Source organism: Nyctereutes procyonoides, unplaced genomic scaffold (genome assembly GCF_905146905.1).
Source record: "Nyctereutes procyonoides isolate TBG_1078 unplaced genomic scaffold, NYPRO_anot_genome, whole genome shotgun sequence".
NCBI lineage: Eukaryota > Metazoa > Chordata > Mammalia > Carnivora > Canidae > Nyctereutes > Nyctereutes procyonoides.
Window position 1 is genome coordinate 3,227,132 of NW_026575151.1, and position 72,089 is coordinate 3,299,220.

At 37.5% G+C, this 72,089-nt stretch overlaps 1 protein-coding gene and 2 pseudogenes across 1 annotated transcript; 2 read left to right on the forward strand and 1 right to left on the reverse strand.

The window, feature by feature from the left end:
* Positions 1-690: 690 nt before the first annotated feature.
* LOC129501798 (60S ribosomal protein L32-like) lies at positions 691-1,098 on the reverse strand. Its single transcript, XM_055313057.1, has one exon. The coding sequence runs from the start codon at positions 1,096-1,098 to the stop codon at positions 691-693; it is 408 nt and encodes a 135-aa protein (XP_055169032.1).
* Positions 1,099-7,679: 6,581 nt separating this feature from the next.
* LOC129501751 (ATP synthase F(0) complex subunit C2, mitochondrial-like) lies at positions 7,680-22,073 on the forward strand (annotated as a pseudogene).
* A 21,837-nt stretch (positions 22,074-43,910) lies between these two features.
* Positions 43,911-45,746, forward strand: LOC129501752 (heterogeneous nuclear ribonucleoprotein A1-like; annotated as a pseudogene).
* Positions 45,747-72,089: the final 26,343 nt, after the last annotated feature.

Genomic DNA, 72,089 nt, shown 5'->3' on the forward strand with positions numbered 1-72,089 from the left:
GTTTACACAATATAGTATTATTGACTATAGTTACCATGCTAGACATTAGATCCTTAGAACTTACTTATTTGTAACTGGAAGTTTGAACCTTTTACCTACTTCTTTCCATTTTCTTCACCCTCCCCCCAGCCCCTGGCAACCAACTGTTCTACTCATTGTTTCTATGAGTTTGACTTTTTAGAAAAAGATTCCACATATAATTGATACCATTCTCTCTGGCTTATTGAACTTTGTCTTTCTCTGTCTGGCTTATTTTACTTAACATAATACCCTCAAGAACTATCCGTGTTGTGGTAAAATGCAGGATTTCCTTTTATTTAAAAGAATGAATAGAATTTCATTGTGTGTGTGTTTGTGTGTGTGTACACCACATTTTCTTTCTTTTTTATGATGTTATATATATTTAAAAATTTTTTATTTTTAGATGAAATATAGTTGACAAACAATATTGTATTAGCTTCAGGTGTGCAAGATAGTGATTTGACAACTCTATATGTTATACTATGCTCACCACAAGTGTAATTAACATCTATTGCAGTGAAAGTTATTTACGATATTATTGAATTCTGTTTACTTTACTGGACTTTTTGTCCCTGTGACTTATTTATTTTATAACTGTAAATTTGTACTTTTTAAATTTTTTTATTTTTATGGTTTTATTAACACAAATATGACATGCACATAAGTTGTCTATTCATTTTCTTCACTACGCAGCCTGGCATTGGGATTGGTGACTCTGATGGCCAGCTGGGCTGCTCTTTCCACAATGGCTTTGCAGTTTTTGGAGGATACATTGTGAGCAATCTCTGCGCAGTAAGATTTGTTGCACATCAGCAGCACCTCAAGCTCCTTGACGTTGTGGACTAGGAACTTCCGGAAGCCATTGGGCAGCATGTGCTTTGTTTTCTTGTTGCTCCTGTAACCAATGTTGGGCATCAAGATCTGGCCCTTGAATCTTCTGCCTACCCTATTGTCAATGCCTCTGGGTTTCCGCCAGTTGTGCTTAATTTTGACATATGGGTCTGACTGGCGCCAGATGAACTTCTTGGTCCTCTTTTTAATGATCTTGGGCTTCACCGGAGGTCTGAGGGCAGCCATGATGCCCAGCAATTGATGGCTGCCTAAATTTGTACTTCTTAATCCTTTTCACCTATTTTGCCTATCCTCCTACCACCCTCCCTCTGGCAAACACTAGTTTGTTCTCCATATTTACGAGTCTGTTTCTGTTTTTTTCTTTGTTCAATTATTTATATTTCATATATAAGTAAAATCAAAATCAAACACAGGGGTGCATTTATCTTTTTGAATGAGTATTTTCATTTTCTTCGGGTAAATATCCAGAAGTTGAATTTCTATATTGTATGGTATTTCTATTTTTGATTTTTTGAGGAAACTCCATACTGTTTTCCACAGTTGTACCAATTTACGTTCTCACTGGCAATACACGAGGGTTCCTTCTTCTCCATATCCTCACCAACACTTGCTATTTCTTGTCCTTTTGATACTAGCCATTTTCATTGATGTGAAAGGATACCACAATGATGTGGTTTTGATTTGTATTTCTCTGGTGATTAGTGATGTTGAGCATCTTTTCATGTGTCTGTAGGCTGTATGTCTTTTTTTTTTAAGATTTTATTTATTTATTCATTCATTCATTCATTCATGAGACACACACACACACACACACACACACAGAGAGAGAGAGAGAGAGAGAGAGAGAGAGAGAGAGAGAGGCAGAGACACAGGCAGAGGGAGAAGCAGACTCCCTGTAGGGAGCCCAATGTGGGACTCGATCCCAGGACTCTGGGATCACGCCCTGAGCCCAAGGCAGATGCTCAATCACTGAGCCACCCTGGTGTCCCTGTATGTATGTCTTTTTGGAGAAATGTCTATTTAGTCCTCTGCTCATTTTTAGATCAGATTTTTTTTTTATGTTGAGTTGTATGAGTTCTTTATATTTTTTTGGATATTTACCTCCCATTGGATATATCATTTACAAGTATCTTCTCCCATTCAGTAAGTTGCCTTTTTATTTTGTTGATGATTTCCTTTGCAATGCAGAAGACTTTTAGTTTGATATATAATTCCACTTGTTTATTTTTGCTTTTGTAACATTTGCTTTGATATCAATTCAAAAAACATCATTGCCAAAACCATGTTGAAGAGTTTATCTCTAAAATTTTCTTTTAGGAGTTTTATAGTTCTGGGTCTCAAATTTCAGTGTTATAATCCATTTTGGATTGATTTTTGTGCATGGTGTAAGGGAGTGGTCCAGGTTCATTCTTTGCATATGTCATGCAGTTAATAAACACTGTTTATTAAAAAGATTATTCTTCCCCCATGCATATTTTTGTCTCCTGTGTTATAAATTAATTGACCCATATATGCATGGGTTTATTTCTGAGCTGTTCTTACACTGATCTATTTATCTGTTTTTATGCCGATACCATACTGTTAGGGTTACTATAACTTTGTAATAAGGTTGAAATCAGTAGGTGTGATACCTTCAGTGTTTTCCTTTCTCAAGGTTGCTTTGGCTATTTGGGATCTTCTGTGGTTCCATACAAATTTTAGCATTTTTTTCTGTTTCTGAAAAATGCCATTGGAATTTAGATAGGGATTGCATTAAATTTGTAAATTGGGGACGCCTGGGTGGCTCAGTGGTTGAGCATCTGCCTTTGGCTTAGGGTGTGATCCTGCAGTTCCAGGATCGAATTCTGCATGGAGCCTGGTTCTCCCTCTGCCTGTGTCTCTGCTTTTCTCTCTGTGTGTCTTTCATGGATAAATAAATAAAATCTTTTAAAAAAATCTGTAAATTGCTTTGAGTAGTATGGACATATTAATAATATTCTTCCAATCCGTGACCTCAGAATGCCTATTTGCTCATGTCTCTTTTGATTTCTTTTGCCAACATCTTACAGATTTCAGCATACAGATCTTTCACCTTCTTGGTTAGGTTTATTTCTAAGTATTTTGTTCTTTTTGATACAATTGTAAATAAGATCTTTAAAAAAGTTCTCTTCCTTATAGTTCATTGCTGGTGTAGTGAAATGCAGCTGACTTTTGTATGCTGCAACTTTATTGAATTTATATACTAGTTCCAACAGGATATAGATATCCTAAGAGTTGTGAGGTGATATCTCATTGTGGTTTTGATTTGCATTCCCCTGATGGGTAACAATATTGAGCACCTTTTCATGCACCCATTGGCCATTTTTATGTCTTCTTTGGAAAAATGTGTATTTATTTATTCATGAGAGACACATAGAGAGAGGCAGAGACATAGGCAGAGTGAGAAGCAGGCTCCTTGCAGGGAGCCTGATGTGGGACTCAATCCCAGGATCCATGGATCATGCCCTGAGCCAAAGGCAGATGCTCAAAACCTGAGCCACCCGGGCATCCTAGGTTGGAATTCTTTGTAATGGGATGTCATCTTCAAAAAGTAAATAATAAATTCCATATTTGATGTAAACATACACTCAGGTGGACTTTGACTTATGGCAAGAAGGTAGTTTAGAGACACATTCTGAAATAATGCATATTTAAGTGCACCACAAATACCAAGAACTTTGCTGTCTTACTCTGAGTGCCGCTTTGGTGTTCAACAGCTGACTCTATTTAGAAACACAGTTAAAGGGCTGAAGAAAGTTTGGAGTTTATTTATAGGGCAAAAGGAGGGGTTAATGTTGGATAAGAATGATATTTGGATCTCAGAGGGTCCTTCTAATTGTAGCTAGCCTAAATAAGCTCAGGCAACAATAAATAGCATGATGTACCCTACATATATGTGGTGGTGACTTACAACTGAGAAATTCACCCCTATTTTATTATAAACTTTTAACATGGTAGGGTTGTTGATAGGTCAACTCTCATTAAAACTTTATTCTTCGTTTACTTAATGTAGACTTGGAAGCTTAAGGGTCCTCGTTTGAATGAAACTCATCTCCATTGTATCTATGCCCATGGACTTCTACATTCTTTTTGTCCAGAAGCCACAACTTTTCATGGCACTCAGTTTGTTGAAGTTTTAAGGGTCTCCAAAAATAATTCCTCTGTTGTTACTTCCTTGGAACATAATTAGAGGTAGACAATAGAGTCAAGTAGATGAAATAAAAATGGGGCTCAGTTTCATGGTAACAATTATTTTCTTTGGGCTGCACCTGGAAGTAGGCAGCCCTTCTGGAAACCAGGGTGCCTTGCTTGGTAGAGGTAGTCTCTTTTACCCAAGGTGAGATAATTTATTGTCCAAACCAAAATATTTTAGAGAGTTAAAGGAGGTGCTGGTAGGGTTAAATGTCAGGACTGTTCAGGGCAAATTATGACATGAGGTCATTGACTTTTATCTCATGATAATAGTCAAAGTAGAAAGCACACCCTCTTCTGACAGGCAGACCTGAGAGGAAGGGGAGGAAGCCTATTGCACAGTTGCTTCTCCTTAACACACTAATCATATAAATAAGTTCTTCACCTTCCCCTCCACACCCTGGGAGAATTGAGGGATAGCCCTGGAAGCCAGTTGTGCTCATGGAAAATCCATCCTCAAAAAATTCATAGAAAAGTAGAGTTTTCCCATTAGGTCTGCATCTAATATTTACATAGTCAGAGGAAGGACAGAGTAGGGGTGCTCTAAGCATAGGGCTAGAGGAGTGGTGTGCAAGAGCTGATTATTAGCCTGGCTTCTCAACTCCACATTCATAAATACTTGGTAGATTGAAACTGGCCATGATAGGAGTATATATACCATGGCATGGCATGATATACATTATTTGGCAAAGTACAAATAATGGCCTTATTTTGTCTCCTCTGGCAGAGCTATTTGTTAAAGATTCATCAGCCTGCCACTTGGCCCTGGACTAGTTTTATTTCTTCTGGTTTATGGGTAATACCTCCTCCTACCCTCATCATCTAGTAGAGATGTTCATGATCAGTGATCAAAGGCACACTTTTCATTGCCATGAAAAAAACCCTCCAGCTTCTGCACATCTGTATGCCTATCAAGGAAGTACTCCATTGGGCTTGCTCCCCATAAACCTAAACAGCTGCAGCACTGTCTGTGCTCTAATCCTCTGTTCTAGAAGAACCAAGGAACCTGAGGATGGATCTTCCATTTGGTACTAAGACTGGCCATTTGGTGCAGGCCTTCCTAGTTCCTTGCAAAGATTACTGAGATGAAAAGCATAAGTATCACTTTGATGCTTTTAGAGTCTTCCAGGTGTTGACAATGAGAAACAGGCTTGTTCATGGGGACCTAAATTCCTGGCAGTGGTATTATCAGTAAAGTTGCAGAGTACCTGAGTTTTAGAAGTTTAGAAGCTCTGGATATGAGTTCTGTTTATGCAAATTACAGCTGTGGAACTTTGCAAAATATATCTTGTTTCTTGGAGTATTCTTAAAGTGGGTACAATAATCTCCAATTATAAAATTTTGGGGATAAATAAAATAGCATGTGAAAATGAGTTGTAAAACATAAAGAGTGATGTTAACACAAAGTGTAAGCATTATCAGGAGAGTATATATTTTGTGGAAAAAGGAGAGATAAGTTATTTCTGATGTTTTAGTTAATTATTTGTAGGACAAGAAACAGCTGGATTATCCACAAGGCAGATGAAGCTTGTGTGTAGCCCTCTAGCAAAGGAATATTCTTATCTTTTAGAGGAAAGAGTTTGCTATCTTTTCTGATTCCCTCAAAGAAATTAATCATCATTGGAAAGTAGGAACTTGTTGGTATCTTTATTTTATAGTTAAATGTTTTAAAATTGTGATTTGGAAGGGAGTTGGGTATTGAATTAAAAAATTACTTAGAGGGATCCCTGGGTGGCACAGCGGTTTGGCGCCTGCCTTTGGCCCAGGGCGTGATCCTGGAGACCCCGGATCGAATCCCACGACGGGCTCCCGGTGCATGGAGCCTGCTTCTCCCTCTGCCTGTGTCTCTGCCTCTCTCTCTCTCTCTCTGTGTGACTATCATAAATAAATAAATAAATAAATAAATAAATAAATAAATAAAATAAAAAAAATTACTTAGAATTTCTAAAAAATTGTTCAACCATTGAAATGATTTCTATTTAGATTCTTATACCTTTTTAAAATTTTTAATTTAATTTTTATTTTATTTTATTTTTTTAAGTAAAAAAAAATAAGTCCTCACTGGAGCCCAGTGAGGTGCTTGAACTCACAAGACCAAGATTAAAACCTAAGCTGAAATCAAGATTAGGATGCTTAACAAACTGAGCCACCGAGGTATCCCTAGATTCTTGTACCTTTTAATGTCTTAAAAAGGACTGACGTAAAAGGAAGCCTTCAGAGGCACATTTTGTGTCATGTACTTTGTGTAGAACACACAAGGGCTATGTTTTTCCCCATACTGCAAACAGATCCTAGATATAAAATTACTTTAGTGTCATAGCGCTTGTGAAATGCAAAATAAATTATTTAAAGATTTTAACTGGAATTTTGTCTTTTTTTTTTTTTTAAGAACTTAAGGAAAAATTGAATCTTCCAAGTTTGAGACTTTAAGTGTGATTTTTTCAGATGTATCTTGGCCTCCCTCTAGTGGTTGCTGAGGCAAGCTGAACCAAAATCTAGGGCATAATACTCATTTTCTTTAAATAAAAAATATAGTTGTGAACATTTAAGCCTCAGTTTATTTATTTTTTTAAAGGTTTTATTTATTTATTCATGGGAGACACACACACACACACACACACACACAGAGAGAGAAAGGCAGAGACACAGGCAGAGGGAGAAGCAGACTCCATGCAGGGAGCCCTATGTGGGACTCGATCCCAGGACTCCAGGATCACAACCTGGGCCAAAGGCAGGTGCTAAACTGCTGGGCCACTCAGGGATCCCCATGTAAGCCTCAGTTTAAATGACTGGAAAGCCTGTAATGAATCTCAGGTTTTTGCACTTCTTTGATACTCGGTTTAATTTCTGTTTGTTGTTCCTATCGTTTGTTGTTAAGATTACTTAATTTTCTTGTGTTTAATTTTGGTAGTAAGGGTGTGTGTGTGTGTGTGTGTATGCATGCGTGTATTCTTTCTCAAAAAAGTAGAGCCCTGTGTCCAGTTATAAATTTTAAGTTTTTTATGCCCTATGCAATATCTTCTGGTACAAAATCTAGGAAAATGATTTTATTAATAAATTTTTGACCAGAACTGAGATTACCGCCAATTTACAAGGAATCCAGAGGACAGAAGATGTTAGAATATACTGAAGAGTGGGAGGGGCTTGGGAAGATGGCAGTAGGAGGACTCTGCGCTGACTCTGTCCCATGTTTTCAATTATATATTATCCACATCCAAGTCAATAAACTGGAGAGCCATCTGAAGTCTGGCTGAGCAAACTTCACAACTTAAATGTACAGGAGAAGTGCATCTGAAAGTTTAGGAACGTCAGAAAGGTAGAGGGAGGGTGCCTACAGGAGGAAGGGGGCTGCACATGGGAAGAAGGTAGAGAAACAGACCTTCACACCAGGGAGCTCACATGGGAAGACTAATACCCATAGCAGTTGACTTTAAAAACCAGAGGAGCTGAATTCTGTGAATCTGTAAAACCAGTGGGGCTTGAAACCTGAAGCTTTGGTGGTCAGCTGACTCAGCACTGGGCAAGCCTAGACGGTGAGTGATAGCTGGGTGCCACCCTTAAAGAGACAGCAGCCTATGTGGAGAGGCAACATAAAAATGGCAGTTTACACAATGCTGGGGGCAAATGGGGGACAGATGTTTATATCGATTTCTGAGCTTGTTGGTGGACCTTCTCCAAAAATGACAGAACTGGCAGGTACTATTTTCCTCTGTCCCTCCCCATAAGCATAGACATTTGCTGGAGGTGGGGCCACACGGATACTTACTACCTAATCTGCTAGTAGTGCACCACACCCATGAGTTCTCCTGAGGACTCACACACTGCAAACCTGCTAGTCTCAGCCCTGGACTCAGGGCAAATTTTGTTAAGGCTGAGTGGGTGCCCTGCCCAGCCACCAAGTATATAGCTGCCATCAAGTGCTGTGCTCATTTGCCCTGCCACACTTAGCTGTGTTTCCCCAGTCACCCTGTGTGTCTTGCTTTCCTGGTGTGGGGCTACCAGATGCCTAGCTATGGCCATGTCATGCCTTGCCCCAGAACCAGACCAAACCACCAGACATGCCCAGGAACATGCCCTCAGCCACCATTAGGTGCTGTGGCCAGCCTTATGCCTACTAGCTGCCAATGTGCAGACTCTAGTAACCCCAGCACTTAAGGAGATCCAGCATAGAACTATTGGCCAAGCACACATTTTGCTAACAACACTACCATGCTCTCAAGTTCCCCAGCAAGCACACCTCTCACAGAGCTGTGCTGCCTGGGTCCCACTAGCACCACAGAGAACAAGCACAGCCCACAACAGGCAAAGAGTCAGTGCAGATGACTGTATGTGAAGGAAAAGTTACTCAGACATAACAGCAGGGCATAAACAACACATATAAGATATTCTCCTGAAGTGCTGGGTTCTGGTAAACAGGGGACACTGCACTTCCTCTTTATAAAGTCATTACTTTCAAGAGCAGAAGACACAGCTGACTTTCTTAACACACAGAAATAGAAGAGAGGCAGACAGAATAAAGAAACAGAGAAATTTATCCCAAATGAAAGAACATGACAAGTCCACAGCCAAAGGTCTATATGAAATAGATATAAGTCACATGAGTTTAAAGCAATGATCATAATGATACTCACTGGACTCGAGAAGTGGAAGACATGAATGAGACCCTTAACACAGAGATAAGGAATAACATAGTAGAGATAAAGGGTACAATAAATGAAAATGGAAACATATTTGATAGAATAAATAGCAGGGTGGAAGAAGCAGAGGAATTAGTGACCTAGAAGAGCGAGTAATGAAAAATAATCAAGCTGAACAAAAGAGAGAGAAAAGAATGATGCAAAAAGAGAATAGACTTAGGAAATTTAGTGACTCCATAAAATGTAATAACATTTGTGTTATAGGAATCTCAGAAGAAGACAGAAAAGGGGGCAGAAAATTTATTTGAAGAAATAATAACCGGAACTTCCCTAATCTGTGGAAGGAAACACATACCCATATTCAAGAGGCACAGAGAACCCCCAATAGAATCAACAAGCAGATTGGCACCAGAACATATTAAACTGGCAAAATATAGTGGTAAGAACAAAATTTAAAAGCAGCAAGACAAAAGAAATCATTAATGCACAAGGGAAAGCCCATAAGCCTAGCAGATTTGTCAGCAGAAACTTTCCAAGCCAGAAGAGAGTGGCCTGATATATTTAAAATGCTGAATAGGAAAATTCTGCAGCCAAGAATACTCTACTCAGAAAGGCTATCATTCATAATAGAAGGAGAGATAAAGAGTTTTCAAGACAAACTAAATGAGTTTGTGACTAGAAAACCAACCCCAAGATATTAAAGGGGACTCTGAATGCAAAGGAGAGACCAAAAGTGACTGCTTAAAGCAGGAAAGACACAAGCAGTAAAAATGAATATTTATATAAAAAATCAGTCAAAGCTTATAAAATAAAAGGATGTAAAATATAATAAAATACTTAAAATGTTGGAAGGAGATGAGAAAAGAATGGGTTCATACTTGAAGGACCATCAACTTAATATAGACTGCTATATGCAAAGAGTTTATATACAAATCTAATGATAACCACATATCAAAACCTACCAATAAATATGCAAAGAATAAAGAGAAAGAAATCCAAATATATCACTAGAGAAAATTAAAAAAAAACATGAAAGACAGGAAAAGATCAGAAAAATCTTCAGAAACAATCACAAACCAGTAATAAAATGGCAATAATACATATCTATCAATAATTACTTTTCATTTAAATGGACTAAATAGTCCAATCAAAAGACATAGGGTGGCAGAATGGATAAAAAAAGTAAGTCTCATTTATATGCTGCCTTCAAGAGACCCATTTTAGAGGTAAAGACACTTGCAGATGGAAAGAGGATGAAGAAACATTTATCATGAGAATAGATGTCAAAAGAAAGCTGGAGTTGCAATACTTACATTGAACAAAGTACACTTTGAAACAAAGACTGTAGCAAGAGTCAAAGAAGGACATTATGTAATCATAAAGGGGACAATCCAAAAAGATGATATAACAATTTTAAATATTAATGCACCCAATATGGGAGCATCTAAATACATAAAACAGTTAATAACACATAAAGGAAATAATTGATAACACAATAATAGTAGGGACTTTAACACCCCACTTACGTTAGTGGACAAATCATCTAAACAGAACTTCAACAAGGAAACAATGGCTTTGAATGACACACTGAATCAGATGGATTTAACAGATATATTCAGAATATTCCAACCTAAAACAGAAGAATACATGTTTTTTTTCAAGTACACATGGTACAGTCTTTAGAATAGATTATGTGTTAGTTGGCTCACAAAACAAGCCACAACAAATTCAAGAGGATCAAAATCATACCATGCATATTTTCTGACCATAGTACTGTGAAACTAGAAGTCAACCACAACAAAAAATCTGTGAAGAGCACAAATACTGGGAGGCTAAAAAGCATGCTACTAAATAATGAATGAGTCAGCTAGGAAATAAAAGAAGAAATAAAAAAGCACATGGAAACCAATGAAAATGAAAACACAATGGGCTAACACCTTGGGATGCAGCAAAAGCAGGTGGGTCTATGAGGAAGTTTATAGCAATACAAGCCTACCTCTAGAAGCAAAAAGAAATCTCAAACGAATAACCCAACCTTGCACATAAAGGAGCTAGAAAAAGAACAACAAACAAAACCCAAAACCAACAGTAGGAAGGAAAGAATAAAAATTAGAGTATAAATAAATGACACAGAAACTAAAACAAACAAAACAAAAGAACAGATCAATGAAACCAGGAGCTTATTCTTTGAAAAAATTAATAAAACTGATAAACTTCTAGCCAGATTTAGCAAGAAGAAAAGAGAAAGGACTCAAATAAAATCACAAATGAGAGAGGAGAAATAACAATTAACAGCACAGAAGTACAATTAGAATATTATGAAAAACTAAATGCCAACAAATTGAACAACCTGCAAGAAATGGATAAATTCCTAGAAACTCCTAAAACTGAAACAGGAGGAAATAAAAAAATTTGAACAGACCAATAACCAGTAAAATTATGTCAGTAATCAAAAAACTCCTGGGGCACCTCTGTGGCTCAGTAGATTAAGCATCTGACTCTTGATTTTGTCTCAGGTTATGATCTCAGGGTTGTGAGATTGAGCACCAAGTTGGGCTCCTTGCTGGGTAGGGAGTCTGCTTAAGATGCTCTCTCTCCCCCCTTTGCCATTTCTATATGCCAATAATTAACAAAAAAGAGAAATTAAGAAAACAAACCTATTTACAACTGCATTAAAAATAATAAGATACCTAGAAAAAAACCTAGCCAAAGAGGTGAAAGTCCTATACGCTGAAAACCATAAAGCATTGATGAAACAAATTAAAGATGACACAAAGAAATAGAGATTCCATGCTTACAGATTGGAAGAACAAATATTATTAAAATGTCTATACTTTCCAAAGGCAATCTATACTTTTAATGCAATCCTTCTCAAAATACCAATAGCATTTTTCACATAACTAGAACAATCCTAAAATTTGTATCAAACCACAAAAGATCCTGAATAGCCAAAGCAATCCTGAAAAAGAAAATCAAAGCTAGGTGCCATGATTCAGACTTTATTACAAAACTATAGTGATCAAAACAGTATGGTACTGGCACAAAAAATAGACACACAGGTCAATAGAACAGAATAGAAAACCCAGAAATAAACCCACAATTATATGGCCAATTAATCTTTTACAAAGCAGGAAAGAATATCCAAAGGGAAAAAGACAGTCTCTTCAACAAATGGTGCTGGGAAAACTGGACAGCAACATGCAAAAGAATGAAGCTGGACCACTTTCTTATACCATACACAAAAATAAACTCAAAATGTGTTAAAGACCTAGATGTGAGACCTGAAACCATAAAAATCCTAGAGGAGAACACAGGCAATAACCTCTTTGACATTGGCCCTAGCAACATTTTTGTACATATGTATCTCAGACATTTTAACAAATCCTTTTTTTTAAGATTTATTTATTTATTTGAGAGAGAGAGAGAGTAAGAGAAAAGAGAAAGAACATGAAAAGGAGGGGCAGAGCAGAGGGAGAGAGAATTTCAAGCAGACTCTATGATAGCATGGAGCCTGACGTGGGGCTTGGTCTCATGACCCCAAGATCATGACCTGAGCCAAAACCAAGAGTCAGATGCTTAACCGACTGCACCACCCAGATGCCACTCTACATATCTCTTGAGGCAAGGGAAACAAAAGCAAAAATAAACTATTGGGACTACATCAAAATAAAAAGTTTCCACATAGGGAAGGAAACAATCAACAGAAGCAAAAGCCTATCTATGGCGGTGCTAAATATTTTCTTCCATTCCATAGCGCTATATATATGTATATATATGTATATATAGTGGAATATTAGCCATCAAAAAAATGAAATCTTGCCATTTACAATGATGTGAAAGGAACTAGAGATTATCATGCTAAGCAAAACAAGTCCATCAGAGAAAGACAATTATATGATTTCACTCATATGTGAAATTTAAGAAACAAAACAGAGGATCATAGGGGAAGGGAGGGAAAAATAAAACAAGACGAAACCAGAGGGAGACAAACCATAAGAGACTCTTAATCATAGGAAACAAACTGAGGGTTGCAAGAAGGGAGAGGGGTGGAGGATGGGGTAACTGGGGGATGAGCATTAAGGAAAGCACACGATGTAATGAGCACTGGGTGTTAAATAAGACTGATGAATCATTCACCTCTACCTCAGAAACTAATAATACACTATTTATTGATAAATTGAATTTGAATAAAAAATATTTACCAAAAAAAGAAATTCAGCACAATTCCTTTGAGATCAGTTCAATTTGTTTTATGTTTCAATAGTTTGTTGAATTTTACTGCTGAGTAGTATTCCTTGATATGAATGTACCACAACTGAACCATTCATTCACCTGTTGAAGAACATCTGTTTCTCCCCCTGTTTTTGGCTATTACAATGAAAACTTCTATGAACATTTGTACACACACACACACACACAAAAAAAACATGGAAAGAAGAAAAAAAGGAAAAAGTTTAAAAAGTAGGGGGATCCCTGGGTGGCTCAGCAGTTTGGCACCTGCCTTCGGCCCAGGGCGTGATCCTGGAGTCCTGGAATCGAGTCCTGGGATCGAGTCCCACGTCGGGCTCCTTTGCCTGGAGGCCTGCTTCTCCCTCTGCCTGTGTCTCTGCCTCTCTCTTTCTCTCTCTGTGTGTCTCTCATGAATAAATGAATAAAATCCTTTTAAAAAAAGTAAATTATAAAGTATACATTATTTTTGCTGAACTGTACACTCCTGCCTAATTCATTTATAAAGAGATAGGACAGATGGAGATTGTTTTATAACTCTTAAATTCTCTGCTGTGCTTAACACAGTGTTAGGTGATTGTGAACTATTAACTTGAAATTCTATAATGATACCCAAAGCTTAGTGCTACTAGATTTCATTTCAAACAACAGTAGACAAAGAAAATAAATCCTACTTGCAGAATACAACGCTGTATTAAGTCAATGTCCTAAATACTACCCTCCTCCTTTCCTTTACTCTTTTCACTCTTCTTTCTAGTTATTGAGAGAAAGAGAGGGTGACAGGGAGGAAAGACAGAGAGGAAGCTCCTGCCATCCTTAAAGACCATGCTTTATTCTAACAATAAGAAACTATTGCCTATTGACTTGCCTCTTCCAATAAGCACTGTTTTGACAAAAGAATTGATCTGAGGGATCTACAAATTACAAAGCATTAAGTCAGTCAACTCTGGGACTAAATCTTAGCAGACTTTTTAACTCCTCACCATTAAATCTGCTCATTCTGCCAGAATGTGTTGTTGAGGAACCTGGGTGGCTCAGTCAGTTAAGCATCTGCCTTTGGCTCAGGTCAAGATCCCAGGATCCTGGGATCCAGCCCCACATCAGGCTCCCTGCTCCGTGGAGAACCTGCTTCTCCTTCTCTGCAGCTCCCCTTGCTTGTGCTCTCTCTCTCTCAGAAATAAATTTAAAAATCTTTTTTAAAAAAAGTATGTGTTGTTGGGGCTCAAGAGAATAAGGCACTCTTGGCTATGTCTGGGATAACAGCCTAATGAAAGACGGAGGTAAGAAAATTAAAATAAAATAAATTCCTGTCACCTGAGATTTGAGTTTATTCAATTTCTTGTTCACCTGATACTTTTGTGGTGTGCAAAAGACGTTCAGCTTTCCAAAGTGCTGATTCTTGGATTTGGATATCCCAAGAAAGAATTCTGTTAGCTGTTACAGCAGGGGCTAAAATGTGCAAAAGCCTGCAGCAATTCACTCTCTGACTAAATTGTCAAACTTTTAAATTGTGTCCCCTTGATCTTCCCTTCCTCCCTCATCCTCTCCCTACAGAGGCTCCCAGCACTGAAGCTTTGTCAAAAGAGAAGATGCAGTCAGATTAGCAAACTGTAACTTTCCAAAAGATTGCCACCTTTTTTGTGTTGCCTGTCATGTTTATTTCTTTATGTCATTCTTGTCTAATCCTTCCTGATTCTTTTCAGTTTGATTTTCTTCATATTTTAGGTTCATTAACAACTTAACAAAAGACATCACGTTTGGTTAGTGATTGTGCTTTTAAAAAAATCCAAATAACTACAGACTGTCACTGTCTCTAAACCAGGAGGAAAATAAGCACTTTGCAGAATATATAAGTACTTCAACTGGTAAGTAAGAATGTAGAATAAACTATAGCGGAGAGACTTCACTAAACATGTTGCTGAAATACTGAAATGTGTACAAGGCAACAAAGGGTAACACAAGGAATGCTGGGCCACAAAACATCACCTTAAAATTATAAATAGTTAATAAATATTATTAAAATAGAATATATTATATAATAAACAAATCATGCAAAAATTATTAAAATGTTAGAAAATATTTATTATTAAGCACCTTCCAAGAACCAGGCTCTATACCTCTGATTATTGTATTTAATCTCTGCACATCTGGCACTCACTGAGTGCTTACACTGTGCTAAGTCTTGGTATACCAAAATGAAAGACACAATCTTTGTCCTTCTGATGGTTCAGTCTAGAGAGGGGAAAATGACTAAACACAGTTGTCAAATGAGGTTCCATGGACCTATGCACACTTACAAAGGAATCTGAGAAAGGATGTACACCCATGATTTGAAGAATTGGAGATATTCACCAAATATCACTTTGTTAATATCACTGTGGGAAAAGCCTCATCCATTGACAGATGAATGGATAAAGAAGATATGTTCTATATATACAATGGAATATTACTCAGCCATCAGAATAAACAAATACCCACTGTTTGCTTAAAACTGGATGGAACTGGAGGGTATTATGCTGAGTGAAATAAGTCAATCAGAGGACAATCATCATATGGTTTCACTCATACATGGAATATAAGAAATAGTGAAAGGGATTATAAGGGAAAGGAGGAGAACTGAGTGGGAAAAATTAGAAAGGGAGACAAACCATGAGAGATTCCTAACTCTGGGAAACAAAGGGTTGTGGAAGGGGTGGTTGATGGGGGGATGGGGTAACTGGGTGACAGGCAATGAGGAGGGCAATTGATGGGATGAGCATTGGATGTTATACTAGATGTTGGCAAATTGAATTTAAATTTTAAAATGAAAAAGAAAGAAAGAAAGAAGAAAGAAAGAAAGAAAGAAAGAAAGAAGAAAAAAAAGAAGATAGATAAAGAATTAGCCAGAAGATAAAATGCTTGAATAAGAACAAAAGATAGAGGGAAGATTTTTCAGGCCAAGGAAGCAGGCATACAAAGGCAGAGAATTATGAGAGAGCAATGCACATTTGGGGGAACTGAAAATTATTATTAAAGCACAGGCTAGAAGATGAGGGAGGAGGCATTAGTGCAAGGTTTGGCGTGCCATACTAAAGAGTGTGTGCTTTTCCCCAGAGGCAGAGGAGGACAATGGAATTTTTAAGCAGAGTAGCTAAGTAACTGTATTTTTAACCTAGAAATGATGATAATCATAGATATCCTTTATTGAGTGCTCTTGTGTGCCATTCACTTTAAATTATTCATTCTTTTTTTTTAAAGACAGCGCCACATCCGATGTAGAGCTTGAAATCATGACCCTGAGATCAAGAGTCACATGCTCTATAGACTGAGCCAGCCAAATGCCCCTATATTATTGATTCTTATTTAACTCCCTTTACCATGTTGTAAGTAGGCATTATATCCTCATTTTATAGATAAGTAATGCTCAGAAACTTTAAGAAACTTGCCCAAGTTTATCTGGCAGCTAAGGACCAAGGCTAAATTTTACAATGTTCTCACTTTCCTACCCTAGCTGTCAAAATAACTACTGTCATGTAGTTAGGAACAGGTGTTTTGGAGACCAACTGACTGGGCTTGAAATCCCTGCCACTTTACTTTCTGTGTGACTGTACAGCTTGTGCCTCATTTCATCATTCATAAAATGGGGATAATAAAATTCACCCAAGTTAAATTAAGATAAATAAGATGGTACATAAAGCAGTTAGCACAAAGCCTAGCCCATAAAGTAATGCTAACCATCAGTAGAGATGGTACTAGACTAGTTGTTGTGCTTGAGCATATTTTATACTTCCATTTAAATCATTACAAGAACCAGACAAGGTGAGCATAATCATTTTATAATTAAAAAAAAAAGAAATCTAAAACTTAGAGAAATTCAGTCACTTGCAAAAAAGACATATAACTAAATGCCAGAGCTGGTTCTGCTCCAAAGCCTATAATCTTTTTCATACTGCAGAGTATAGTGTACTATATACAAGGTCTCTTGTGCATTGTACAGGATAAATTAAAGTGATAAGATAGGAGGCAGGGGGTAAAATATTTTAGAGGTTTTGCATAAATCTAAGAGAAATATGTCAAGAGTCTAAATTAAGGAAGTGGTTATGTGGAGTAAAATAAGTCAGTTAAGAGATATTGTCACTAGGGTGACTGATTGAATGTTGAGAAGTAAAGGAGAGAGCTCAAGAGGATTTTCTAGTTTTTGGATTAGGTCACTGGGTAGATGATAGCCCTGAGATAAGAATGGGTAAACTGGAATTGGAAATGTCTTGGATAATTTTTATTGAATGAATGAACAAATAAATAATTTCAATTTGGAATGTATTAAGTTCACTTATGTTCAACATCTAAAAAAGATAAGTAGTAGTCTAGGAAATATTGGACAGAATTCTGTGCTAAAGAGAAAGGAAATATAAATAGGTAGTCTAAATCATTGCATGTGTAAATGGCATTTCTAGAGAGACTAAAATAAAAATAGAAGAGGATCAATGATAGAACTTTGGAATTAGGGAAGAACCTTTTTTCCACTGGACTCAAGTTAAAATGTGGAGGGATTCCACTAGAATAGTGTTCTTGGCCTATTTCTCCACTTATTATATCCCACAGGGTGAGCTATAGGGAAGGAAGTGAGGATGTAACCTCCTCTTCTCTCTCTCTTTGACTATCAGCCTTTCTTCAAGGCATTCACTGTCCCTACTTCCCCAAGTCTCAAACTGTGACTAAGAGGGGGCATTTAATTCTACGTCTAAGCATTTAGTGGCCCATTATAAATTTCCATTCAAAGCCACATTTTATGATTAGTTTTATCAGTGATAAAGGTGGGTCTTTATCTATAAGCGTTTTGATTTTAAACTTTGGAAATGAAGAAAGAAGTGCTGTTTGTGGACTCTCTAAAACCCACATAGCTGGGAAACCCAAAACTAAAGCAGCCAGAAAAAGAAAAGAACACATGAGGAAGGAGAAGAATGTACAGTAAGAAACATAGGAATAAAACCAGGAGAGAATACTGTTATCAGAATCAAAGGAGGAAGACTCTTAAACAAAAAAGTGGAATGGCCAGTAGTGTCAAGTGCTATGAAGAGGTCAGGGAGTATAAGATCCAAAACTAGTCTACTCAACTTGATAGTTGAGAAAAGGTTCAAGGGAATGACAGAAACAGAAATATCATAATATAGTGAATATAGTGGATAGGTTACACTGATGGTCCCAATTTTTTATGCATCCTTGTACTCCTGCCCTCTGGTCAGCACCCTACCCAAAACGATAGTTGGTCTGGCCATGTGACTTGCTTTGCCCATTGCCACATTAGGAAATATGAATTAAGTAGAGGCTTTAAAAAATGCTTTCATGTTTCATCTTTCCCTCTTGAACCCTTCCCACCACTACAGGAACATTTCCAGGTTAGCTGTCTAGAAAGATGTGAAACACTCATGTAGTCAAGTTGAGTTGTCCCACCCAAGGCCATCCTAGACCAACTAGCCCTCAGGTCAGACCAAAAGCTGACCACCAACACCTGAGCAAGCTCAGTCAAGATCAGCCAAGTCCAACCGTCCACAGCCTCATGAGTAATAATAAATGCTTGCCACCTCAAGCTACTACATTTTGCGGTGGTTATCAACAATTACAGTTAACCAGTATAGAATAAGGTACAAAAAAGTAAGCTATATTAGGTTTTTGTAATTATCTCAGAAACTAACCAGCACAATTATCTTTCTTTTATTTCTGAGTCTTTTTAATTTCTTATATTTATAATACAATTCCCAAACCAGTCCCTCCTCATAGATTTGACAACCATTATAGACTGCTTTCTAGCTTCTCAAGCCAGCATTTCTTCCCTCTATTTCAGACTTTGACTATGTGCAATCCCTTGCCTTTTTCAACTTAGAATTAAAAAGGCATTTACAATCTGGACCTCTATCTCTGCCCCCACCCAAACTCTTCACTAGAGGATTGCATCAGAATATAAAAAACAAAAATCAAAACAAAATGACAGCTTCTCAACAGAGGTAATAGGGAAAACAGAAATGAGAGAAGACATAGATATGTTTGGTCCTGAGGGGGAAGGGAGGGAGGGGGCTGAATAGGCAGCATCAAACTTAATAGCATTTGGGATGATTAGTATCTAGCTTCTAGGAAAATTCATTCGTAGGAGGAGATAAGAGAGCAAGTTACCCAAGAAAAATGGGCCACACCTGAAATAGCTTTTGAGTAGCAGCAATAGAAAGAGAATTGCCCAGAAACACAGAAACATCAGTAAGTGAGCTACTGCAGCTGGAGATGATGAGTCTACAGTAGAACAATCCACATACAAGCGTGACTTACAGCAACTTTGCCCCACAGGTGGTGAACCAATATCCTGCTGCAGTTGGGAAAAGTGAACAATACAGGACTGTTGGCCAAGTATTTGATGGTATTGGTGCAGATTATTAAAGTGATAGTCCTTAGAGTGTTTGGTTTCCTTGCAGGAATCATCACTCCCCTATTATACCACCTCCCCTTCTCATGGGTTATTCCTCTTCTTCCAGTTAACTCTTAGCCTTCTATTAGATTCTAGCATAAATATTTTATTGGAGATGCCTTCCCTGACCACACCAAATAGGCCAATCCTCTCCTCTTATACTTTCTTATATATGTCCTTTAGAGCACAATTGCATTCTAATCTTACAAGTTTAATAAACTAAAAATATAATTTTTATTTGGATGATTCTTTCATCAATGTCAGACTCCCCCAATTGACTATAAGTTTGTGGGACATATCTTTTTTCTGTTTTACTTCTCACCATTATATCTATGTCTAACAAAGGGCCTTAGGCTTAGCAAGTGTTCAATATATAGTTTTTGAATAAGTAAATTGATGAATGATTAGAATGATATGTGAAAAAATTAATAAGAAAATAAACCAATAAACAAGGAAGAAACTGAACCAAAAGGAGTCAGGGAGCTTCAGTGAGTTTCAAAAGCAGTTTCAAGAGCTTCATGGGAGATTTGAAGGATAGTAGGTGTTATGAACTAAATTTTGTCCCTGCCTCCTCCACCCCAAATTCATATGTTGAAGCCTTAACCCTCAATATCCCTTGCAGAAAGGGCCTTTATGGAAGTAATTAAGTTTAAATGAGGTCAAAGGGCAAGGCTCTAATCCACCAGGACTTGTATCCTTATAAGCAGAGGAAGAGACACCAGGGGTACATGAGCAAAGAGGGAAGGCCATGTGAAGGGATCCCTGGGTGGCTCAGCTGTTTAGCACCTGCCTTCCGCCCAAGGCGTATCCTGGAGCCCTCAAGATCGAGTCCCACATTGGGCTCCTTGTATTTAACCTGCTTCTCCTTCTGGCTGTGTCTCTGCCTCAACCTCTCTCTGTGTTTCTCATGAATAAATAAATAAAATCTTAAAAAAAAAAAAAAAAAGAAAGAAAGGCCATGTGAGGACACACAAGTAGGGGCAATCTACAAGCCAGGAAGATAGGCCTCACCAGAAACCCACCCTGTATGCCCTTTGATCTTGGACTTCCAGCCTCCAGAACTGTGAGAAAATAAATTTCTGTTGTTCAAGCTAGTCAGTCTATAGTATTTTGTTATGACAGCCCCAGCAGACTAACAGAGTAGGCTATAGATTTTAGATTCACGAAGATGGTGTAGAGGTGGGGAAAAAAACTGAAACTTAATAGAGAAACAAATTAACACGACTGTATTTTAAATGAATAACCAAGTCAAGTGTGGAGGGGATATCACACACAAGGCAGGGGGTGAAGAACCAATCCAAGGAAATTTTGCGCAAGCATTTTGACTTTATACCCAAAATGTAGGGAGCAAAAGAATTGCAAATAAATCATGAACTCTTTCTGGTAGGTTTGTTTTTTATTGTAATATTACTGCAGCAATTTTGAATCTATTCTGTGGGTATTACAAGACTGAGAAGATGAATAATGTGATGGTGTCACTGGGAGCCAGGTTCCAACTATGGAAAAGAAAAAGATAAAATTATGGAATAAAGTACCAAAGAAAAACCTACAATTATCATCATAAAGATTCATTTAGACAAGAATTATGTATAGCTGCAAAAATCCAGGATGAAAAGTTTGATAAGAAGCAGGATATGTACACAAACCCCAAAGTATTTCCCCACAGATTACTTAGTGGTTGAAAGAGGGAAATATTAACTATATAGTGGGAAAACCAGAAAACATTTTGATTAGGTGATCAAATTAACGTCATCAGTAAGGGGAAGGCAGACATTGTATGTGGTACCCTAAGAAAGACATACTGCTGATGTCATATAATCTGAATCATCAGGAAACACTACACAAACCCAAAGTAATGAACATTCTAAAAAGTAGCTGTCTTGTATTCTTTGAAAATATCAGTATCATCAAAGATAAAGAAAAGCTGAGGGAATCTTTCATATTTGGATACTACAGAAATAAGGCAACAAATTCCAATATGTGATCCTGAACTGAATCTCATATTAGAAGGGGGAAAAATGCTATAAAAGACATTATGAGGGCAATTGACAAATTGGATTATGGACTATAGACTGGATAAAAATATTGTTTCAATGTTAAATTTCCTGAATTTGACAACTCTACTATGATAATGTAAGGGAATATAATTTTCTTAGGAAATACACAATAAAATACTAAGAAGTCAAAGAAAATGACATTGCAACCTACTCACAAATGGTTTATAAAAATAAAATGACATATATATGGAAAGAATGAGAGACAATATAATAAAGCAAACATGGCAAAGTATTCAAAATTGTTAACTCTGGATTAAAGCAAATATGGGAGCCCTCTATTATTATTTCAACCTTTTTGTATGTTTGAAATAATTTCAAAATAAGACAGATGAGAGCCTCAGCAGCTTGGCAGCCCCACGTCCCCTGACCTCACTTATTCCTGGCTGCAGCTTCTGAGCCAGCACCATTTCAAGGGACATTGACACAGCAGCCAAGTTCATAGGGGCTGGGGCTGCCACTGTAGGGGTGGCTGGCTCTGGGGCTGGAACTGTGTTTGGGAGCCTCATCATTGGTTATGCCAGGAACCCCTCTGTGAAGCAACAGTTTCTTCTCCTACGCCATTCTGGGCTTTGCCCTCACAGAGCTGTAGGGCTCTTTTGCCTGATGGTGGCCTTTCTCATCCTTTTTGCCATGTGAAAGAGCTGTTTCCACCTCCCATAGCTGTTTCTCCCATGTCTCATCGGCCTGTATGCTCCTTTTCCTATACCTACATAGGCAGCCTGAGGAAAGTAGTTGGCTCAGGGTTTAACAGAGGGAAGATAAATAAATACTGTATTAATAAGGGGGGAGGGATAAGCATAGTAGGCCAGGTTTTCTACCCCTACAAAGAGAATCCTACCATTTTGAAGGGTTAAGTTTAATTAATGAGAGATTATTTAAAAACACACACACACACACACACACACACACACACACACACACACACACAAATATCTTCCTGCTTTGATCTCCAGATCACCTGCAGAAAAGCACTGGCTTTGGGGACAAACAGGGACTAGAAACTAGGCCAGCTTCTTGCATACCAAGCCAGCTCCTTGGCACATTTCTTCTAGCTTTTCCACCCAGAGGCAGTCCCTCTTTACAATAGATCTTCCAGAAGTGGGTATTTTCTGCTAATTCTTTTTTTTTTTTTTTGTCTAGTAGTTGATTTATCTTTTTTTATTTTTTTTATTTTTATTTTTTTTATAAATTAATTTTTATTGGTGTTCAATTTACCAACATACAGAATAACACCCAGTGCTCATCCCGTCAAGTGTACCCCTCAGTGCCCGTCACCCATTCACCCCCACCCCCCACTCTCCTCCCCCTCCACCACCCCTAGTTCATTTCCCAGAGTTAGAAGTCTTTATGTTCTGTCTCCCTTTCTGATATTTCTCACACATTTCTTCTCCCTTCCCTTATATTCCCTTTCGCTATTATTCATATTCCCCAAATGAATGAGAACATACACTGTTTGTCCTTCTCCGGTTACTGTGGCCAAGTTCAAAAAGGGTGTTGCCTGAGTTCTCCTCTGAGATTTTGATGGAATCTTGTCTCACATTTAGATCTTTCATCCATTTTGAGTTTATCTTTGTGTATGGTGCATGAGAGTGGTCCAGTTTCATTCTTCTGCATGTGGATGTCCAATTTTCCCAGCACCATTTATTGAAGAGACTGTCTTTCTTCTAGTGGATCGTCTTTCCTCCTTTATTGTATATTAGTTGAGCATAAAGTTCAGGGTCCACTTCTGGGTTCTCTATTCTGTTCCATTGATCTATATGTCTGTTTTTGTGCCAGTACCACACTGTCTTGATGAACACAGCTTTGTAGTACAACCTGAAATCTGGCATTGTGATGCCCCCAGATATGGTTTTCTTTTTTTAAAATTCCCCTGGCTGTTTGGGGTCTTTTCTGATTCCACACAAATCTTAAAATAATTTGTTCTAAGTCTCTGAAGAAAGTCCATGGTATTTTGATAGGGATTGCATTAAACGTGTAAATTGCCCTGGGTAACATTGACATTTTCACAATATTAATTCTGCCAATCCATGAGCATGGAATATTTTTCCATCTCTTTGTGTCTTCCTCAATTTCTTTCAGAAGTGTTCTGTAGTTTTTAGGGTATATTTTGAGAACCATTTGAATGGTAAATGGTTCTCCAACCTTTTATTTTCAGGTTGTAGGTGTCCTTCTGTCTAAAATGAGTCTCTTGTAGACAGCAAATAGATGGGTCCTGTTTTTTTATCCAGTCTGAACTCTGCGCCTTTTGATGGGGTCATTAAGCCCATTCACGTTCAGAGTTACTTGAACTTCTTCTTAAAGGGGAGTTTTAAGAGTCCCCCTTAAAATTTCTTGCAGAGCTGGTTTGGAGGTCACATATTCTTTCAGTTCCTGCCTGTCTTGGAAGCTCTTTATCTCTCCTTCCATTTTGAATGAGAGCCTTGCTGGATAAAGTATTCTTGGTTGCATGTTCTTCTCATTTAGGACCCTGAATATATCCTGCCAGCCCTTTCTGGCCTGCCAGGTCTCTGTGGAGAGGTCTGCTGTTACCCTAATATTCCTCCCCATGAAAGTCAGGGACTTCTTGTCTCTTGCTGCTTTAAGGATCTTCTCTTTATCTTTGGAATTTGCAAGCTTCACTATTAGATGTCGAGGTGTTGAACGGTTTTTATTGATTTTAGGGGGGATCTCTCTATTTCCTGGATCTGAATGCCTGTTTCCCTTCCCAGATTGGGAAGGTTTTCAGCTAGGATTTGTTCAAATACATATTCTGGCCCTCTGTCCCTTTCGGCGCCCTCGGGAACCCCAATTAAACGTAGGTTTTTCTTCCTTAGAGTGTCATTTATTTGCCTGAATCTGTCTTCATGGTCCCTTAATTGTCTGTCTCTTTTTTCCTCAGTTTCCCTCTTTGCCATCAACTTGTCTTCTATGTCACTCACTCGTTCTTCCACCACGTTAACCCTCGTCGTTAGGACTTCTAGTTTGGATTGCATCTCATTCAATTGATTTTTAATTTCTGCCTGATTGGATCTAAATTCTGCAGTCATGAAGTCTCGTGAGGCCTTAATGCTTTTTTCTAGAGCCACCAGTAGCTGTATAATGGTGCTTCTGAATTGGCTTTCTGACATTGAAGTGTAATCCAGATTTTGTAACTCTGTGGGAGAGAGGGCTGTTTCTGATTCTTTCTTTTGAGGTGAGGTTTTCCTTCTAGTCATTTTGCTCAGTGCAGAGTGGCCAAAAACAAGTTGTATTGGAACACGGGGGAGTATCACTGGTCCGTCCAGCTGGTCTTCTGGGGGAGGGGCCTGCTGTGCTGATTCTCAGGTGTTAGCACTTGGGGGAGCTGCTCTGCCCCTGCCTGCTGCAGGGCTCAGCGGGGGTTGTTTACCCCGTGGGGCCCCAGGAGGAACAGCAGCAGTTGCTATGGCAACTCTGGAAGCCTGGATTCAGCCTCCGCAGGAACTACGGGGCTCGGGGCTCTCGGTTCTCCGTCCGCAGGGCCTGGAGGCTCCGGGGCGGGGCCGCTGATCTGCTCAGCTCGGGGCAGGAGCGTCCTCGCTGTCCTGGGCCCTCCCGGCCTCTGCCTGTCCCGGGGGGGCCGGATCCTGGGCTGTGTCCCGGCGCCCTGTGCTCCGGGGCCTGCGCTGTTGGACTCGCGCTCCCGCCCCGCAGCCCCCTCCGCGGAGCCGCCGCCCGAGCCCCTCCGAGCTGCTCCGGCCCCGCCGCGCGCGCTGCAGCCCTTAGGGAGCTCGGCGCACTCCCCTGCGCTCGCAGGTGTCTGTTAGTGTCCCCGGGAGCCCGAGGGCATCCCCGCCCTCCTGGGTCCTGCCCCACCTCCCTGCGAGCCCCTTTCCGCCCGCCCGGGAAGGTTGGTGCAGCTCCTGCTCCTCCGGGACGGGGCTCTCCTGTCCTGGGGACACTCGCCCCGGCCTCAGCCCGGCTCCTCGCGGGGCCCCTCCCCCTCGGAGGCCTTTTGTGTCTTTATTTCTTTTTCCCCGTCTTCCTACCTTGATAGAAGCGCGGACTTTTCTCACTGTAGCGTTCCAGCTGGTCTCTCTTTACATCTCAGGCCGAATTCGTAGATTTTCAGGATGGTTTGAAGGTTATCTAGGTAATTTGGTGGGGACAGGCGATTTGGGGACCCTGCTCTTCCGCCATCTTGCCCCTCCCTATTTTCTGCTAATTCTTATGCCCAAAGGAAGAAGGTGCCTTTTTCTAATTTGAGCAATGACAGTTTATGTGCTATCAGCAACCTGTTGATTTTCAGCTGAGTTCTCTATCTCTTAATTGATTCCCGGCTTCAAAAGGAAAGCAATGTGTCACCTATTTAGTTCCTGCAATTCCGACACTACTATGTACCAGAAATTATGAGAGAAGTTGGGCGTAGGGGGAAGACAAGTATGACTTCAAAATGCTGTCTAGCTAAATTCCCTAGGTCCTCAAAACCACTGTTTATTTGGGTTTTGGTTAGTTTGTTTTTGTATTGAGAGAAAGATGTAGACTGGTTGCAAGAAATATCTACATTCTTGGCTCCCCTCTCATTGTCCTGAAGGTTCTTCCAGGCATGGGTGGAATGGTGTGGACCAGGGGCTAGAATAGGGCACAGTGGTCATTAGGATGATGGCACTGTGACCGATGAAAACAGACACAGACACAGGATACAAGTTCCTTAAAAGTAGGTGAACAGCAAAATTTACTTTACATACTGACAGCTACACATGACAGGAAAGACAGTGGCACAACCAAAGTGAAGGACATATGCCCCTGCATAACAGAGGCATCCATGAGGTTGATGATTTACCTGAGTATTTATTTGCTCAGGTTAAGATCCTGTTTTGTCCCTCTGAAAGTTCCCTCTTGTCATTGCCATGGAGCTTTGTCATATCCACCAACCCCCGTCCACCCCAAGCCCACCTCCAAGTCCTGGAGACTCTGCTTATGAATCTGCCTGCCCACCAGGGTTACTACAATACTGGTTTACGGCACACTGGGAATGAAAAGTCAGTGTCCCCGTATAGTGACTCTCAGCAGCTCCGGCTCAGGACTGCCTAGGTCTACTGCCATCAGTCATGACTCCATATGCGAAGGGATGAGAAGAACTGGGAGATGGGCAGGGTACTAAGGCCAAAAATGACAGGAAAGCTGAAGGTTATCAAATCCAAAGCAGCCAGAAGCAACTTTCAAAGTGGAGTTGAATCCCAGAATCCAGGACCAGATAAAAAGGAGCCCAAACTACATTCTGGGAACAAAGGAATAAGGAAAGGGAATAACAGAAAGAGGATCCTGAGCAACCACATGGATTATGTAAAGACTGCAAAGAGAGCTTTTTAAACTTGCTTTTTTTATGCAAATACATTGCTGCAGTATAAGGGCTTAAGATCAAAAGGACAAATAATAGCTTACTCTGCCATCCCTCATAGATAACGCTCCGTTTTACTTTTTTAAAGATTTTATCTATTTATTTGAGAGAGGGAGAGAGCTGTAGAGAGAGAAGCATGAGTAGGGGGCACAGGGAGAGAGAGAAGCAGGCTGTCTCCACTGAGCAGAGCTCCATCCCAGACCCCGGGATCAGACCTGAGCCGAAGGCAGACACTTAACTGAATGAGCCACCCAGGGACCCAAAACTCCTTTTAAAATTGTGGTTTTCAGGTGCCTTCCTCTTAGAAGTAATAGGTATTGTAAATATATTTCCTTAACCAAAAGCAAAACATGATCCTCCAGTTTGTCCAAAGCTTAAAAATCAAGCCACCTTAGAAAATTGACCCCAAGAGTAATTTTAGATAGAGAGAGCACATACCACTATTCACCACCTACAATATTCCCAGCACTTTGTTAAAGCACCTTACAATAACTATCTCATTTAATCATTACACAAAGAAATGTAAAAAAATTATTGTCACTTTCCAAATAAGAAAACAGAGGCCTACTAAAATTAAGTGACTGTCAAAGTCATGTGCATGGTGGTATCAGAAGCTGAACTCATGAAGTCTAACTCCAAAGCCTGCACACTGAACCTCCACCACGTCACTAGAGCTAATAAGGATAGAGGAATATTTTTATTTGGCAAAAGAGAGAAGAAAGAGTACTCTGCCCACAAAGGATGTCCAGGAATCAGGTGCTAATCTAAGGAAGGAAAGGGAGAGGGGAAGGAGTTGGCCACAGCTCCTGAGATGTTAAAAATCCTACTTTGTAAGTCTACCCTCCCTGTGATTGAACTGCCTGCTGGTGTTATAGGATCCCAATCCTTATGCCTTCTCAAGACCATCCGTCAGGGTAATCTGCATGTCCCTCTCTAACTATTCTGGTAATTGCACCCTGAATCTGCAGACAGTATTCTTACTTCTCTTACCCTCAGAAATAAACCCACATAACCACAACCTTGTGAACCAGTTTTGTCAATTTCATATCTGAATATCTAAATCAAATTTTGCTACTATTATTAAGAAAAAACAGAGGTACCTGCCATTAAGAAACAGCTATCTGCGGGCAGCCTGGGTGGCTCAGTGGTTTAGCACCACCTTCGGCCCAGGGCGTGATCCTGGAGACCTGGGATCGAGTCCCGCGTCCATGGAGTCTGCTTTTCTCTCTGTGTCTCTCATAAATGAATAAAATCTTAAAAAGAAAGAGAGAAAGAGCTATCTGCAAAATAAATAAATAAATAAATAAATAAATAAATAAATAAATAAATAACCTATTCATTGGGACATTATTTTGTTTTCTTTTTGTTGTTAAGAATCCTTGTTGAAAAGGAAAGTGGTTGGAGACCTAAATTAGAAGCTGGAGAGGACATTCACACTTAGTCACAGTCCCCAGCCACACTCTATGTGTAAGGTAAAAAAATAGACCATTTCTCATCCGCTGTTAAGAAAAAAATAAAAATACTTGTAGATGCTTGAAAAATATAGAATAAAATTATAAGGATTCAGCATAAACAACAACCTACGAAAAACTTTTTAAAGTCTAAGCATTAAAGTGACACACCTTCCTACCAAGAAATAAAAATAGATTATTAACTGATATGCTACATGCATCTACACGCTTTAGTTCAAGGTCATTCTTGTCAGATAATAAAGCCTGAGGGAAAGAATCCCTGTATCAAAGCTCTGTTTCTTTTTCTCCTTCACTCTGGCACTGCCCAGAGGCAAGTCCATTGTTAGGAGACACCATTTCCTTATGCCTTTGTCTTCAGGATTAAGTGTCTCTACCTGTGAATGGTGCTGAATGGTTTATGAAGATACAGTTTTATGGGCTGCCTTGCTAGCTGGAAATTTTGAAATTGTTAAAAAGGGAATGTGTAGTTGTGTTTTATATCCCTCCTACCTCTCTGCCTCTGATCCCCGAGAGAAGTAAAGTATGGTATTGAGGTTGTCCTTCCTGAGATAGCCCATCCATCTGCCACCCTGCATGCGTTCTCTGGTGGGCTCTTGCTCTCTTTCTCTCTCCAGGTTCTCTGGCTTCCCTCTCCATGTGGCTTGGTAATGGAAATGCATTCTATACAAGCTCTCTACTAGGTTTTGAGACAAAAGCTCTCTAGTTTCTTCTGTATCTCATGTTCTCTTCAGCCTCTTCTTGGCAGTTACGGAGTAATAGGAATGTGATTCAGATCCCTGCTATCGAGTAGAGGTAAGAATAGGCATTTAACCCCTTTTAGTACTGAACTGCTCAGGCTAACACAGCTTATGCAATCAAGCTCACTGGAATGGTATATTTCCTCCTTGCATTGTTTTTTCAGGATCATGTAGAGAGGGATTACTAGTGAAAGGCTGGAGCCAATGATTCCTGGATCCCAGATCTAATAGAATTAAGATGCCACAACCCAGAAGCGCAACACTATTTCAAGAAGAGCCAGTATGCAGTTTCATATTCACTCTTTCTTTCCACCACGGTGATTGGCAATGTTTCAGATGGTGGCTATCCCATCATCGTGGATCCCAGAGGAAGGAGACTTGAGCAGCACTTCAGCCAATCCATGGTAGTCATGTAACCTAAACCCAGAAATACATCTTGTTGTCATAAGCCACCAAGATTTCACAGTTGTTTGTCACTCAGCATAGTCTAACTTACCCTAATACAGGGATGGATAGTGGTGGTGGTATTTCAGGAGTTAGTTCAAACCTAAATATTAACAGTACTGACACCGGCCTACAGGATAAATCAAACTATCCTATATGACTTAGCACATCCCTTTGGATAACAACATTTTGGGAGCTGCAGGAAAACTGCTCTTAGAGAAGAATTTGCTCAAGTCTCTTCTAGGAATGTAAGACTTGCAGCAAATGGTTTCACCACTGAACCCACACTCTAAGGACAGGGCCCCATCTACTGACACATATGATAAACCTGATGCCTTTATGTTTATCTACATGCACCTTACATGTAAATTGAGGGTTTATTATGTGATTGTTAGAAGCATAAGGAAAACGTTCTCTACCCTGAAATTCCTTTTCCTTTCAGATGTTACAGTGCCTTTAACATCCCCAGTTTCATTGTTGAAAGAATGAAATGTTAGTAACTAAATAGGAGCTCTGGCTACCTAAGTTTAAACTTCCATCTGCTGAGAATTTCTCTACTGCATCCTTGACAAATAGCTCACCTGCCTCTTTATAAGAACAACTTGTCTCAAGGTGACTTCTTTCATTTGGCCAGCAAAAGTTGTTAGAAAATTCTTCCTTTATAAGGCTGAAATTTGCCTCCACATTCTTTTCTTTGAATCTAACATTTAAAGCTGTGACCACGGGCAGCCTGGGTGGCTCAGCGGTTTAGCGCCGCCTTCAGTCCAGGGCATGATCCTGGAGACCCGGGATCGAGTCCCACGTTGGGCTCCCTGCATCGAGCCTGCTTCTGCCTCTGTTGCCTGCCTCTCTGCCTCTCTCTGTGTGTCTCTCATGAATAAATAAATAAAACCTTAAAAAAAAAAAAGAAAACTTATACAGTTTTTTTGTGAAACTCATTTCTTCTTTTTTGTAAAACTCAGTTCTATTAATCTAATGTAACATCCACTGTGGTGGTTTTATCTATTGAAATATGGCCAGTTTTGTCTCCTTCCAAATAGCAATACAGTGTTTGTGGTTTCAGTATACTTTAAGGCCACTATTTCTAAGCAAAACATCTTAGAAAGACTTCAAAGTTTTTGTAGGTCCTAGACAGAACATCTAAAGAAACAGTGTTTCCATTGCCAAATATAAGTGAATCAGAAATGACATTGTTTCCTCTGAAAAATGACAGAGAATATTTTCTCCCTATGTACTTCTGTGTATATAATGTTTTACACATTTCTGAATTTTACCTTGTATTCCAGTCTACAACTTTATCTGTTCTCTGTATATCTGTAGTCTGTAATTTTTTTTACCTCATTGTTTAAGTAAAATGCCAAACCACTCTTCTCAGATGTTCACAAATGGATAATTCAATAAACTTGTTAAGCCATTGTATTTGAAGATTTCTTAACCAGATCCATAAATACCATTTAGAGTTGTTTTTATTGGATTAAAAACATTGTGGGAAAATAAGATTGTAGAAGACATAATATTAACCTACTGGAAAAAAGTATTTAAATGACCTAAAGTGAACTATTATCAAGATAAGTTTGTATACTTCTCAGAGTTCTTTCTTTCGAAAAAGGAAGCCTCTTTAACTTGTGATGTTCATCAATTTAAAGATTAAAAACAGTTGAAATTAGAATTTGATGCATGATGCACTTCAGCTTCCTGTACTCAATGTTGAGTCTTCCTGAGCTTAATTTGATTTTCCTGTACTCGATTTGATACATACAATAAGTTTATTATGCCATTATTTACTATTACAGTTGGTTTACTTTTGATGAATGTTGCCACGAAATTTTCTCAATAACTACCACAAAATCCCTAAACTCTTGAAAAGCAATTGACTAATTTTATTTAAAGGCAAATTTCTTGAATTACTCTGAGTTCCACATATTTTATTTACATTTTTAGTTTCTACAATTATCCTTCTTGGTTCATATTAGAGAGTTATCCAGAAATCACCTGGGTTCATCTTTGTTAAAAAAAAAAAAGTAAAAATATAGCAGATATGTTGTAGTAATTATATAACAAATTCTGCTGCAGGCAAAAAGCATCACTGAGGCATTTTAATTGAACCAGCTGCATTTTAGCATACTAACAAATATACTCCACTTGATCTTCACAAAATTTGTATTATAGCATATACGGTAACAGGAATGATGTGGTAAAATGTTTTATATTTTGGGGAAAGAACCTTTTTCATATAATCAACTTTGTTTTAAATTATAAATATATTTGTATTTTTCAGATAAACTCAGGAATAACTATATGTATAATTTAAAGAATACATAAGAGGCCAATTATTTTGAGAAGAGTTGGCTTTGGGTATAGGTTTTCACTAGATTCAGTTTTCATGATGTAATAATCTCATATTCTATGAATAGATCAGTTGGACACTTATGAGATAATTTTTTTCTTAATAATAATTTCTCCATAGGATCAAAGTTTCATTGCATCTGTACTGTAAGTACTAAATATTTTAATTTTTAATTAGTAATAAAATATCACTATTTTGGTAAAAAAAGATCTTATGTTTGTTTTGGTAAATGTAATAGTCACTAATCTTAACTGCTAAATTTTGAGTAGCCTGACTTTTGCTTTGGTTTATTTTGGCATTCTTTTATTATTTTTTCACCTCACCTTTTAGCTATCTTCTAGGATAAAAATTTTTAAAAATATTTTATTTATTTATTTGAGAGAGAGAGAGAGAGAGAGAGCAGGGGGAGGGAAAGGGGGAGGGACAGGGGCAGAGGCAGAGGCAGAGGGAGAGGGAGAAGCAGGGAGTCTGATGCTGAGCTCTATCCCGGGATCCTGAGATCATGACCTGAGCCAAAGGCAGACAGCAGACTGAGACACTCAGGCACCCCTCTTCTACAATAAGTTTTTTTTTTTTTAATCTTCCTTCATCTTTCCTTAAAGGAGGCTTTTCTGTAGGCAAAGTAACTTGTTCCACTAACATTTAGTTCTCTCCCTTGGTACCACACAGTTATGGATCCTTTTGGTTGCAAACATAGAATAAAGAAGGAACATGAGACAGATGAGAGACAAGGAAAGGAGAAAAATGGTATGAAATGCAAACAGATAAAGAACTTTTATTTAACAAAAGGAGGTATAAGTAAAAACACTAACTTTGGAGAAAACATATAGATTAAAAAGATTGGGATATAGATAAATATTAAAATACAAAGTCATCATAGGATAAAGCAAATATCCTATGTTTTTCTTTTTAGTTAAAGCAAACATAATCTCATGAATAAAAAGAAGTTAAATTCTCCTAGAAGATGTTAATGTCAAAATATCTATTCAGACTTGTCGTAAAAGCATAATGTTGTGCCATGAAAATATTCTGATATTTTCTTTGCAAATATAATTCTCTGGGACAGGAAACTCCAAATGATATCAATTTTGTGTTTCAATTACAAACCAAATTAAAATTATTTTAGAATAAAAATAGGATACATCTTCATTTAGAAGCCAGATGTCTTATTAAATATAATTTCCTCTGTTGGCTGCCTTATATTAAGGGTCGATTTAAAACAAGAACAGCTTCTGTGAAATATAATTATACCCCTTGTGTGGCTTTCATGGTCATGGAGGCTGGAATATGAAAGTAATTGACAGAAAAATCTGCAAAACAGTTTTTTTCTTTGTCTAAAAGAGTTGCTTAACTCTTAAATCAGCTATCATTTTCTTTTGCTATTCTAGAACCTTGTATTGTCTAGATTCTGTTGGATTTATTGATACAGTCATTCAGTTTCCTGTTATGACTTTTTCAGAAACAGCTTCTCATTGCCCTAACATTCAGTTATCACCTAATTTGGTGAAGAGTTCACATTTTTTTTTTTTTTACAGTTTTCTTAGTCTTATAAAAGCTCTAAAGTGGATGTAGTACAATTAAAGAGAGAAGTATAGCTATATCCAGTGTTTGGGAGTTACAGTTATTTTTGTTTCTTTGTGCCCATTCTGATGAAAGAATGATTTCTTTTGCTTATTGCTTGTTTTGATTTTGCTCCTCCTTCTCTTATAAAAAAAATTCTTAAAGCTTATTATATCTCCCAATGGAAGGTGTTTGGTACCTTCTTTCTGCTACTTGAATTTAACTGGACTGGAAATTATTGGCAATTGGAAAATCTTGACAATAAGTTATGGCCTGGTTCTTAAAATGAAGTTCACTCAGGTGCTGTCTGTCCGGTGGACAGAACCATAGAATTTAGAAGCTGTCTGGTTACATGGTCCAACAAACCATTCAATACTTGTCTTCAAGATGTTCCTACTGATCATGTATAAACCCTGGCTCTGGTGAGGTGCTTGTGACTTGCAGGGTAGCAGCACATTCCACCTTTGGACAACTCTGTTTGACAGTTCTTTTTTAGATTGTGCTAAAGTCTTCCTAAAACTTTTGTTTGCCGATCACACTTCCACTGGCATTTTTTTTTTTAAATCACATTTCTACTTAATGGCAACACATAGGAACCTCCTATTCTGTTTTCCACATAAAAAACCTCTGTATATCAGCAGACAGCAGCTCTGCTCTCTGAATCTTTTCTTGCCCAGGCTTAACATTCTCAGTTCTTTCACTGATACTTCATATGAGTTCCCAGGCTGGTCAATCAGTACTTCTTAATCCTACATCTGCTCTTGCTGTTTTCACCAAGGCATTTTGAGAAACAATTGTTTCAACTTTTTAATTGACTATTTTTTCTATTTATTTATTTATTTTCTAAATTTTTATTTTTAAAAAGATTTTATTTATTTATTCATGAGAGACACAGAGAGAGAGAGAGAGGCAGAGACACAGGCAGAGGGAGAAGCAGACTCCATGCAGGGAGCCTGACATGGGACTCGATCCCAGGTCTCCAGGATCAGGCCCTGGGCTGAAGGCGGTGTTAAACTGTTGAGCCACCCCGGCTGCCCTATTTATGTTCTATTTAATAAGGGTTTTTCAAAATCTACTTTGTCTCATGAAATATTCAAAATGCAAGAAAAGTACATGGATCTGGACTGTCAAATAAAAAACAAATCCAAAATTAGTAATGAGAGGCTTCATGTGATTGAATTATTGCAAAATAAGGAAAGGAACTATTGTGATAGAGAGGATGTTTTGACCATAAGATCTGCAGGCATCTGAAGAGTTAGGCGAAAAGGTACTTTATTTTGTAGAAAGGTGTGGGGATGTGGGATGAAAGACTAACACAACTGGATAGTAGATTAGAGAATATTCTACCCTGGGCTAATGTGTTCTAAAGAGGGCAAGTGAAGGAAGAGTTGTTTGCTTGCCACAGTTCAGGGACCTGAGACCAGGAGAGAGGCTTAACCAGGGTTTGATCAACGTGCATTTTGTTCTCACTGTTCAGTTGGGGCAAGCAATTCAGCTAAGCATTTATGAGGCAAAGAATGTGAATTTGGAAGATCTGTATCTGGCCATATCTAAGATAAACAAGGGGATGTCTGTGAGTCTTATCTAGTATGCATGGGAACCAGTGGTTCTTTGCAATAAGCCATTTTCCCTGAACACAAAAGGGTGGGTGGGAAGATTTCTTCAACCATTTTTTACCATATTTATTCCAAAAACAGTTAAAAAAAAACACATATTACAGATACAGTGAACCCTCACAACTTATTTCATTTCCTTTTCTCCTCAAAATTAACTGCTATGGTTAGGTACCTATATATATCTTTTTTCATCAGGTTGGGTTTATTGTAGTATATTTATAGATCATTTAGTCTTAGTCTTTAATTTTTGTAATATAGCTATTAATATTTTTTGGCCATTTTCTACTTGGAGTTTTTTTTTTCTTACTGATTTTGTAGATATTCTTTGTTTTCCGCATACTAATTTTTTGTTGATTATATATATTGAAAACATCCATACCTAATCTTTTGCCTATGGTATCTTTTGCATATATATACATATATATGTTTTAGTGTTTCAGTCAGGTTAAGTCATGCTGTGATAACAAAACTCCCAAATCTCAGGATTTACTGCAACAAAAGTTTTTTTCTCACTCTTATTCACAGAGTTTGACAAACTTTGTCTCCTCTATATCTTTACCGTAGGGACACAGGTGAAGACACGTTCCTATCTTGGACATGTTATTCATATGGCAGAGAGAAAAGAGAATCTGCAGACCCACAAGAAGTCCCTTAAGCTTCCCTTTGCAAGTGGCAAATAGCACTATACTCACATTTCATTGGCTAAAGCAAGCGACATGGGGTGAGGGTATATAATCTCCCACAGTTGAACCTGATAGGGAGGGGCAGCAAATATTTTCACAATGGTGCAATTTACTATTCCAATTTTACCAATCCCTTTCTTTGTGGTTTGTGCCTTTTATGCTATGTCTAAGAAATAATTTCCTAATCAAATTTCATTAAAATATTTCCTAATTTTTTGAAAGACTAAATTTGTATATTTGTGTTTTTTTGATCTATCTCAAATGTATTTTTGGATATGGGGTGAGATAGAGATCTAAGTTTATCTTATTTTTCTTATGGATAATCAAATATGCCTACCAGAATTCATTGGCTATTCTATCCCCTTTCTTCTGATATTTTTAATGTGATCTGTGCCATACAGCCAGTTCCCATGTATATGTGGTCTCTTTCTAGCATCTCTAATTGGTTCTGTTTGTTTATTTGTGTATGTCTATGACCCAAAATAAATATATGTATTTAAATTCAGATATATATCCTAGTATGGTTCAGCCTTAGGGTTTTAATTACTCAAGGGATACTTTTTTCTCTAACCTGAGCTCTAGATTAAAAGTATTTGCTCATTTGACTCTGCTGTTGAGTAGAGGTTTGGGGTTTTTCTTTTTCTTTTTTTCCCTTACGGGTTTCCTATCATGTGGAAAGCTTGTTCCAGGACAAGGTTTTCTGGACCATTTTTCTTAGACCTGCCATCCAGATTCAGGGTATCTGCTGCTTTGCTGACATCTCTGGCTTTGAGTTCCTGCTCCATTTCAGGAACCTGAAATCTACCTTTCTAGTTTATTATTATTTACCCAGCTGTGTAAACTAATTTGAGACTTATATTTTATCTAGCATTTTATTATGTTGGTAAGACATGAGGAGACTCTCTGTACACTTCAGTCTGGCCTGTAGCTGAAAACCATAATGGACTCTTTAAAAGTTGAAAACCAAAAAAAAAAAAAAAAAAACCAAACCAAAACAAAACAAAACAAACCCCAAAAACAAAAAAAAAACAAAAAAACAACCCCCAAAGGTGAAAACCTAACAATATTCAAATGAGGGAAGATCTAATTAGATTTAGTGGTAACATGATTAACCCCAAAAGAGATATTTGACATCATAAATCTTCTCAGGGTGTCTCAAGTAATATATTGAAGCAACTAGCTTTCAAAATTCATAAAAAAGCTATTTGCTACCTAAGCTATTCTGATAGGCATATTCAACTTAGAGGAAATCCTCTGACCTTTGTCCTCACTATGGTATGTTGAGTTTAATGTCTCTGCCAATTTTCTCGGATTATTCTCAGTAAGTATCAGAATCAAACTGAAAGAGTCTTTTAGATTTCAGTTATTTTGTGTAGAAGGGAATGAGGAAGTGGGAATTAGGGAAAGGGAAGAGTGAGGGAAATATTTCTTTTGTTCTTGCCCTCTCCCTATGGTTGCTTCCCTGCTTGTAACAATTTCTCTTCCTTGCAAGCTTAGAGCAAAAATGAATATTGTGTGTAGCCCAAGTGTCTGATGCCTGGATGCACCCTAATGGCTTAATAGAAAATCTGATTACCCACCTTCCCCAAACAAGGATCACCTTGCTTTGGTACATTTGTGCTGCATGTTAGTCATTGCTGGTTCTAGCCTCTTCTCTCTTATTAAGTTCCAACCCACGGTTTTAGTTCTGCCTTGGGCCTCTGCATGCTCTGCTCTAGCACCTGTTTTAATAATACAATGGATAAATATGCAGATTATGGTCTAGTTTCGAATCCTGGCTTGATACTTATTAGCTGTAGGATATTGGACATCTCAATCTTTCTGTATTTCAGTCTCCTCACCTGTAAAATGTAAAACTAATAGCTACATTATGTAAACATAAAACTAATAGCTACCTTGTTGGGTTGTGAGGTTATGTACAAAGTGAGTTGTCCAATATCTCCAGATTTCTTTTCTATTTTTGTACATGCATGTTCCAGATGAAATGTCACTTCCAAGACAGCACCTGGTGTTTGTGTTGTCAACTTCCTTTGCCTGTCAGAACCTGCATTGTTTGTATTATTCAAGACCCAAAAGTACTTGGTAATTTTTTGTCCCTTGCTCCCCTCTCCCCTGAGCCTTTAAACAATGACTGATACTCATCTTCCTTGCCCTCTAACCGTCAGACATACCTGGGTGATATGTAACTAACTCTGAGATATATTTTATACTAGATATATTTTAAACTCTGTGAGGTCCAATGAGGTTGAGCTATTCTCCAACATGGCTTATACCTTTGCTTAGCTTCCTTCACTTACTGATCCTACTTCTACTTCTCCTGAAAACTCTTTTATTAAATCACTTTAACACAGTTCTTTGCCCCAGAGTCTGGTCTAGAGGAGGCCAATTTAAAGCAGTTTATTTGACTTATGACCTACATATAAAGTGCTTTTCACATAGTATGTCAAATAAATGTTGGCTCTTATTATTCATGCTACTACTATGTTGGTCCAAGGCAAGATGGTGTGGTGAAGCTCTCCTTTTCCTCACTGCCTCATCCTCGGAATATATATTTCATTGTATTTAATACTTTTCAGTAGTATGGCTAACATAAGGCTGTTGTATAGCAGCTTTACGGAAGGTTTGGGAATAACAGTGTAGGAAAGAAAACTTAAAGCTGAATGATGAATACAACTCTACAAATAAACAGAGACTGGCCTTGCTTCCCTCACTTTTGGTCTATGCTTCTCTGTGATCCTGAGCAGGGACAAACTTTTACAAGCCTTTTGAGGTGTAAATCCCCATCCTCTTTAGAAGACTCTTATCTGTACTGTACAGGAACTCTCTAAAATGTGAGTTTGGATATGGTCTTTTTCTCTGAGTGACTGGGGGTAAATAACACACTAGGATTTACATCCAATGGCATGTCCAACACTAATTTCATAGAGTCTTACAATGTGTGGGGAAAGAAAAAGAAAATAACTTTTAATAGAAAGAATACATTTGAATTCTAGGACTGAAACATTAAAAAGGTTTGGTCAGCCAAAATATATTTTCTGTAAGCCAACATTTTAATGATCTTTTTGAAAGAAATGGAACAATTTGCCTTAAACAACTGAGACATTGAATGTCAAACATGAACCCATATGCTGGGTTGTAAGTGTTCAAATAGCTATATTGTGTGAAAATCTAGAAAACTAGCTTGCCATGAAAATGTTATTATAGCAGCAATTATAGGTAGGTTATTGTGATTTTTGTCTCTGATCACCAAAAAAGAAAAACACTGGAATTCACATTCCAAGGGTACTTGAAGAGGCAGAAGTAGAGATAAATGAGGCATTTCAGTTACTATAAAATAAAACTCTGGGTCCTCCCACCCCATTTTTCAGTTCTAATTAAAATAATACTTTTGTTTTTCTGATAGACTCTTGCACTAAGAAAGACTTGCACTCAAGTTAGACAAATTCCAAATGCTGATGAATAATATTTAGTTTAGGTTTTGAGCATGTGGTATAAAAGAGTCATGTCAAAGTTTTGAGCTTTGGAGTATCTGAGGATACTCTGGTATTCCCTATTCACAAAACTGTAAATTTAGAGAGAGAATGAATCTATATTATATTGATATTTCATTCAGGACTAACCTCCACCATAGATTTACCAAACTATAAGTGATATTTAACTGTTCATAGTTGAAATGTTCAGGGACAGGATTTGATGTAGTGTATTAGTTTTTTATTGTTGCTGTAACAAATTACTACAAACGTAGAGGCTTAAAACAACATACATTTATTATCTCACAGTTTCCATGGATTAGGAGTTCAAGCACAATTTGGCAAGAGGATTTCACAAGATTGCAATCAAAGGTCCAGCTGGTTTGCATTTCTTTCTGGAGCTCAGGGTCCTTTTTCAAGCTCCTGTGATTTCTGACAGAATTCAGGTCCATAGGGTTGTAGGACTGAGGTTCCATTTTTTTTTCTTTGCTGGCTGTTAACCAGGTAACTGTCAGTTCCTAAGGCCTCTCATAGTTCTCAATACTTGGCCTTCTTACAGTATGGCCACATACTGCTTCAGGGTCAACAGGAGTATCTCTTCTTCCAGTCTGAAGGAGAATCTTACATAATGTAACTACACAGGACTGATTATGCCATCACTTTTGCCATATACTGTAACCTAATCAAGGGAGAAATTATTTTACTACCTTTACCATATTCTGTTGACTAAGAAGCAAGCCATAGTTTCCTCTGCGCTGAAGGGATTATGTAAAGTCATGCATGACTCATTGAAGGTCATGTTAGGAAGAGTTCATTGTACTTAGTATACCCAAAATTACATAATTAGATTATATATCATATTAAAACTGCCTAGTTTTTTCATTTCATTTCATAAAATGGTAAATTAAGATATAATTAAACAAACATTAAGGAAAACATGAGTCACTGAAACCACTGGTGATCTTGAATTAAGGTTTCTTTAGCTGGGATGCCTGAGTGGCTCAGCCATTGAGCATCTGCCTTTGGCTTGGGGTGTGGTCCCAGGTCTGGGGATTGAGTCCTACACTGGGCTCCCTGCGAGGAGCCTGCTTCTCCCTCTGTCTATGTTTCTGCTTTTCTCTCTGTGTCTTTCATGAATAAATAAATACAATCTTAAAAAAATATTCTTTAGCTTGATTTTTAAAAATTTTTTAAAATCTTTAAAATTTTAATTATTTATTTTTAAAATGCAGGTATAATTAACTTATGGTGTTATAATAGTTTCAGGTGTACAATATAATGATACAATATTTCTGTACATTACTCGGTGTTCATCACAATAAGTGTGCACTTAATCCTCTTCACCAATTTTACCCATAAATCTACTTACATCCCTTGGCAACCATCAATTTGTTCTCTATACTTAAGAATCTTTTTTTGTCTTTTTATTTCTTTGTTTGTTTTGTTTTTTAAATTCCATATGTGAGGGAAAACATATGCTGTTTGTCTTGCTCTCACTGACTTATTTCACTTAGCATTATACTTTCTAGATGCATCCCTATTGTTGCAAATGATATTTCACTTCTTTAATGGCTGAGTAATATTCATATTATCTTCTTTTTTCATTCATCTATCAATGGACAGGTGGATTGCTTCCATATTTTGGCTATAGTAAATAATGTTGCAATAAACATAGGGATGCTTGTATCTTTTTAAATGTTTTTTTTTGGGGGGGTGGGGGAGATAACTACCCAGTAGTGAAATTACTGGATTATATAGAAATTCTATTTTCAATTTTTTGAGGAACCTCCATCCTGCTTTCCACCATGGTTGTACCAACTTTCATTCCTGACAACAGTGCAAGAGGGTTCCTTTTTCTCCACATCCTTGTCAACACTTTTTTTTAAATTGTTTTGATTTTAGCCATTCTGTTAGGTGTGAAAAGATATCTCACTGTGGTTTTGGCTTGCATTTTCCTGAGGATTAGTGATGTTGACACACTTTTCTTGTGTCTGTTGGCCATCTGTATGTCTTCTTTGGAGAAAGATCTATTCAAGTGCTCTGCTCATTTTTAGTTGGATTATTATTTTTTTATTGAATTGTATAAATTCTTTATATATTTTGGATACTAACCCTTTATCAGATATGCCATTTGTAAATATCTTCTCCCATTTAGTAGGTTGTCTTATGTTTTATCGATGGTTTTCTTTGCTGTGCATAAGTTTTATATTTGGGTGTAGTTGCAGTAGCTTAATTTTGCTTTTGTTTCCCTTGCCTTAGGAGACATGTCTAGAAAAATGTTTCTATAGCTGATGTCAAAGAAATATTGCCTATATTTTCTTCTAGGAAGTTTTATATCAGGTCTTTAATCCATTTTGAGTTGTTTTTGTGTATAGTGTAGGAAAGTGGTCCAATTTCATTCTTTTGTTTGTAGCTACTCAGTTTTCTCAGCACCATTTATTAAAGAGACTTTTTCTTATTGTAAATTCTTGCCTTCTTTGTCATAGAAGTGTGGGTTTATTTCTAGGCTGTCTCTTCTGTTCCATTGGTCTATGTGACTCTTTTTGTTCCTTAGCTTGAATTTGTATTCAAAGTCCCTAAAGTGAATAGGAGGCATATGTTTATGTTACCTTCATAACTATAATAACATTTGTATTATCTTTTAGTTAGTACCTATTGGTTAGCTCAGAGCTCCAGAAGATTTTGATGGATTATAGGGATAGAAAATTTTCATAAAGAATTAGATCTGGAGATAAGAAAATGAGCCTCCAAGAACAAGAGACAGACAAAAAAGCAGTTAGAAAATGTAATAGAAGAAAATCCCCATTATAATAGTGATAAAATATGAAATACCTAGGTATGAAATTAACAAAAATTTGCAAAGTATATGTGAAAAAATTAAGATATCACTAAAGAAAAAGAAGATTTGGACAAATGTTAAGGAATACATGCTTTTGGATAGGAAGATGATATTACAAAGCTGACATTTCTCCCTAAGTTAATCAATTAATTCAGCAAAGTACTAGTAAGATATTTTTGTTTTAAATAGACAAGTTGACTCTAAATTTCATATAGGAAAATGATCAAGGAGCTAGCTTGGAAAATTCTAACAAAAAAGAAGAAAGCTAGAGAGAGAGATTTAGGAAGGATTTGTTGATCACGTATTAATATGTATATGCCACAATAAAGCTACATTAATTAAAAGTGTGGCACTACATTTTAAAATATCATTGTAATTGAAACAGTGAAAGTATAGGTACAAAACCTTTTGTGTAAGAGGCTGGCTTTTCCAAGTAAACCTTTTTTTTTCTTTTTTTAAAGAAATGTTTCTCCCTCCAAATGTTTATTTTTTTGAGAAAATATTACCGTGTCTTCATTTTCATTATCAAGATCAATTTGGCCCTTGCTAATATTAAATCATTCAGCTTAAAAAAAAAGTGTGGCACTAGTATATGAACAGGAGGAATGGAAAATTATGAAATAGAGTTGAATGTATATGGGATTTTATTTTATTTTTTAATTTTTATTTATTTATGATAGTCACAGAGAGAGAGAGAGAGAGAGAGAGAGGCGCAGAGACATAGGCAGAGGGAGAAGCAGGCTCCATGCACCGGGAGCCCGATGTGGGATTCGATCCCGGGTCTCCAGGATCGCGCCCTGGGCCAAAGGCAGGCGCCAAACCGCTGCGCCACCCAGGGATCCCTGTATATGGGATTTTAATATAAAAGTGGTATTTCAAATCAATGATGGAAAGACACTTTGTTCAATAAATTGTTAAGGAACAATTTGTTAGTTTCTTCAAAGAAAGCTTAAAAGATGACCCCTATCTCCCTCAAAATAAATCCAGATGGGTTGAAGGCATAAATATTAAAATGTTAAAACATAATAGTATCTGAGGAATAATGGGAGATGGTTTCATAACCTTGGCATTTGGAAGGCCTTTCTGTAAATGACATAAATCCCCTGAAATCCATTAAAATGATTTAATTCAATTTTATGAATTATTTTATGAAAATAAAAAAAGCATCATAAGTGTAGAAACATGATAAAACTGGAAAAACTTTGAAATATATTATACAAAAGTACTCAATTTTTAAATATGTAAGATATCCCATAAATCAATAAAGAAAAAGACTGTGGGCTAACAGGAAGTGAGGAAACTTCACCAAAAAGGAAAGGAAAAAAATTACTCAAACAGATAAAATCACTTCACTCATGATAAGAGAAGTCAAAAGTAAAACCATAATAATGACACTTTTTTCACTATATTAAGTTGGTAAAGAAAAGTTTGATAATACAGGGTTGGTAAGACATAAGGAAACTTACTCTCTTACATGACTGGTCCAGTGTAAATTGATACAAACTATCTGGAGAATAACCTAGCAACATCTAGCAGTATAAGAAATTCATGCAGGGGTGCCTTGGGTGGCTCAGTTAGTTAAGTGCCTGACTTTAGCTCAAGTCATGATCTTAGGGTCCTGGGATTGAGCTCAATAGGAAGTTGATTTGTACCTCTCCCTCTGTCTGGCCCTCACCCCCTCATGCTCATTCTCTCTCTCTCTCAAATAAATAAATAAAATCTTTAAAAAAATTCATGCAGCCTTTGGGCTTGCTATACATATTTATATATAATTTTTTTTTCAGGCAAATGAGTATGTGTATTTAAATATTTATCCAAAAATGTCCCTAACATCAGTGGATACGCTTTCCCAAATGTGGTTGCTTCCCTTTTAATATTGCACACTAGGAAATATTTAAGTTCTTGTTAATTATCAAAAATAGATTTCAATGCTCTTTTTTTTTATTTTTAGCTGTATAACTTGTACTATGTCAACTGTGAATCTTACTAGAATCAGGATATTGTCCAATTTATGGCAAGAGAAATTGATGGGTAAGTATGTTGTTTTAAAAAGTCAAATAGAGCCTTAAACCAGGATCATTTACATCTTTACCTTTTAAATGTTTCTAAACCATCTTAAAGACTCTTAAAATATATAGTTATGTATTTTCTACTTTATTTATTTATTTTTTAAAAGATTTTATTTATTTATTCATGAGAGGCACACACAGAGAGAGAGAGAGGGGGGTAGAGACACAGGCAGAGGGAGAAGCAGGCTCCATGCAGGGAGCTCAATGTGGGACTTGATCCTGGGACTCCAGAATCACGCCCTGGGCTGAAGGCAGGCGCTAAACTGCTGAGCCATCAAAAGATAAATGTTTTGAGTACCAAATAGCATATTGTCTACCTTGTAGATAGCATCCCTGTCTAACTCTTGCCACTGTGTTAGCAACTTGTAAATGACACCAGACTGGAAGCAACACTGCTCCTAAATTGTGTGTGCGTTTTTTTTTGTTGTTGTTGTTGTGTTTTGTTTTGTTTTTAAATGATAAGTCATGACCAATTTGGCACTAGACTTTATATGGAGATAGATTTCAAATTACGTAGAAATAATTGTAAAATCTTACCATTTTAGGTTCAAGAATTCTCCTTAGGAAGCAGTTCTTCAGAACACTTCTTAGAAATACTAACTTAGTCCTTTCTGCTCCTGGACGCCGCCGAGTAAGCATCGTTAAGGTGTCCCCTCCCACCGCCGTCAGGTCTAAGTCAGAGTCTCCCAAAGAGCCCGAGCAGCTGCGGCAGCTCTTCATCAGGGGTTTGAGCTTTGAAACGACCGATGAAGAGTCTGAGGAGCCATTTTGAGCAATGGGGGACGCTTACGGACTGTGTGGTAATGAGAGACCCCAACGCCAAGCGCTCCAGAGGCTTTGGGTTCGTCTTGTGCGCCACCGTGGAGGAGGCGGACCCGGCCTCGAACGCTCGGCCGCACGAGGTGGACGGGAGAGTCGTGGAACCAGAGGGCCGTCTCCCGAGAAGAGTCTCAAAGACCTGGTGCCCACTTAACTGTGACAAAGATTTTTGTCGGTGGCATTAAAGAAGACACTGAAGAACATCACCTGAGAGATTACTTTGAACAGTACGGGAAAACTGAAGTGATTGAGATCATGACGGGCCGAGGCAGTGGCAAGAAGAGAGGTTTTGCTTTTGTGACCATTGACGACCACGACTCTGTAGACAAGATTGTCATTCAGAACTACCATCCTGTGAACGGCCACAACTGTGAAGTAAGGAAAGCCCTATGGAAGCAAGGGATGGCTAGAGCTTCGTCCAGCCAAAGAGGCCAAAGTGGTTCTGGAAACTTTGGTGGTGGTGGTGGAGGTGGTGTTGGTGGGGATGACACCTTTGGTCGTGGAGGGAACTTCAGTGGTCGAGGTGGCTTTGGTGGCAGTCGAGGTGGTGGTGGACAGGGTGGCAGTGGGGATGGCTATAATGGATTTGGTAATGACGGAAGCAACTTTAGAGGTGGCGGAAGCTATAACGATTTTGGCAATGACAACAATCAATCCTCAAATTTTGGACCCATGAAAGGAGGAAATTTTGGAGGCAGAAGCTCTGGCCCCTATGGTGGTGGAAGCCAATACTTTGCCAAACCACAAAACCAAGGTGGCTATGGCGGTTCCAGCAGCAGCAGCAGCAGCAGCTATGGCAGTGGCAGAAGGTTTTAATTACTGCCAGGAAACAAAGCTTAGCAGGAGAGGAGAGCCAGAGAAGTGACAGGGAAGCTACAGGTTACAACAGATTTGTGAACTCGGCCAAGCACAGTGGTGGCAGGGCCTAGCTGCTACAAAGAAGACATGTTTGTTTGTTTGTTTGTTTGTTTATTTATTTATTTATTTATTTATGCATCCCTACACCATTTATTTATTCATGTGTGATATCAAGCACCCTTCTTGCCCCCTGTGTTTCCCTCACCATATCAGAAAACAGCGATAAGTCTCACAAAAACCCTATTTCTTTGGTGGGAGGGCAGGGGTGGATAAAATGAGTTAGTACATACAAAAAGGATTGCTCTAGAAACACTTGAAAGAAGACATGTTTTAGACAATACTCATGTGCATGGGCAAAAAACTCGAGGACTGTATTTGTGACTAATTGTATAACAGGTTATTTTAGTTTCTGTTCTGTGGAAAGTGTAAAGCATTCCAACAAAGGGTTTTAATGTAGATTTTTTTTTTTTGCACCTATGCTGTTGATTGCTAAATGTAATAGTCTGATCATGACGCTGAATAAATGTCTTTTTTTTTAAAAAAAAAAGAAATACTAACTTAGTCATGTAACTAAATCATTATAGTCTCTTGACCTGCCTTAATTTAGTGTCATCTGAATTCTGAGAAATGGAATGATCTATTACCCAAGGCTGGAAATGATTACAAGTAGGACCAATAGAGATGACCCTATTTAATTCTGATAGTAACAAATAATAAATATAGCCATTAAAAATAGCTGTATTTTCAAGAATTTATTTATATTTATAATAATTTATAATAAATAACTTATAAAACAAATATATAATATTTAATATAATATTTATAATAATTTATATAATAACTTGCAGCAATATGGTGATGCTTTTTCTGTTTATAATAATTTATATAATAAACAATTTGTAGCAATATGATGATACTCTCCAAATTTCTCGAGGTTTCTTGTTATGTTACTTTCATTCATGAAAACCTAGTAACTGTGAGTTTACCGAGAAAATGGGATTTGCAAATATTTAGAAATTTTCCATCGTGGCACAAATGTGAAGACCTATTCAGCACCGGAGATGTTTGGGGCCTGCTATATATTTTCTATGTATTGACCCTACTTATAAATGAGCATGATGAATATATACAAAGATATTCATGATAGAACTGTTTATAATAGAAACATTTGGAAGTAACTCAAAAGCCCTTTAATAGTATTGGTTAAATACAGGACGGTTTGCGAGAATACATAGCAAGCTCTTTACATATATAATTTACTTTAACTCTCACAATAAATATATGAGGAAGGAACCATTATTATCCTCTTTTTACAAAATGGAAAACTGAGGCATGGAAAGGAAAACTAACTTACTCCAGGTAAGCAATGAGGCTGGGACTCAAACTTAGACTTTAGAGTAGATATATCCTTACCAGGCTACAGGTTCTCCCATACATGTGAAATTCTAGGAAGGTGTGAAAAAGAAATTTGAGGAAGCCACTCGATGTACTGTATCGATGATCTAGATTATCTAGAAATACACATATAAATGTATTTCTAAGATACATATTTTATGAGAAAACTGCAAGGAATAGAGTGATGTAGCATATCGTTTTTGTGGAAAAAAGAATATATTGATAAATGCTTATAAATACATCGTATATCTTCATAGACACACAAGAAAATTAGCACTAGTGTTTGCATCAGGAGAGAGGAATTGAGTGTCTTGGTGAACAGAGGAAGATTTATTTATGTTGTTTTGTGTATTTTAAATTTTGTGCTATAACATATGCTCTTTATTAAAGAAAAAGAAATTAAATAACAATAACAAAAGCAGTAAACATAGGGAAGAGTAATTCAGAGACCTGGTTTATACAGTATGTTTTTGCAAGTGTCGTACTTCCATTGGTAAGGAGTTCATGTTATAAAAATTTAACATGCACCATAAATAAATGAGAAGATGAGTTCTAAAAACTGAGATAAGATATTTATTTATAACATATAGAACCAACAAAGGACTATTACCTATGCATCAGTAAGGAAAAAGACAAACTAACAGAAGAAATTAGCAAAGATATGAACAGGTAAAACATAGAAGAGGGAGGTTAGACTAATGAACACATGAAAAGATGATCAACCACACTAAACTTATGAGAAGGCAAATTAAAATAAGCTATTTCATTTCATACCCCAATATTTAAAAGTTTGATGGTAAAAACTATCAATGAGGATGGATAAGAATAGCAGGAACTGGTGGTGGAGTGCAAATTGACATAACCACTTTGGGGAATAATGTGGTAATGTGTAGCAGAGTGGAAGATGCCCCTGAAGACTCTGTGACTCAACAGTTCCAATCCAAATATACTAAGGGAGCCATGTACAAGGATGTTCACTGTGGAGTTTTTTTAAATAAAAATTTGTTGGCTATATCAGGTAATATAATTATCAAATATTTTATCTTAGAATTTATTAAAAAAAACTTTATTTAAGTAACAGAGAAAGAAAGAGGGTGAACAGGGGGAGGAGCAGAGGGAGAGGGAGAAGGAGATAAGCAGAGTTCTTAGGACCTCCTGAAATCATGACCTGAGCTGAAGTCAAAAGTAGGACACTTGACCACCTGAGCCACCCAGATGTCCCTAAATTAGAATTTCTAAGGAACTTGGCAGTTGATACCCATGGCATCTATGAAATTGGCTTTACTTACCATATTTTTACATTTTTAGTGGCTGCCCTAGCATTTTGTAATATACATTTACAACAAATTCAAGTACACTTTCAAATAACACTGTACCATTTCACAAGTAACATAAGCACTTTATTTATTTAAAAGATCTTATTTATTTATTCATGATAGACACACACACACACACACACACACACAGAGACAGAGACAGAGACACAGGCAGAAAGAGAAGAAGGCTCCATGCAGGGAGCCTGACGTGGGACTCGATCCCGGGACTCCAGGATCATGCCCTGGGCCAAAGGCACTAAACTCCTGAGTCACCCGGGTTGCCCGACATAAGCACTTTATATTAACCAAGTATGATGGTGAATTTTATGTATCAACTTGACTGGCCAAAGGGTGCCCAGATTATTATTATTATTACTTTTTAAAAAGACTTTATTTATTCATGAGAGAGAGAGACAGGCAGAGACACAGGCAGAGGGAGAAAAAGGCTCCATGCAGGGAGCCCGACGTGGGACTCGTTCCTGGGACTCCAGGATCATGCCCTGGGCGGAAGGCAGGCACTAAACCGCTGAGCCACCCGGATTGCCCAGGGTGCCCAGATTAAACATATTTTTCTGGGTGTGTGTCTGTGAGGGTGTTTCTAAATGAGATTAACATTTGGGTTGGTGGACCCAAAAAGTAATTGCTCTCCCCAATTTGACTGAGCATCATCCAATCTGTTGAGGGTCTGAATAGGACAAAAGGTGGAGGAAGGAGGAATTCACCTGTTTTCCCTTCCCTCACTGATTGAGCTAAGGCATTTCATGTCACCTTTTATTGCCCTCAACTGAGATTTACACAATTGGCTCCCCTAGCTCCCAGGCCTTAAGAATTCATACTGAATTACATCATAGCCTTTCCTGGGTCTTCAGCTTACACATGGCAGATACTAGGATTTCATAACCTCCATAATTGTGTGGGTCAATTCCTCATTGTGTGTGCGTGTGTGTGTGTATCCTATTGGTTCTGTTTCTCTAAAGAACTTTATTACACCAAGTATTCCTGATTCCTCCCTCCCATCCCTTGTACCATTACTGTCATCATTTCACTTACACATAAGCAATAATCATTGAATACATTGTTCCTATTATTATTTTGAACAAATTGTTATCTATTAGGTTCACTAAGAATAAGAAAAATAAGTTTTTATTTATGTTCACTTATGCTTTCTCTAGTACTCTTCCTTTATGTAGATCTCTCTGACGTATACTATTTCCCTTCTCTCTGAAGAACTTTTTACATTTCTTGCAAAGTAGATCTACTAGCAGCATATTCCCTCAATTTTTGCTTTTCTGAGAGTCTTTATTTCTCCTTCACTTTTGAAGAATAATTTCACAGGACACAGAATTCTATTTTGGTAGTTTTTTCCTCTTAACAGTTGAAATATTTCACTCCACTTTCTTCTTGCTTGCATGGTTTCTGAAGATAAGTCACATGTAATTCTTATCTGTGTTCCTCTCTATAGGTCAAGTGTTTTATCTGCTGGTTTCTTTTAAGATTTTTTATTTTCTAAAAAAATTGAAATATAATTGATGTAAAACAAAGTTTTTCTTTATCTTTGATTTTCTGTGGTTTGGATATGATATACCTAGGTGTGATTTTCGTTTATTTATTCTTTGGGACATTTATCTTGGCCCATGTTCTCTGAGCTTCTGGGAGCCATGATTGTATGTCACAATTTGGGGAAATTCTCAGTCATTGTTACTTTAAGTATTGCTTTTGTTCTTTTCTGTCTTTGTTCCCCTTCTGGTATTCCCATATACCTATGTTGCACATTCTGTAGTTGTCTCCCAGTTTTTTTTTTAAGTCTTTTCATTTTTGTTTTTCAGTTTCTGTTGACATATCCTGAAGCTAGAAATTCTTTCCTCAGCTATGTCTAGTCTATTAATGAGCCTATCAAAGGCATTCTTCGTTTCTGTTATAGTGTTTTTGATTTCTAACATTTCTTTTTAGATATTTTCCAAAGCAAAATAACTTTTATTTCAATCTAGGGACACAAGAAGAGGTTTCCTTGTATGTTATTAAAGTATGGAGACAAAAATCAAACAAGTTCAACAAAAATTGTCACATTCCCTGGGAAATGCTGATGGTAATCAAATCAGACTCTGACTCCTCTAGAACAAATAAAACTAAAGCTTTGTTTTTCCATTTTACCCTTGATCTGATAATCACTAAAAGGAGAAGCATTAGTGGCATTTTTCAAATAAAATGACAGCTAGAGTCATTGTGTGATACTTGATACTTTTTAGAATTTCTATCTCTCTGCTTACATTACCCATCTGTTCTTGCATATTGTTAATTTTTTCTGCTATAGCTCTTAGCATATTCATTATAGTTGTTTTAAATTCATAGTCTGACAATTCCAACATTCCTGTCATATCTGAATTTGGTTCTGATGCGTGGTTTGTTCTCTTCAAACTGCTTTTTGCCTTTTATTATGCCTTGTAATTTTTTGTTCAAAGCTGGACATGATATACTGGTTAAAAGGAACTCCTATAAATGTGCCTTTAGCGATGTGGTGGTAAGAGATGGGGGTAGGGAAGTGTTCTATAGTCCTATGATTAGGTCTCAGTCATTGAGTGAGCCTACACCTTTGCCCTGTCAACTTTACAAGTGCTTCTCAGCTTTCCCTGCTGCCCTAGGTGGGACAGCATGTCTAGAGGGTCTCTCTCTGCCTGAGTCTCTGCCTTTCTCTGTGTGTCTCTCATGAATAAATAAATAAAATCTTTAAAAGAAAAAAAAAAGAAAAACAGAATGCTATGGTAATTTCGAAATGGTTACTTTTCTTCTTCCCCTGTCAGAGGCACAAGATGGTTTTCTTCCAATCTTCACTGTGAGAACTTGGTAAAGGTCCTAGCGAAAGCTTACAGAAGTATGGGTCTCCTAACATGGCTCCCTCTGGAGTTTTAACTCTTGAATTTGTCCCCACTGTCTCTCCAGCAGTTCAATTACAGTTCAGGTTTTTCTACCCTGGCACTGGTTCCCATGGAGGTCTCTGCTTGTGAATTTCTGCTCTGGTAAATTGGATTCTCTGTACTTGTTTCTCCAAATTTGGGACCAGCAGTTTGCCCTGTGACCTTACTTCTTTGTTGGTTCTAAGAAGAGTTATTGATTTTCAGTTTTTTCCTTATAGTTAGACTGGACAGCCAATATTTAACCTTCTTACATGCCTGACTGGAAACTGGATGTCTGTTCAGTGGCATTGCTTTAATATTGAAAAATTTAAAACATCCTAAATATCTGTCATTAGGAGAAGAAATAATTAAATTGTGGTATATTAATATAATGGAATACTATAAGGCAGTTAAATGAATGTATTGATTAATATGATTTAAAGTGGCAGTATCACAAAAATATAGAGTAAAAAAAGAAGATGAAGAATAATATACAGAAAATAATCCTACATATTGTTAATGGATATGTATGTGTATATTAAAAGTAAAACAATATAATAGGCACATGTCATCAATATAGTGATTCCTTCTGGAGATATAAGGACTAACTGAGTCAGTGAGGGATAAAACAGAGACTTCATTTGTGTGGAATATTTTATTTCCAAAGAGAACAAAAACTTTTTTTTAAAGATTTCATTTATTTATTCATAAGAGATACAAAGAGAACAGTTAAGACATAGGCAGAGGGAGAAAGCAGTCTCCCTGCAGGGAACCTGATGCAGAACTTGATCCCAGGACCCCAGGATCAAGACCTGAGAAAGGCAGATGCTCAACCACTAAGCCACCCAAGTGTCCCAGATTTTTTTTAAAAAGATTTTATTTATTTATTTATTTATTTATTTATTTATTTATTTATTTATTTATTTATTTGAGAGAGAGAGAGAGCATAAGCACGAGTGGTGGGGAGAGGCAGAGGGAGAAGTAGACTCTTTGCTGAGCAAGGAGCCCTACTCAGCTTAATCCCAGATTCTGGGATCATGATCTGAGCTGAAGGCAGACACTTAACTGACTGAGCCACCCAGACACTCCAGAGAAAAAGATTTAAAGCAAATACAGCAAAGTCTTAACACATGTTAATTATGTGTGCCTTTAGGAAAGCTAATTAACCTCCAAGTGCTTTAATTTCTTTGACATAGAGACATAGTAATACTTATCTGGTAGAGACATAGTAATACTTATCTGGTAGTTGTTTTGAGTGTTAGATTATATTCCTAATATATTAAAATGTTTTATAATAAAAATGTAAAGGAAAGTTAATATGAAAAACGATAGAAATATTTTAAAAATTTGAATGAACTTAAAAATGACATTATGTGGGTTATGAGTGTAACAAGTTCTATCATACTCAACTCAAATTAGAACAACTATATCTAGCAATCCTTATTCTAGCTGCTTTTTTGTTTGCAAAATGCTCCCAATGCTGCTTCTGTTAGGGATTAACTGATCAAGGATAAAATGGAAAAACACAGCATTAGTTTTATTTGTTCTAGAGGAGTCAGAGTCTGATTTGGTTTCCATCAGCATTTCCCAGGGAATGTGACTGATTTTTGTTGAGCTTGTTTGATACTTTAATAACTCACAAGGAGATCTCCTTTTTGTGTTCCTAGAAATACAATTTTTTTTTCAAGCTCCTAGTGGAATTTAGTACTGTTTCTATTCATTAACAAAATACCAGAAAGCTGGAGGAGAGCCTTCAAGGGTACAATAGAGGGAACCTGACTGCTCTTTGAATGCTGCTTTGAAGTTTCCTCTTCTGATTCTTCTTTGTCCTCTAGTGTGGGTGGTGCCTCTGATCTAATTGACACTTTAGTCCATGTTTTCTAAATTACTAGAGTCTTTTTGGTGGATGGGATTGCTGTTACCTTGCTTAAGATTGCTTTGGAAAGTACAGTGCTTTTGAATGACTTGGAAAATACCTTCTGTTTAGGAAAATGCTCATTTTGTGTGCTAGTTGTCAACAGGCTGAGATTGTTAAAAAAGATAAAGAAGATAAAATCCTCTGGGCATCATCTTTCTAGCCTTAAGTGAAAAGGAATCTACATAGCCATATGAGCTAGGAAAGCCACAGTTTGAAGTTTGAATATTCTTCTGTGAAATAGCATGTTTTTGAGACATGTGCTTTGTGGCTAAAAGGTTTCTGTAACTATGTAATGTAAAAGTAGGTCTTTTTGACCCAAAGGGAAGAAACTGTTGAAGCGTGAGTTCTTTTGTGAGCTCAATGCCTGTAGCAAAATAAGAATAAGGATATTATAGCGATTCTAGTGTAGGCTTTAGGATGAATCAGAACACAACCTTATCTAGGTCAGATATCCTCAATGACTAAGTGAAAAAGCCAAGGGAGTCCCAGGTTTACTTTGAAGAACACATAGACAGGCACGTATACGTCCATGGTTGTATACGTGCAAATATGCACACACAAATGTGCCCCATCTCCTTTATCTGGCATTGTTGAGGAATAATGTTTCCCTCTACAAATGAAACTTACTCAACTAAATAGAAGAGTTTAATATTTAATATGAATCTGCCTTCCTTAATAAGTATACCAAACACATTTTAACTTTTTCTTGATGATTCATCTGTCACTATTAATAATTAAATATGATGTTTTTATTTTTCTGTAATGCTTTGTTTTTATTCCTTCCTCCATCCATTACTAAAGCAGTACTCATTATAGAAAGTCAGAAATACAAAGAGGAAAACACCATTTATTACACTTATCCAGACATAATCAATGCTAACTCTGTGTATTTTCAAATGCACAGTCATATGTGTATACATTCTTATACAAATAAAAACATTCAGTAGTATCTTTTGTCATCTGCCTTTTCTCAGAGTGATTTATCATGAATACTTCTTTTTGTATCAGTAGACTCCTACCATTTTAAAAGACTACATGATGTTCCATTGTATGGACATACTATATTTTATTTCAACAATATCATACTATTAGATTATGTTCAACATTCCTATATCACAAACAACACTGCGTTTAATATGCATGAATATGTTGGTATGCATATGTACATAAATATGTACCTTTATATGCATCCTTGATTATTTCTAATAATAAATTATTAGATGTGGAATTTGCTTCTCAAGAAACATACACATTTTTGAAGATTTTTATGTGTTAGGTCAGTCAAGGCTAATACTTGTTCATGTATCTTTGTTTGGCTATACAGCTATTCTAGGCCTGGTGTCCACCCCCATTGTTCAGTGTATGTGCTGCACTGGTAATTGAATATCTTGAGATATTTATTTTTGCAAACCATCAATAGGAAAGTAATATGAATGTATATTCTCTCTCTCTCTCTTTTTTTTTTTTTTACAATTCTGAGCTTTATTTCCAGTTGCTGATTTGATGTCCCAAATACTTTAGTATTTAATATGAGCAAAGACATTTTCCTACATAATCACAATATAATAATGAAAATTTTTCAGACCTCAAGTTCCGCTGATTGTCTCAATAATTTCCCATGGCTGTATTCTCATTTAGATTTACATTTTGGAGAAAGGTGAAATGATCCTCTTTATAGGTTTTGTTTTTATTCTTGTATAAAAATGAACACTTGAAACTCAGAAATATATTTTTTATTTTTAAAAAAATTTTAAATTAATTTATATTTTTAAAAGATTTATTTATTTATTCACGAGAGACACAGAGAGAGAATCAGAGACATAGGCAGAGGGAGAAGCAGGCTCCATGTAGGGAGCCCAATGTGGGACTCAATCCCGGGACTCCAGGATCATGCCCTGAGCCAAAGGCAGATGCTCAACTGTTGAGTCACCCAAGCGTCCAAAAATAAATTTTTTAAAGGTTTATTTATTTATTTGACAGAGAGAGAAAGAATACAAGCAAAGGGTACAGCAAAGGGAGAGGCTCTGCAGGGAGCCAGGATGCGGGACTTGATCTCAGGACCGCACTTTGGATCATGACCTGAGCCAAAGGCAGTGTTGTGCCCAAGATTGTGAATCCGAGAAACCACCAAGGACACCGATGCAAACACACGAGGGTTTATTTACAAGTTTGAGCTTGGGTCCAAGTATGCCCGACATAGCGGAGCAGGGACTTGGACCCCGAGGTGGGTTCCAGCTTAGCTTTATGGGCTGATCTAGGGGAGCTCCAGAAGGGGTGGAGGAATTTCTCAAGTTCTGTTTACATTCTGATATGGGGCTTTCAAGGGCATTGAGCTCTGTTCTCATTCTGATATGGGGCTTCCTAGGACTTTAAGCTGTAAGCTGTTTTCTTCCTGTAACTGAAGTAATATAAATTTCAGCTCTTATTCACAGGGGCCTGAGACGGCTGTACTTGTGCCAACGCTGAACTTAAAGTGGAATGGCCTTAATTTTCTCGGCCTCCACAGCAGGTGCTTAACCAACTGAGCCATCCAGCACCCCAAAACTCAGAAAATATTTGAACATAGAAATTTTGAGGCTAATAACCAGATTTTTTTTCATGAATTAAAATATGTAGTACTTAAAAGACCTAGGCACTTCACCAAAATTATATGAATAGCAACTGACAACATGGGAAGGTGTCCACAGCATTAGTCATTAGGGAAATATAAATTAAATTAAAAATGGGAGTACTACACACCTTCTGTTATGGATAAAAAAAAAATAACAAAAAACCCAAGTTCCAAGTGTTGATAAGAATGCAGAACAACTAGAACTGTCACATATTGCTGGTAGGAATGCAAACATGGTAAAAGGAATAAGTTAGGGGCAGCCCGGGTGGCGCCGCGGTTTAGCGCCTCCTTCGGCCCAAGGTGTGATCCTGGAGTCCCGGATCAAGTCCCATGTTAGGCTCCCTGCATGGAGCCTGCTTCTCCCTCTGCCTATGTCTCTGCTTCTCTTTCTCTATCTCTCATGAATAAATCAATTAAAATCTTAAAAAAAAAAAAAGGAATAAGTTAAAAGAATAGTTCCTTTAGGGATGCCTGGGTGGCTCAGTGGTTGAGTGTCTGCCTTTGGCTCAGGGAATGATCCCAGGGTCCCAGGATTGAATCCCACATAGGGCACCCCACCAGGAGCTTGCTTCTCCCTCTGCCTATGTCTCTGCCTCTCATTGTGTGTCTCTCATGAGTAAATAAATACAATCTAAAAAAAAAAAAAAAAGAAGAAAAAGAATAGTTCCTTTAACATTAAACGCACACCAGATGACCCAGCAATTTTACTTCTAAGTATTTATGCAGGAAAATGAAAAATTTCTGTCTACCCAAAAACATACACAAATACTTATGGGGTCTTTTTTAAAAATTTTTATTTATTTATGATAGTCACACAGAGATAGAGAGAGAGAGAGAGGCAGAGACATAGGCAGAGGGAGAAGCAGGCTCCATGCACCAGGAGCCCAACATGGGATTCGATCCCGGGTCTCCAGGATCGCACCCTGGGCCAAAGGCAGGAACTAAACCGCTGCGCCACCCAGGGATTCCCTATTTATGGTGTCTTTATCCATAATTGCCAAAAACTTGAAACAACCCAAATATCCTCCACTGACTAATGCATAAAAATGCATAGTACATTTATGCAGTGGAATAGCATTCAGAAATTTAAAAAATGAATACAAATATTGATGCATGTAGGAATATGAGTTAATCTGAAATTCCTTAATACTCAACAGGCTACTGAAATATGATTCCACTCATTTTACAAAAAAGGAAAAATTATAGGGAGAGAAAACAATTCAGTGGTTACCAGGGGCTGGGGCTGGGAGAGAGACTTTAAAGTCATATCATGAGGGAATTTTTAGGGTGAGGGAACTGATAAATAGTGGTGTAGCTATAGGACTGTATGCATTTATCAATACATATGGAAATGTCCACCAAAAAGAGTTAATTTCACTATTGGGAAATTTAAAAGGTAAATAAAATTTTGTATTTAAATTTTAAATTAAAAAATTTAAAATTCTATTTTTATAGGGAAAAGAAAATACCATACTGAAGCATCTGTAGTGGCCAAAAGAATATGGATTGCATACTTCCAACAAATGGGAGAGTGATTGGCAAAGGGCCCAGCTGCTGTGCTTGAAATCCTTTGCGGCAATTTGCCAATGACAGCATGGTAGGGATAACAATGCAAGACCATTCTGAGGGCTCATGGAATTTTCCAGGGGTCTTTTTGAACCTTCCCTAGACTATAATGTAGAGTAGGACACTTCCACCCAACTTTCCTTACCTCCTTCACTCAGGTCAGACCTGCATGGTGGTTATGGCTTTTCCATGCTCACTAGCTTCCTACTCAGTTGCTCTCACTTAGGTGTTTCTCCAAGTAAACTCCTTGCATGTTTAATCTTGTCTTAGCAGCTTTTTCTTGTAGAATTTGAACTAACACAACAAGTTTTGTACTCTATTGTTTGGTCACCACAGGAATAAAATGCACAATTTCATTTAAAAAATACTTATCATTTCTTTCATAGAAACATTTAGTGAAAAACATATTTATTGAAGTACGATATACATAAAGGAAAATATACAAAATATAAGTATATAGCTCTATGAATTTTTACAATGTGAAAATATCACCCAGATAAAGAATAAGAACATTTCTAGTCACTCAGAAGCACTTTCTCTTCCAACTTATGCTGTCTGTCAGAAACTAATTCCTTCTCAAAGGTAATCAGTGGCCTGAATTTTAAACACTATAGAGCTGTTTGCCTAATTATGAATTTTATGTAAGTGGCATCACTCAGCAGATACTTTTATTTTGGTGGCATCCTTTAATTACCATTACGTTTGTGAGAATTATTCATGGTATATTTGGCAACAATTTATTCCTTTCTATTGTCCTGGAAGATTCCACTAAATGAGTATACCACAATTTATTTATGCATTCTTCTATCGATAGACATTGTGGTCTTACAAATAAGGCTGTAATGAAATACTTGAACATGTCCTCTTATATATATATATATATATAAGAGGACATGTTCAAGTATATATATATATATATATATATATATATATATATATATATATACAAGTATATCACTATGATATGGGAAATCTTGTCTCATGGAGTCAAAGAATGATTCCCGCGGACAAAGGAGAGTGAGTAAAGGGATGGAAGTTTTATTAAGCAAAGATAGAGAAAGCTCGCAGAAGTGAAAGGGGTTCTGGCAGGGTTGCCACTGGGGGCTTGTAGGGTTGGTCTTTTATTGAAAGGCAAACAAGGAACCTAAATCCTTTTAAAATATGTATTGATATCACCATTGAGTAAGGACTAGTGATAACATCTTTAATGGCTTACTTCTGCTTTGGGGTCTGGTTATTCTTTGTTGGTCACAGATGATTGTCATAAAAAAGACACCCTACCAGCCCACACCTAGGGCAGGGTGGTCTGGTTTTCCCCTTATCTCTTGTTTCCTTATACCTCAGCATTTTTGGGATTTTTATGAGCCTGATTCCGTGGCCCCCTACCTAGCCCTGCCTAGCCCCATTTGTCCCTAACTCAACTAGGAGTAGAATTACAAGATCATAGATTACATATATGGTTAGAATAAGAAGATATTACCAAACAATTTTTCAAAGTGGTTATGAGTTAGGTTAAAAAATGGTTTAATGGTTTATTTTAATAAATGGTTAAATAAAACCATTAAAGCCTGGGGACAGGGTCAGTGGGCAGAAAGAGCTGCTGCACCAAGGTTGTGAGGGGTGACTGATTTTACCTGGGAGTTGGGGGAGATAAGGAAAAGGGAGGTTTCACAAGGATTTTCATATGTTAAAGAAGACTCACAGGATACCAGAGGTCTTGCCTTTGTCAAGTTAAGGTTGTTTTTCCTTCTAGCAAGGCATTAAAATTAAGATAGTTGGGAGGTTCCTGGAGGAATATTACACTCTGCCCATTTCTAGTATCTGTCAATGGGCTGTAGGTTATAAAAACATTTAATTGTATCTACATTTCCTTCTGGAAGCTAGGTTATTGATAAAAATGCTTTGTTCTTATAAATTATTAAGATATTTGTAAACTGAAGGAGACTTATGTCTTGCAGGATTGTGATCTCTATAAATTAACTATTTGTTTTTCCTTTCCTTAGTTTTAGGGCATCCAGGAGTGACTGTGGAATGTCATACATATCATATTGGGAGGGTGGGGGTTGTGCGGTGTCAGCTTCTGCTTTGGCCTCAGCTAGCCTTCTGCTCCTTCATCAGCAAACATTATTGTAATGATAAAAACATTGAAGGCTTTGCCCTAACATAAGGAAAGAGACAAGGAGATGTTCTTTATCACCACTTCTATTTAATTTTTTTATGTGAGGGTACTAGCCAGGGCCGTAAGACAAGAAAAAAAATGGTATAAATATTAGGAAGGAAGAAATAAAACAATCATTGATGTAGGAAAGACTTTAGAGTTCGAATCCAATGGCTAAGAAAGAATTCTTGAGACATCTTTGGCACAAAAAAGTGGTTTTATTAAAGCACAAGGACAGGACCCGTTAGTAGAAAGAACTGCACTGGAGTCATGAAGAGTGGTTCATTATATACTTTCAAGTTGGGAGGGAGTTAGGGATAGCGTAAGTCTCTAAGGAATTTTGGAAGCTAGGTTTCCAGGACCTTAAGGGGCTAGCTGTTGATGGCAAAAGGAGATTTATTATTGTCTAATAAAACCTTAGTCGTGAGACCCTTCAGATGTGTATCAGTGGGTCATATGCTTGGGGGATGATTGCCAGCACATATCTTGGAGGTTTAGGGATAAAGGAAATTTCTAAAGGAATTTTTATATGTTAAAATAGACTTACAGGATCCTGGGGGTTGAGGAGGGGGGTGGGGCTAGGATTGCCTTTTGCCTTTAGCAAAGTATCAGTATGGAAGCAGTTGAGTCCCTAGAGGAATGTCACTGCCTGTTTCAACAACTTGTCAATGGGCTGTAGGTAGTAAGGAAATTTAATGTTTCTTCTGCTTTTGTTTTCCACATTAATTATTATATACAGATGACATGATTAGATTCAAATGAAACCCAAAGACTACAGGTAAATTTTGGAATTAATGAGTGAATTTACCTAGGTTGTTTGATACAAGGTCAGTATGTAAAATAAATTTTGTTTCTACATAACAGCAACATAACTGTTGGAAAATGAAATTTTAAGAAGATAAAATTTAAAACAGCATCAGAAAAGGCTACAGTGGTTCTTATATAAAATGACCATAGACTGCTATGCTTTTGGTGTCCTCTAATTGAATCAGGAGAGTGAGGTTCTTGTTCATGGAGTCAAAGAATGAATCTCACAGACAAAGGAGAGTGAGTAAAGTGATAGAGTTTTATTAAGTGAGGATACAGAAAAAGCTCTCAGGAGTGAGGGGAGTCCTGACAAGGACTGGGGTCTTGTACGGTTGGTCTTTTATTGAAAGCCAACCAGTGAACCTAAATCCTTTTAACTTCTCTATTGATATCACCATTGAGTTAGGACTAGTGGTAACACCTCCATTGGCTTACTTCCTTTTTAGGGCCCAGTGATTCTTTGTTAGTCACAAATAGCTGTTAAAACAAGACCCAATCTCTGACACCTAAGACAAAATGGTCTGGTTTATTTCTTCATTAATCTCTGGTTTCCTTTCATCTCCACAATTCTGGGATTTTTATGAGCCTGATCCTATAGCCCCACCTAGTTCTCCCTACCTAGCCCCACCTATTCCTTACTCATTCCTCCTCCTGGAATAGTAACCCTAACTGTCATTAGGGAATGGGACAATGACTGTTCTGGCTGCTTCCAGCTGAAATGGGGCAACAGGACATGCGGCAGGTAGAATCTATCCAGGGGTTGGTCCAGAGGCCTTCAGGATGATTCACTCCAGGAGGTCATGATGGACAGCAAATGGTACATGCATCAGCACATGCAAAAGGATAAACATAAAACAAATATTAGTATCAAAATTACGATTTCATCCCTCAGATAAGATCCCCAATTATGAATTCCATTAAATAGACCAGTGGATATCTTGATCTTATTTAATTGATCATGAAGGTCATGAATAAGGGATTTCATGTGAGACCAGCAAAAAAACCACCCAGCTGAACCCAGTACAAACTGTTGATCCACAAAATCGTAAGAAAGGGAGTACCTGGGTGGCTCAGTTGGTTAAGTGTCTGCCTTCAGCTCAGGTCATGATCTCAGGGTGCTGGGATGGGGCTCTCTGCTCAGCAGGGAGTCTGCTTCTTCCTCTCCCTCTGTACTTCCCTGCTGCTTGTGCGCGCGCTCTCTCTGTTTCTCAAAAAAAAAAAAAAAAAAGAAATCTTAAAAAAGAGTCATAAACAGGTAAAATGGGTATGATTTTATTTTATTTTTTATTGTATTTTAAATGGGTGTGATTTTATGCCACTGATTTGGAATAGTTTATCATATATGGATAGATAAATGCTAAATCTGGCATATTATAAATGGTAAAAAAAAATGAGTATAAATCCTTGCCTCTCAAGTTTCCAAGAGAATCCTTTTTAATTATTGGGATTTATTTCTTAGGTGGACAACATCTTAGAATGTTATTTGGCTTATTCTTCTCACACTGTTTATCTCATTTTTAGATCACTATACATATTTATCTAAAACGATTTAAAACAAAATTGAGTGTGTTGAAATCTTGTAAAATCAAGAGGAATGGTAGCAATTGTTTAGTTGGGGTCACTTACAAAGGAATAAAAAAGTTGGGTAAATGGGATACAACTTATCATAACTGGTCTTTGGAGATAGGTCTATATTGTACAGTGGAAAAGATCAGGAACTTGAGCACTTTTCATCCCTCTTATGAGAAAATAATGAGACAGATAATTATTTTCTTTGAGCCTAATGAGGGATTATGATCATAAATTTTGCAAGTGTAGATTATTTTTTCATAAAGTTTGTGGAGTAAATATTAGTAATAGCTAACACTGAGCATTTAAAGTGTCAGGCATGTTCTAATAATTTTATAATTAATTCTCAATTTCCTTCTCTGAACAAAGGAATAATAACAGTAGATAAGAACTCTCAGAAGAAAGAGGTGAAGGAATCAAAATAGGAGAAGGAAGAAAAGCTAGGCATGAATGTGCTCTCAGCTGAAGTCTGACTTCAACTTAATCCTATAGGGAGTTCTCGAGTATCAATTGCAAGGACAATTTGGTACTATCTTGAGGAAAGGAGTCCAGCCTTTTATATCCCTGTATTGGGCAGTTATCAGCTGTAGGTTGGCCCCATTTGTGGTTTCTAGGGTGCTGAATGTCTCTGTTGGGGACGAAGCTCCTATTGCCCAAGGGAAATTATTGAGAGAAAGAGGCAAATGGCAGTCAGTAATAGAAATTACAACAGTTAAGGGATGGAGGTAACAATGGAATACAGAGATCTGAGAGGGGCATCAACAGTGTCTGATTCCTTCCTTCCCTGCACTGATAAAATCCACCTGCTTCTTATATTAACCTCTCTGCATCTAAGTGTAGCTTCTCCAGGATTCTGGTTAGACCTTATTCTGGGAAAACCTACAAGAGGAAGGTTAATAAGACAAACTACAGTCCCTGTGGTGGCAGTTAATCCTGAGATCCATAACTGATACTCCCTTATTTTCTGCTTTTACATTTCATTCAGTTTTCTCCCCCCCCCCCCGCTACCCCCATTTGGCTAGCACTTTTTCAGTGCTAGATGGCTTGTGTACTGTAGTGATCAAAACCCTCAATCATGGGAAGTCTCAGCTCCTGTTTACCATGTCTTTATTAAACTAATATTCTTGAATTTACCCATTTAGAGTTGAAACTGGACAAGGAATACTAAAAGATGTCCTGTGGATCATATCTAAGTATCAATCCACAATTCTACTTGTCCCCACTAGGTAGCTAGTACTTTATCTTCATGATGACCAGGGTTAATTATTCTTTTCTGTGTGCTGGTTTACTGGCACACAAAGTGACCAGGCAGCAACTATAGCTTTAAGTTCAGTGGCGCTCTTGTAGAAATGAGTATCCACTGAGGGTCAGGATCTCTAGACCCACAGTGTCTAAAGATTCAGAAATAGGAAGCACAAATTCATCAAGTGGGTTGCTGGAGTAATTGTGAACAGGATAGCTACTTCTACCCCTTTGTTCCCTTATATTTTACCTTTTGGATACATGGCACCAAAGAAAAGCTCTTGGTTTTTTGAGTATACTGAATCTTGGTGGTTAGTGCTCTGTCTTCACAGGGTGTCCAAATGGCCTTATGCTATATCTTGAAGAAGCAATGTTCTATCTGGCTAGCAGCTTTGGATGGTGGAAGTAGGTGTTAGATTAGTAGATTTTGTTATCACCAGCTCATCATCATTCCTCCTGTCCCATAAAATGGATTCCTTGACCTGACACAATGTTATGAGGGATCTCAGCCTATAATTGGACTGCTTGTCAATCCTGGTTAGAATAAACCATTGTCCTTTAAAGGAAGGGACCTGATGTAATCAATTATAATCAATCACATTAATAGACTGTTTGGTGTCCATGAGGGATGGCTCTGTATTGGAGGCTTAGCATTTGTTTCTGTTACTGACATATTGGACAGTCTACAGTGATAGCAGCTAGATCAACCTTGGTTAGATGGGGCTTGTGCTGTTGCAGTCATGAATGCATAGCTTCCATTCTTGCTACTATGGACTCTGTTCATGCACCCCTTGTTTTAGCACTGGGGTGGCCAAACTACAGAAGCTGGTTGACATCCTCATGGCAGAGAGTCATCCTATCCACTTCATTTTTTTAGCACTTACTCTGTGGGCATTAATATGTGGTACAAAGATCTTTGTGACAATTCCCATAAATCCTTCTACATGCCTCTTCCCTGGACATTTTGTCCCCGATTCACTAGTCTTGTTCCTTCTAGGCCTCTGACTACCAGCTAAACAACCTGTTTCACGGAGAGACTGTGTATATTCTTACCTTGGTCACTTCTCTTTCCATGTAAAATGAATGGCCAGGTACTCTGCCCATCGCGATAATTTCCTCTCACTGCTCTCTTTCAGGATCAACCTGAATGGCACTGTAAATCAGCAGTTGTGTATTATCAGCTTGCACTGACATACTGAGCTGCCCATCTGTTAAACAAGTTCAGTTTTTGTTCTTCATCAGCTAGTCATGGGGAACCCTTCTATCCCTGCCCCTATTAGGTCCCAGCATGAGCTGAAGGAAAGGCAACAGGTGAATGACATAGGAATTTGGGCCACAGGGTTGCACAGCTTTCTTGTAGTTCTCTGACCCTGCTAGTCACACCACTTTAATTTATAAGTATTTTCAGGGTTGGTTCTCTGGAGCTGACCCTAGGAAAAAGTTTCAGGTACAGCATGTTTTTAAGGAATCAATATTTGTGACAGGAAGTAGAAAGAAGCAAGATTAGGCAGAGGAGTAAGTCAAACCTCCATGCAGGTCCACCAAGGCCTCAGCTAATCCGGCTGGGAGCTCTGCAGCAAATGGTGTCTATTGGAGTGTCTTGCTACAGGCGACAATAGCCAGGACTTTGCACCCTTATCTCACTTAGTCACCAGGTGTGGGCACTGGAAACAGGGTGACCTTGGATTAAGTGTCTCTTTGTAGCTGAGGCAGACTTGGAAGGAACAGATAACTGAAAGTTGTCTGCACATCCTACTGTTGGCTATTTGAGGGGGCTCTGTATCTATCTTGGCCAGCCTAACCCTATGACACAATAAGATGAATCTGACAGTGTTATTTGCAGTTACAATTGCATCTTCAATGGTCAGGTGCTCAAGTTTCACCTGGGCCCAGGAATATGCCAGAAGCTGTTTTTAAATGGTACATAACTCTATGCTACAAATGGCATGCCCTTACTCTCAAAGCCTAAGGGTATATGCTGTGATTCCATTTGGGACTTGCCAGAAATTCTACATGGTGTCTTTCTCTACCAAAGTTACCTCTGTTGCCAGGGATTTACTGGTTACTATGGCTCAAGATGTGCTTATATCACAGCCTAGATTTACTTACTTGCTTCATTCATTCATTCATTCATTCATTCATTCCTGCCTGCCACTGGAATCTTAAAAATTTTACTGATGAGTGAGGCCCTTTAATTTTTGTAATGTTTATTTCTCACTCTCTAGAGCAATTATGACATCCAGAATACTTGTCATTTCTTGCTAATCAGGTCTGTTTTTTAAATTTTTTTTTAAAGATTTTATTTATTTATTCATGAAAGACACACACACAGAGAAAGAGAGGCAGAGACACCGGCGGAGGGAGAAGCAGGCTCCATGCAGGGAGCCCGACGTGGGACTCGATCCCTGGTCTCCAGGATCAGGCCCTGGGCTGAAGGCAGCGCTAAACCGCTGAGCCACTGGGGCTGCCCTCAGTCTGTTTTATATATCAGTATAGTGAATTAATGGGAAGCTCTGTAGAATGTTCAATGGTTCAAGTGCCTTTGTTATAAGAGGGAACAGGGGAATTATAGCTGAGGGTCAAGACTCTGAATTAATATTGTTGTTTATGTCTTGTGAATGCAAACCATGAGACAGACTTGGCCAGGACTCCATTTACTACCTCATCTCCATAATGAAACTTTGCATGGCCAGATAATCAGTGTCAACTCAGACCCTGTGTATAATAGCCCTCAAAAGATCCGGTATTCTCTTTTTCCAGTGTATCATTAGCTGAGAGAATTGCTTTAGTCCCTTGCGGGGAAGGTCTGGGGAATTACTATTATATACACTTTCCATGGTATTTTATAATCCTTCCTGATATAGATCCAGCATCTTCAGTGAATGACTTCTGGGTCTGAGAATTGGCTGAGGTCTGGAAATTGAGCAACGAATCATGATTCTGAGAGAGCTGACTTAAGCCTTCTGCTCATTCATTCATCATCTCCTTTGGTTTTATAAATTAAGGATTTAGTGGCTATTCATTTATCTTTCCTCTAGGAACTCTATTTTTTATTTGCCATCTCCACTGATCCCTGTGAGTCAGACCATTCTGTCCTTGCTGCCCATTATGATAATTATGCCTTTCTTGTATCTAAGGGTTAGGTTCCACCACTTAGCTTTGTTATTTTAGGATACTGTCATCCCTATTAAACAGTGAGTGCCGTTCTGTAGCAGTACCTTCTATTATCAGGTCTAGTTTTCAGAGGATCATCAATCCCCAATAAGCTTCTGATATTCAAGTTTCTAATTTAGAGTCTGTTTTTTGAAGACCTGACCTGCACTGGGTTAAGCCAAATTAATTAACTAAAATTTCTTTACTGCAGGGTTTTGAAATATATTTTATGTGAGAGTAAAATAGGAATTTCCATGAAAAGAATATAAAATTTTGAGTAGAGATCCTATTTAGCTATATTCTTCAGCTAACATTTACCTACACTCCCAAACTGGTATTCAGTTGAAACTTCAATGTTGCCAATATTATAGATGAAAAAGATTGCAAAATATTATTTTAATTTTAATTCCTTAATTATGAGCATTTTTTTCATATGACACTTGTCTTTCCTTTTCTATAAACTGTTCATCATTTGCTCATTAAAAAAATTGATTCGTTAGTCTTCATTGATGTATAGAAGCTCTATATATATTGTGGGAATTAACTCTTTGCCCAAGATGATAGAAAATACTTTTTCTTGATTGTCATTCGACTTTTGAAATTGTTTAAGAGCTTTCTTTTTTTCTCTTTTACCTCTTCTTTCTTCCCTTTATCCATTTCTCCTTCCCTCTCTCCCTCCCTCCTTCTCTTACTCCTTTCTTACATTTTTTTTCCTACTTTCTTTCCTGGCCTAAACCATTGCAGCAATAGTAGTCTTCTAACAATAATAACTTGGCTTTGATTCCTATCCCTGTTAATTTGTTCCCTATTCAACAGCCAGAATGATTTTTTTGAAAGGACACATGTGAAAAGTACACTATGGCTTCCCATATCTCACTGGGTTCTTGTTGCTCTGAGGATAAAATACTGAATTGGTTTAAAGGCTTCTCTAATCTGGGCTCTTGCCTACTCCTGTAGCCCATCTCCAGCCACTTCCTTTCCTCTACTGTGTAGCCCCTTCTTCCTCAGATCCTTCACACAGATTGTCACCTGCCCCTCTTCATGCTCCTACAACTTTGCCTGGATAATTTTTTGTTTTTCAGTTCTTGGCTTAAATCTCTCTTCTCTGGAGACAGTTTTTCCACCCCTCAGATTAGGTTTAACTATCTGTATTTCTTGCTGGAGTCTAATCACTGTGCTGTCAAGAATTTTCTTTTTTTCTCCCTTTCTCTCCTTTTGCATTCTAAGCACTTAAACAAAGGGCCTGGCACGTGGTAGATGCTCAATGAATAATTGTTAAAAACTATTGATTGAATAAAGGAATGGTTGAGGTTTAAAAACAGGCAGTAGAAAAATGACTTTCATGCTATGCTAATGAATTTATATTTCATACTGTAGAAAATGAAAAGTCTTGAACCATTTAATAACAGAGATCAGTTTTATGTTTTATGCTATTCTTCCCTCTCTCTCTATTTTTTTTTAAAGATTTTATTTATTTTTTCACAAGAATACACAGAGAGGAGAGAGAGAGAGGCAGAGACACAGGCAGAGGGAGAAGCAGGCCCCATGCAGGGAGCCTGACATGGGACTCGATCCCGGGTCTCCAGGATCAGGTCCTGGTCTGAAGGTGGCGCTAAACCGCTGAGCCACGCAGGCTGCCCTCCTTGCCTCTCTTCTTACAGAATGTTGGATTTTCTTTTTTTTTTTTTTTTAAAGATTTTATTCACTTATTCATGAAAGACACACAGAGAGAGAGAGAGAGGCAGAGACATAGGCAGAGGGACAAGCAGGCTCCCAGAACCCCGGAATCATGACCTGAGCCAAAGGTAGATGCTCAACCACTGAGCCACCCAGGTGCCCGCAGAATGTTGGATTTTCAATCAATAACTATTTCTTAAGTATTTTATATATATATATATATATATATATATATATATATATATAGCCAGGAGCCTACATGGTTACGTAGTAGGATATTTGTAATTCCTTAAGTAAAATGCAATGCATTCTTTCTTTGTTAGCTTTAGGAATTGACATTAAATGTAAATCTATTATCTTTATATATCTTACTTTTATTTTAAGCAAGAAATTCCTAAAAGGAGGAACCTGGGTGGCTTGGTTGGTTGAACATCTGACATTTGGTTTTGGCTCAGGTCATGATGTCAGAGTGTGAGATGGAACCCTGTGTTGGGCTCCTGCTCAACCTAGAGTCTGCTTGAGATTCCCTTACCCTGTCTCCTCCTCCCGCTCTCCTCTCCCCACTCCTCCTACTCTTTCTCTCTCTTTCTCTCTCTCACACACACATACACACACACATGCTCTCTAAATAAAGAAATAGAATCTTAAAAAAAAGAAGAAATTCCTAAAAGAGACTTACCATTTCTTTTCAGTACTCTCCTAACCAAAAAACTTTCAGTGGTCTTAGCATATCATGATATATTTTGAAATAAGTTAATATTGTATTAGGGAGTCAGATTTTAATGGTAGTTATATGCTTAAATTACTTTTGTGAAGGAAGGAAAACACCTCTATGTCAGGTCTTGAAGAGAAAGGTCTGTTTGTTGTCTTAAACTTTTTAATCTAGAAATTATTATATAATAATTTAATAAACAACATGCTAACAACGATAATAATAACAGAATAATAATAAACAGAAAAGATATCTTTGTACTGCTTTGCAGATTGACCCAATAATTTCTGTTTTAATAATACTAGGACTCATTTTCATTTATGTAATGCTTTTCATGTTTGAATTGCTTATCTAAAATTAATTAATCCTAATACTAAACCCTGAAAGGCAGATAAGAATTATCTTCATTTTACAGATTAAGTCAAATGTACCATATTCTAAACGATTAATGCTTTGAAATCCCCAATATTAAATGGTTTATGTTCTTCTGGAAAGCATGTGGAAATACAAATTTACATAGTAATTATGTGTTCAATTGTGCTGAGGAAGCAAGTGGTAGGCCCAGATAATCTTTTAAAAGAAGATACTGATAATGTACAAAATGGAGGAAAGCAGTTTTTAAAAAAAATCCTTTTGAATGATAATATTATTATTCATATATATTGATGCCTTCCTCAGAAGTCCTCCAAGCTAAATATAAAAACAAACAACCCCCCCCACAAAAACCTTGGTAAATGTCGTTTAATGTACGGAATAAATCCAATGTTTGGTAAAATTTGCCTCCTGACAAATGGAAAAAGAAGCCACAGTCTGTTCGGAGATAACAATGATGTGCAGCCATTTCCTTATCATTTAGTACATAAATACTAGTATCGGGCTGCATTCTGGTTACTATAAATATACCTTCTGCATGAAGAAAAATTTATGTGAGGACAATTTGTGTTAAAAAAAGAAATAATGAAATATTAAGAAGTAATTCCCTAGCCTTACATTGTAGAAAGACTTGTATTATGCCATTTCTATTTTTGAAACAACAAGCACTTTTTCTCTTTTTTTTCATAGCAGAAAAACAAGTCATAATTGGTAAGTGAAAAATGAGAAAACATAGATCTATCTATCTATCATCATCATCTATCTATCTGTCACTTCCTCAATACTGTGATACACTGTGTTCAGAAGAAAGGCCATCCCATGCAAAAATAGAAAAGGAGGTGTCTGGTTGATGGTATTTTAGTTCACTGAGAACAGTTTCTTCAACACTGCAGGATATTGTGCAGAAGTGCCAGAAATATTACTATTTAGAGATTCAGGGATTTCTATTTCTGATAATATGGCATACCAGATATCTGGAGTAACTTTTCTTGTAACGAAACTCTAAAGGTCCTGGATAAAACTTAAAAAAAAATTAATGCTTAGATGACATATTTGGAAAACAAGGAAGATTGTTAAAATGACAAGAAGGCATAAATCAAAAGGGCAAGAAACAACCAGAATCACTTTAATGAGGTGTAAAAGAGGTATGGGAGACCAATTTTGGGATTTGTACAAAGTGGAAGGTTGAGCCACAAAACTAGATGTTCCACATCTTCAATGAGTGGACAAGAAAAATCCCTGCCTTCTGGGGTGATGTAGGCATTCTTGCCTATCTCTGTCTTGGGTCTGTGGGAAGCAGGAGAAAATGTGTCCTTTGAGAAGTCTCCATGAGAAAGGCCCTTATATAGATTTTTTTTTTTGGCCAAAATCCATACTATTATGGACCAAAAGATCTTTGGCTGAAAACGAAGGTGCTCTCAGGATTTGAGTGTTTCTGGACCCCAAGCAAAATCAAAGGCAAATCTCTGGAGGAATTAATTATAGCCTCAGGTCTCAATGAAATCCTGCAGATTTCAGATATGAGCAGATAATAAAAATTATAAAATATATGCAGAACCATGTACAAGAACCAGTAAAAATACCAAAATATAAAATCAGACCAGCAAAGACTGTGGATATTGGAATTTATCAGATGCCAAATGTAGTATGAATATTTAATATTTTTAAAGAAGATGCAGGATACTATCAAAAGTATCATAAAGGACAATAGCCTATCAAAAATAAGCAGTTAGATTTAAACAAAGAATAAGAAGGACTCTGGAATGAAATATGTAATAGTTTGTAAGAAACTCAAATAACTATTTACACAGCAGATTTGAGGTAATAAAAAAAGAAATAATGAAGTGTACCATGACCTGAAAGGTAGTGATATACAGTTGGAAACTATGAAAGAGAGATACATGGCATGGAAGATAGAGTAACAGGGCATAGCACATATCTAATTGGAATCCCAGAGAGAGACTAGAGAAAATAAGGGAAAAACAAATATTTGGGAAAGATAATAGTGAGGATTATTAAAAAATTAAAGGATGAAACTCAAATTCTAGAGGCCTTGTGGATTCCTGAAAGAATCTTTAAAAATAAATCCACATGGAAATATATTTGAGTAAAACTGCAAAACTTCAAAAAAAGGAAGATCTTAACAGCTGCTTGATAATTACCTGCAATTTATTTCTGAATAGCAACAATAGGAAGCAGTGATGTTGTAATAAAACATTGCAGGGATTGAGATAAAAATATGTTTAACCTAGGGTTCTGTGCCATGTAGAACTCTTTTTCAAGAACAGTTGCATGAGAGGTCCTCATTAGGGAAATTCTAGAAGATTTACTTCAAGAAGAAGGAAAACAATCTCAGAAGGAAGATCTGGGGATAAGGAAAGGAGAGCAAAGAAAATGATAAACGAGTAAGATAAATAATAATAAAAAAATTGAGTATATTAACCATCAGTAACAATATCTAGTTTGTGAAGTACGAAGATGAAGATGAGAACAGTAGCTTTCAAGGTAAAAGGGTATGGCCTGAATTGAAGTATTCAAAATCTTTATAATAATTGAGAGGAAGGGAAAAAAGTTATGTTGTCTGATATTAAGTAAGTATACATTTTTAATTTTAAGGTAGTCACTAAAATAACAGAAGTAGAGTATAATATTTACAGCATGTAAATATGATATAAGAGATTTCTTTATGTAAATTAGTTTCAACTTTTCAAGCTGTTGGTATATATTAGAGAACTTTGTGCAATCTGTTCCCCACATCCCAGGTGAAACATCTTAACCCTCTTTCTCTTCTGCCATCTTTTCCTCTCTTCTTTCCTTTTCTCTTTCTTTAGTCATTCTTGGGTACGTGATATGCAATAGGATTTAGGTAAGTGCTGCAGATAAAGAGATACGACAAAGTTTCTGTTTGTAAGCAGTTCAAAGACCACCTACTCTCTAGCAGTTCTGAAGGAAGGAAAATTCTGATGAAACAAAGAAGGGATAATTTTGATCCATAGGAATATGAATGGAGTTT

Excerpts from the sequence above, each read along its gene's own strand:
- LOC129501798 (XM_055313057.1), bottom strand. The coding sequence starts at position 1,098 with ATGGCTGCCCTCAGACCTCCGGTGAAGCCCAAGATCATTAAAAAGAGG.